General features: G+C 39.2%; 3 protein-coding genes and 2 non-coding genes across 11 annotated transcripts in view; 3 read left to right on the top strand and 2 right to left on the bottom strand.

Annotated features, from left to right (window-relative positions):
- Positions 1–24,310: 24,310 nt before the first annotated feature.
- Positions 24,311–24,383, bottom strand: trnak-cuu (transfer RNA lysine (anticodon CUU)). Its single transcript has one exon. It is a non-coding gene; the product is annotated as a tRNA-Lys (tRNA).
- Positions 24,384–25,966: 1,583 nt separating this feature from the next.
- On the top strand, positions 25,967–28,427 carry LOC134329441 (uncharacterized). The gene is made up of 2 exons (XM_063010704.1): positions 25,967–26,165; positions 28,104–28,427. Exons 1-2 carry the CDS (start codon positions 25,969–25,971, stop codon positions 28,150–28,152), a joined length of 246 nt encoding a protein of 81 aa, XP_062866774.1. The 5' UTR covers positions 25,967–25,968; the 3' UTR covers positions 28,153–28,427.
- Positions 28,428–32,687: 4,260 nt separating this feature from the next.
- LOC134329640 (5S ribosomal RNA) lies at positions 32,688–32,806 on the top strand. Its single transcript, XR_010014896.1, has one exon. It is a non-coding gene; the product is annotated as a 5S ribosomal RNA (ribosomal RNA).
- An 8,940-nt stretch (positions 32,807–41,746) lies between these two features.
- On the bottom strand, positions 41,747–55,535 carry LOC134328343 (NACHT, LRR and PYD domains-containing protein 13-like). Its single transcript, XM_063009450.1, has 11 exons — positions 55,510–55,535; positions 55,168–55,284; positions 54,789–54,905; positions 54,568–54,625; positions 53,364–53,565; positions 50,981–52,763; positions 46,174–46,347; positions 45,697–45,870; positions 45,040–45,213; positions 42,789–42,965; positions 41,747–42,435 (listed from the first exon to the last, which is right to left on the bottom strand). Exons 1-11 carry the CDS (start codon positions 55,533–55,535, stop codon positions 42,423–42,425), a joined length of 3,015 nt encoding a protein of 1,004 aa, XP_062865520.1. The 3' UTR covers positions 41,747–42,422.
- Positions 55,536–64,265: 8,730 nt separating this feature from the next.
- The window catches only part of LOC134328239 (zinc finger CCHC domain-containing protein 3-like), a 30,353-nt gene continuing 26,532 nt past the window's right edge, over positions 64,266–68,086 (top strand). For 4 of the 7 annotated variants that reach the window (XR_010014712.1, XR_010014713.1, XR_010014717.1 and 1 more), the window contains exons 1-3: positions 64,266–64,351; positions 64,457–64,500; positions 65,890–65,955. The gene's annotated coding sequence lies outside the window, so the exon portion shown is untranslated. Of the gene's footprint in view, positions 64,352–64,456; positions 64,501–65,889; positions 65,956–67,566 lie in introns of those variants that run through there. The other 3 variants (XR_010014716.1, XR_010014715.1, XR_010014714.1) reach the window with 2 other exon arrangements.

Here is a 68,086-nt window from a genome sequence, read left to right as displayed (position 1 = left end):
TGTCAGGAAATTACAATTACAAAAATAATGACAATGAAAGTATAAAAAGGTCAATTTGTTATAGAGTATATCTTTACTTAACAGTACATAATCAAAATAGGTAGTAAAACCTGGCCATCTCAGTCTGAACAGCTGCTCTCTCACCCTGAACTGAACTGAACTGCTGCCTAAAGGACCTAAAAACATGAAAAGCATTAAGATATTCACAATTCGACCACAATTTATTATTTGTATTGTAGCAGACAGTGCTCTTGTAACACTGTTAAGACAAAATATTTAGCTCACTACATTAAAATATATAAGAGACCTGGCATTTTCTTGACTAGGGCCAGCTGGGACTAGGGCCGGTTCGGAAATTGTACTGCGTCGGACCGTAAGACTCTCCAGCGAGTAGTGAGGACAGCTGAAAAGATCATCGGGGTCGCTCTTCCATCTCTCACGGACATTTTTAACACCCGCTGCATCCGCAAAGCTCTCAGCATTGTGGACGATCCAACACATCCATCACATGGACTTTTTACTTTGCTCCCGTCTGGGAGACGATACCGCAGCATCCGGACCAACACAACCAGACTGTGTAACAGTTTTATCCCTCAAGCAATCAGACTCCTCAACTCAGTACTATAACAATTTCCTCCGGACATTTTCTGCTGCCACACACTGATCTGTATTGACTGTTACTTGCATTTTTGACTGTTACTTGCATTTTTGCACACCTTCTGGAAATGCACAATAATTTCTGCACCTTACTTGTATTTTGCACCATATTTACTTTTTAGGCACCTTATCGTCATTGCCAATTTTACGCTGCTAATGTACAACATGTCACTACCTCATGAACCATTGTACCATCTATTCACCATCATGTACTAACACTTGTCTTTAGTCCTGTCTTCTAATTACTTGTTTAGATTAGGGATAATAAGGAATATCTTTTGTAGTTATTTATTATAGGATTTTTTGTATTATTGTTGTATTTGCACTGTTTTGTATTGTCTTGCACTTTTTGTACCGTGTTACACCGTGATCCTAGAGGAACGCTGTTTCGTTTCAATATGTACTTGTATGTAGCTGAAATGACAATAAAACCTCTCTGACTCTGACTGACTCTGAGCTGCACTTCCTGACTGTGAGGTCAACAAGGACAACAGGTGCCTTGCTGACCTGATAACATCAGCATTTCCCTATAAATACAAGCAAAACATGATTATTATTTGTACCCTTCATTGCATCCCATGTATTCCCTCCATGATGCCAATCGTAGAAAGTAAAATAAAACGGTTTAACAAGAATGAATGAGAAAACTGTATAAAAATGGTGGCATGAACTTCTTCTGGAACACTCTGTTAGACACTTATTTAGCTAGTTAGTCTAATGCATTTAAAAAATATTAACTAACTGCCAATAGCATACCAGTAACTACGACATTTAGAAACGTACTGCCTGTTTTACAACCTGTAGTTAGCTCTGATAACTAGAACTAGCAAGATCCTGATAGTCTTTATGCCTCAAAATTAATTCTTTTCAACCATTGACAAGTTGACATCAAAATGTCAGGGAAACACATACACATAACCATAATGTTAACCAATACACTTCCTAAACTCAGACCAGCTCATGCCAAGCAAAACTCTTAGCTAACCACTACCAACAAGCTAGCTAACGCTAACTACCCTTACCCCGCGCGTTATCACGCCACCAGCGTTACATAACGCAAAATATAAAACTTGCCGTAAAGCACGTTGAGTATTTACCAGAACTATAAATAATTAGCTGACTGTGTGGATCTGAAGAACTTTGGATGCACTTACCTCATTGGGATTCATTTCTCCTCCACAGACATGAACGCAGGTGAGGCAGCGCTGTGATTGGTTAAATGCTGCGTTCGATCGCTCTGGAAAGTTTACTTTTCCTGGGATACCCGGATGTTTCACCTCAAGCTTGAATTCGTATTTCTGAGATTTGAATCTGAGAGATCTGAATTTTTTTATCTGAATTTTTAAAATCTGAAAATTGCAAGTTGTAATTTTGAAATGAAATTTTTTCAACAGCAAATTTCACCACCTCACAAGTTCAAATCACAAAAAAAGCATTGTTAAAATTCAAATTTATAAATTACGCCATTAAATATTTCAAATTTATAAAATTCAGATTGAAATATTTCAAATTTATAAAATTCAGATTCAAATACTTATGGCAGCGTTTGAGCTCCATAAACATCTATATATATATATAACATCTGAAGTATATATATAAACAATATAAAGAAGTACAGTTTGTTTGTTTGTTTATTAGGATTTTAATCGCGACGATAGTTACTCATTACACAAGATTCATCAGTTTCCAAGGTTATATCCAACACAGTCATGAACAATTTAGTATCTCCAATTCACCTCACTTGCATGTCTTTGGACTGTGGGAGGAAACCGGAGCTCCTGGAGGAAACCCACGCAGACACGGGGAGAACATGCAAACTCCACACAGAAAGGACCCAGACCACCCCACCTGGGGATCGAACCCAGAACCTTCTTGTTAGATCTTGTGACCTTGGCTGATGATCTACACCGGATGTTAGATGCTGCAGAGTAGTGTTCATAGTTTTCACTCATGTATGAGAGGTGAATAAGCAAATGTGGCTCAGTGATGGTAGTGGACACTTGAATATCTACAAAAAATACAAGGGACAATCTTTGGGTTATAAAATTATATACGATCAGCCATAACATTAAAACCACCTGCTTCTGCAATTTCCCTCTGGGATCAATGAAGTATTCTGATTCTGATTGTATGTAAACTCTTTTTCTATCAGCTCCACTAACCATATAGTTTACTAACCATTTACTGACTTTCCCTATGGGATTAATAAAGTTATCTATCTATAGGGGCACTTTGTAGCTCTACAGTTCCACTGTCGTCCATCAGTTCCTCTGCATACTTTGTTAGCCCCCTTTTACCTTATTCTTCAATAGTCAGGACTCCCAGGACCACCTCAGAGCAGGTATTATTTAAGTGGTGGATCATTCTCAGCACTGCAGTGCCACTGACGTGGTGGTGGTGTGTTAGTGTGTGTTGTGCTGGTATGAGTGGATCAGACACAGCATCGCTGCTGGAGTTTTCAAATATCGTGTCCACTCTTAAATTATACACACCTGCTTTGTTGGTCCACCTTGTGGATGTAGTCAGAGATGGTAGGTCGTCTGTTGCTTATTATTGTATTACTATTATTATTGTTGTTGTTCTTGTTGCTTATTGTAGCTTTTAAGTTAACGTTATCCACAGTATTTAATGAGCTTCAATTATTTAGCAGCTGCTGTCTAATGCTAGAAACTGTTAGCCTTTTAGCTAACGTTACCTGAAGTGTTTCAGTTCAGACTACCAGTTAACCTGAAACTCACTAGATAACATTACCTAACAGTTTCCATTTCCAAATTACTCTCTATCTTAATCCAAAACTCATTAATAGAGTTTCTGCTTACATTTTGCTAAGTAAAAAGTTGTTAAGATTAAATGTTTATTTACCTCACAGGAACGAACGATTCCTCTTTTTCAACGGCTCGCGTCGTTACTGTTGCTATGGTGACGCTGGGCCACAGCCAGACAACCAGCGTCGGCGCGCACGCTTTTCTACGAGCACCAGCCAAACCCAGCTGTGGTAGAAACCGGACCGGATGTCAACATTGAGGACTTTTTATCGAGACGAATCTGCCAAAATGAATTTTTTGCATCTAGAACTGTTAGGTTTTTAACATAACATCATTATTAAACATAAATTACATCCAGACCACATGGTCTATTGTTCAAAATGACGCTGTGACCCGGATCCCCCCCCCCTGACTCATACCGAAGGGGGGAGGCGGAGCCCGGGGCTTTTTAGCACATTTCATTGGCTCCAACAGCAGCGGCGGAGGAGGAGCCTAGACTAGTTTAAAAAAGGATGGCGGGCTCAGGTCTGCCTCTTTCTTACGTGGTGTGTCTAGACTTAAGGAGTAAGGAGCGCCGATCGGCTTAGCTCTGATATATATTCACAGATTATTTTTACACTTAATAAAGTGTTTTAAAGAGTACTTTCTGGACTTCTCGACTGCTTTCTTCAGGACCTTTTTGAACCAAAAGATTCATCCTAACAAATGGTAGCCAGAGGATGGTTCAAGAGGTCTGAGAATTGCATCAGAATTAATTCAGCTGACTGAGGTAAGACCAGGAATTCTGAAAAAATCTTTTGTACTCAGTACAAGGGCGCGCCTACTTAAGGTAAACAGACGTTCTCTGTATATATATTAGATGCATTTATTATTTAGCGTACTGAGTGTGAAAGTGAATCTCAGAATCCGTAAGTGTCTGATTAAATTACTAAAGTATCATTAGATAGTTTAAAACTGTGAATATATGTTGGAGCTAAAAATGTGTGTTTCCTGATATCTGAATTTGAACCAAACCGGTTAAAATAAATGTTAAGGGCGCCATTGTGTATGGAACACTATTGGAGGGAAAGGGGAGTCTGTCTGCTATGGGAGCGAGACTCGTCTAATTCGAATTGTTCTACATTTTAATTAGCCTGTCTGTTATGGGAGCGGGGCTTAATTAATTTGATAGTTCTAAATTATAACGAATTTGTCGGTTATGGGAGCGGAATTCGTAATTCGTGTGGGAAATCTTGAAAGAATCTGCCGGTGCTGGAAACGGGATTCGATCTATAAGATTGTCCTATATACGGGCTTGTCTGTTAGGGCAACGGAGCGCCGTTTAATCTTGAAAGAATCTTTTGGTGCTGGGAACTAGATTTGATCAATAAGATTATTCTAAATTCGGACCTGACTGTTATGGGAGCGGGGTTCGGTTAATTAGACTACTTTAAATTCTAAATCAGGTTCGAAAAACAGTACATCAGGAGTTTTGTTTGTCAGTAAGTCTCTGTGTATGTTTGTCTGTGAAACCGTGTGCTGGATGTGCAACGTGGTTTCTTTTGTTGTCGGCGCCATTTTGTTTCTTGAGAACGCAGCGTGGCTTTCTGTCTGTCCGCCATTTTGGCTCTGTCTGTACGCCATTTTGTCTTGGGAATGCAACGTGGTCTCCCGTCTATCCGCCATTTTGTTTCTTGAGAACGCAGCGTGGCTTTCTGCCTGTCCGCCATTTTGGCTCTGTCTGTCCGCCATTTTGGCTCTGGGTTGCGCAGCGTGGTTTCTTTTGTTCGGCGGCCATTTTGGACCAGAGAGCTGAGCGTGGTTTTCTGTCTGTCCAACATTTTGGCTCTGGGAGAGCTGAGCGTGGTTTTCTGTGTATCCGCCTTTTTTGGCTCTATGTGAGCAGCTTGCCGTATCTTTGTCCATCGGCTATCTTTGTCTTTGTACGCCTGGATTGGGTAAGTGCTGCAGTTAATTTTATAATCAACTTTATTTTTATAATCTTAAGATAACTGAGTTAAGATGAAGTATTTATGGTACCTTATTAAGTGTGTTTTAAGGTAGATAGCGTTCTTGAACTTTAAGGTTCTTAAACCAGGAAAGGGGGTACTTAGAGTGGAATTCATCCATGTGTGACAAAGGACATTTTCACACATAATTAAGGAAAATCTCCTTAATCAGAGTTGTTATAGTGAATAAGATTAAAATTTTGTGAGTAACACAGCGCTTGTTAGTCGTGATAGGAGATTTGCTGGGTGTATTGGTGCATGTATTATTGAGAGATTGCTATATTGTTTCTTTGTTTAATGTATGGGGTAGTGCTGGACAGTGATTTGATGTCGATGTATGTCGCGATGGAAAATGTTTCAATAACGGTGATATGATTTTTGGGCAAATTCGATCGGTGCGCATGCGTCGGTGAATGATGACGTACGCCGCATGCACGAAACCAGTGCTCAGTGTTAAGGCTTTGTTTACACTGGTTACTGTAACTAAGTAGTTTTTAAAGCACATTTCACGGACTGTAATTTTGCTTTTGCTTAAGTATGTCTTGTAATAGTTTGAATAGCATCTGTTACCGAGCAAAATAAATAAAAAAAAAATCGAAAGAAATCGCGGCTGTGAAACTGCTGCAGCGAATTTTGCGACAGTGAGTCGAGTCTTTTGTCTCGGTTCCTTTTGAAGAGCCGCGTGTTTACATGGCGACTGCCGGAAGAGTCGGTTCCTTTGTTTCGGTTAGAAGAGCCGATTCATGGATTCGAATCATTTTGCGACACATCGCTAGTGTTTATACAGTTTGAAAAAGTTTTATGTCTTTTGAAATGACGCATTACACATCCCTAACTGTTTTAATTGTTGTATCAACATGTTTCTTCTATTGCATTTGAGTTAAGGACAACGTTTCTACTGTTGCATTTGAATTAAATACTACTGTTGTGAGGTTTGTATCCACTCCCGTTTACATTACACAGAGGAGACCCCCTGCTGTTTACTCGGTGAGTACATTTTAAATGAGTTACTTTCTACTTTTTGCTTGAGTGGATTTTCAGAGTAGTAACTTTACTTGTAATTAAGTGGAGATTCATTAAGGTAATAGTACTTTTACTTTACACTTTTTGGTACTCTTTCCACCTCTGATTAAGACATGTGTTGATATATTAGATTATATATTGTCAAAGCTTATGTTTATTTGAGAGTGAGGTCGTGTTTTTCTCTGTGTACAAATGCTGAATACAAGTTAAAAGGTAAAAGCTAATATGTTACTGTTTCTAAAATATTGTGTAGTTGTAAAGAGTGAGATTTCATAGCCCTATAAATCTTATGAGGTGTGATCATTTGTTTGCCTCTTGAATTAAATTGGAAATAATGCCTGAAGGTACCACTATTTCTGTACAAGACAGGGACTCTGATCCCTTCTGGATTTGTGCAGAATTTTCTTTCTGTCTCTGTCTGCTACAGAAATATCCGTAGTTATACTAAGTGATCTTGAGGGTTATACTTATCTAACTCGGTTAGTGCCAAATTATGTTCTATAACTGAAAGGAACACATCTCACGTATCAAGTTAATGATTGTATAAACACTACAGTGTACTTTTGTTTACAGGTCCAGCTAACACCAGACTTTGATTGAACTAACTTTAAAATTCTGTGCTTTCCAACAGGATAAACACATTTAGTAGGTTTATTTAATGTTTTATTTTCAAGATTTGATTGTAAAATTTGAAAAAAGGGGGGAGTATAATGGTAGGAATGAGAGTTTATGTTTAAATAAGGGGGGAGTATTATGGCAGGAATAAGAATTTATGTTTAATATGCCGCTTTGTGTATGAAATCCTGTGATACATTGTGCTGGGGCAGCTGGACTGGCAGACCTACGGATATGCATGCAGATTCAGGTACGTATATGCATGCAGATTCAGGGACGCCTGGTGAAGGTAATCTTCAGTCTTACCTCACATATGAGGACATTAAATTTTGGTTTTGTTATGCCTTATTCCTTGACCTGCTAAAACTTCGATCGATTGTCCCCATTAGTGGACACTTTTGTCTGCCAGCTAGTGGTAGCAAAAGTACTAGAACACTAATAAAGTTTGTTTGCTTCTTTATTGAGATTTTGACGTTATGTTTTGCACTTTGGTTACATTTATGACAGGAGCGGTGGTTGCTCATTGCACGGGATTCAGGTTATATCGGGCACAGACATGGACGGTTCGGTGTCTCTGTTCGCCTCGCTGGCATGTCTTTGGACTGTGGGAGGAAACCGGAGCACCCGGGGGAAAACCCACACGACAACATGCGGGCTCCGCGGAGGGGGGACCTTCTTGCTGTGACAGTGTGCGACGGTACTACCCACTGAGCCACCGTGTCACCCAACTAATAAGGTTAAAAACAAAAGGAATAGGGAAAATGCATTGAAAAAATCAAAGCTCGGGTCTCAGGAGATTAAATATAATTGCTTACACGGACTCCGGTAAGATTCAATTTAATTGGTAATATTTTTTGGAAATTGTTAATTGGCAATTGTTAATATTTGATGCTTGTGTTGTATCCGATTAATCTTTTCTAGCTAATTGATCAGGTCAACTCACTCATTTTTATATTATATAGTTTATTGAAGAAGTTAGATTGGTTCAATGTGGTGCAGTAAACCTTGTGGCAATACTATGCATGATCATAGATGAGTGCAGTTTAAAGATTGAGGGAATAGTGAGAAGAAAATAACTTGTTAGGAGAGAAGTACATGAAGGGGGGTGACTGGAGACCCAGGTCATAGGTTTCACAGACACACAGCAACCCAGCGGGGGGTTGAGGCCATAAACTGCAGGCCCTGCATGAGTAAAGAGAAGTCTGATATTTAATCTACTGTGTACGGGCTGAGGATGGTGGACACTTATGCAGTACCAAAGATGATGTAAAAATTATGAATACCAGATCTTGCAGATGTGTGTCATGGCTGTTGTTGCATTCTGATGTTTGAGTAAAGCAGTGTTCAAGAGGCATATGGGGTGCTGAGGTACAGAATGCCAAAGTAATGACATCATCAGACAAGAGGAAGGGAAAGCTGATGTGAGACTGGATGGAGACGTTATGCAGCGAAATCTCAAGACCGTGTGGGACAGTAGTGTGTTTTAATAGACATCCACCTGAAGATCTGGGTTCCATAATAAAAAGTGAGGGGTTCGGTAACATCTTATAGAGGTTTTGGATGTATTTTACAGTAAGGTATTAGAATAACAATAATTCGAGTAGAAAAAGTGTTGGTTACAAGAGTAAATTAGAAAGAGCTACAAGTGCTTGTGTTTTAGTGAGAGTAGGGATGCAGGTACCATAGTGATGTGGGGTTAATGACATTTGTAGGGAGATGTAACAATAATACAATAGAGATAGTATAGGTTGGTAGTACTTTGCAGTGAGTTAACTAAATGGAACTGTTTAAGTAGAGTTTAATGTGATTCAAGAAAGCCAAAGTGGATCAAAGCGCTGGTGATGATGAGCATGAGGGATTGGCTGACTAGGAGCAGGAGATGGTCATGTGAGAGTCTGTTGGATTGTGGGAAATGGAGTCTGTATTGTTAGAAGCAGGAGGTGTGTTAGTACCAGTGACCAAAAGTTGGAGTAAAAATCTGAATGAATAAATAATATAAGTCAGGGGTTTGTAGGACTGATGGAAGTTGATATAGCAGAGCTGTTGTTATTTTAAGTATGGCAGAGTAAATAATAAATAGTGGATTGGTGATTTTGTATTGGAAAAAATGTGATTTAGAAAATTTGAAGGCTCTCTAGCATGCGACGATGATGAAGTAGAATAAGTGTAGAAAATGTTAGATGTAATGTGTATGCACCTTCTGCTCTGATCAGTTTGAACTGTTTGAAGTGAAATTTTATATAGCAGGAAGGGTTAATGCAGTATGAGAGACAGTTAATGAAGTATATGTTTGTTTCCATAGGGCCATTGTCGGTCGCGGTGAAGTATATGTTTGTTTCCATAGGGCCATTGTCGGTCGCGGTGAAGTAATTGTTTGTTTCCAGGGGATCACTGTCGATTGCCCTGAACTATATGTTTGTTTCCATAGGGCCATTGTCGGTCGCGGTGAAGTAATTGTTTGTTTCCAGGGGATCACTGTCGATTGCCCTGAACTATATGTTTGTTTCCATAGGGCCATTGTCGGTCGCGGTGAAGTGATTGTTTGTTTCCAGGGGATCACTGTCGATTGCCCTGAAGTATATGTTTGTTTCCATAGGGCCATTGTCGGTCGCGGTGAAGTAATTGTTTGTTTCCAGTAGACACTGTTGTTGTACTGAGGTTTACGTTCTTTTGTCTGAGTTGTGTTTGGACAACCGAGTGAGTTGTGCCAGTGAATGTTAAAAGAATACTCGTATTCTTCGACTAGGCAGGAATTTTCTGTTCTAGGGTGTGTCTCGTTAAAACCTATCAGTTTATCTTTGTCTTAATACGTGTTACAGATTTTGCTCGAAAGGTTGTTTAAAGCGGTCTAAAATGTCTAATTTAACACATAGCGAATTTATCCATGTCTCACCCACTAACTCAGGAACCAACTCCAACCAACATCAAAGCTTATAAAGACAATTACACCTGTTTCAGGAGCAACAAACCAGAACCGATAAACAGGGGACATTTTTCAGAAGGGATGTGTGTATGAATGGGTGTCTGTCCCTAAAACACTGAATGAACTGCCAAAGGCAGCTCACTTGCGGCCCTGACGCTAACCTTCCTTACTCGCCGGCGCCACATTGGTGTCAGAAGTGGGATCGTGGTGTTTGGGTGTCTCTGATGGTTTGGTGAGCCAATATGCCCGGTCTGTCGGAGTGCGCTAGCCCAGGTGGCTGTAGGGGCAGGGTGCCCGGTCCAGCAGTGGGTGGAAGAGCGACTCGGCAGTGTAATGGGGTGCGGTCCGGACATGGAGCCACCCAGTGGACGCTGGTGAGTGGGTCACCGGGACGGTTGACCATTAGGGAGGGGACAGTGTAGCGTCGCCACTGGGTCTGGCACAGGCTTTACCCAGAAAGCCTTGCGGCAGTGGTGTCTAAGCTCACCGTGGCCGTGTATCCCGATGTTGGGAGTGGGGTGGCTGCGGTGAGGGCTGGGTAAGTAGCTTATATGTTTGTCTGTTGTATGATTGTATGTGTGTATGAATCTGAATGATATGTCTAGATATCATGCAGATGATGATGAGGAGGATACCCTTGAAGGTGGGCCGGAAGACCCACTTCGAGCAGTATAAGTGCTACTAACTCTGCTTAATTAAAGGTAAAACCGACCAGACAAGACGAGGAGAGAGGACCAGCACTACTAATCACACACCGTGATGAAGGAAGGAGACTTGGAAGGACTGGCAGAGGCAGACACTGAGGGGACTGGAAGACCCACTCCAAGGGAGAAGTGCCACTAACTGGACCTGCCTACAGGGAACTAAACACAGCAGAAAGCCCGACAAAACCAACCATGTGGAAGAAGAGTCCAGCGGAATCAACGGAGCGGAACAAGACGAGGGGGGAGAATTTAGTTAGACTAGGAGACAAAAACATAAACATATAGTTCGCAGACACATAGACCATCTTTGAAAACACTAGTTAAGTGCAACACACATAGTTTAGCTACAAAACGCAAGGGGTTAGTTCAGGATTGTTTACAATGTATATATGTTTGGTACTCTGCTATTTTTAGGAAATGTTTGTGCTGCTGTGGAAACAGGTAAGACCGACAGGGGAGAATCCATAAGACATTAGGAGTCATGCAGAGACACAGGAGCTATGGGCCCCTTCTGAATATCTGCAGCTCCGTCTGGTGGAGGACAACCTGAACGGACTTCCTGTAGAAGCCACGCACCCATTGTGTTTATTTTATTTTTCTTCTCTTTTTGATTTCCTATTTTTTAAATTACTTTATTTTGATTTCCTGTTTTTATTATTTTTTGTTTGTTTGTTTTAGGGTTAGGAGCTGTTGCGATAGGTACGGTTCCTTTAGTTTAATTGGTAGCCTTTTTATTTTTAGAAACGTTTTATTGTATAAAATTCAGCCCAGTGGCCATGTAGTCAGAAGGGGTTAAATTGGGGGGTTGCTGACGGCTATCCTTATCTCATGGGATCTAGAAACACCTAACCTATAGTTAAAAGTTATTGTGAAAGCATTAAGATGCTTTCAAGGGGGGCTTGTTAGGTTTTTAACATAACATCATTATTAAACATAAATTACATCCAGACCACATGGTCTATTGTTCAAAATGACGCTGTGACCCGGATCCCCCCCCCCCTGACTCATACCGAAGGGGGGAGGCGGAGCCCGGGGCTTTTTAGCACATTTCATTGGCTCCAACAGCAGCGGCGGAGGAGGAGCCTAGACTAGTTTAAAAAAGGATGGCGGGCTCAGGTCTGCCTCTTTCTTACGTGGTGTGTCTAGACTGCAGGAGTAAGGAGCGCCGATCGGCTTAGCTCTGATATATATTCACAGATTATTTTTACACTTAATAAAGTGTTTTAAAGAGTACTTTCTGGACTTCTCGACTGCTTTCTTCAGGACCTTTTTGAACCAAAAGATTCATCCTAACAGAACCGAGAACACTGTTGCTCCTGACATCTGTGCTGCTGCTTCCTCGACACTGCGCATAGGGTGATGAGGTCTCTTTAGTCTTTTGGATTTATGCACAGTCTGATTTCCTGCATGTCCCTTTTATGTGCTGCTACCGTGGAGGAAACCCAGTCTGTGGGCTCGGTGACAGGCATTATGACACCAATGCTCTGCATACGTTCAAGTTCAGCTTTGACTCTTTCTTGCATTGCGACGGGAATGCGGTGAGCTGGTCGGACCACAGGCTGTATATTGGGATCCAGTGTCATGGAGTATACGACTGGAAGTTCTCCAAGCTCCTCACTGAACAGATCTTTATACTGTGTAATAATTTGTGTAGTGAAGTTTGTGTGTTTCTCTCCATGGTGACTTGGTGGACATCAGGACTCATTTTGACAATGCCCATTTCCATGCATGCACGAAATCCTAGCAGTGGTTGCACCTCTCTGTCCACTAAGAAAAAAGGTAGTGAGTGGCATTGATTTTTCAAGTAGCATGACAGTTCGACTATACTAACAGTCTCGATGGTGGTACCGCCGTAAGCAATGAGATTGGCAGTTCTTTTCTGTTTTACCAGCTGTTTGCCATCAGTTACACGTTTGAAAGTCTGCAGTGACATTACATTGCATTTTGCTCCTGTGTCGACTTTCATTTTAGTGGCTTTGCCATTTATGTGCATTGTGACAAATCCTTTGTCTGTCTCTTTAACATCAGAATGAACACAGTCAACACAACTTTCAATCTCGATACCATCCACATATATTGTTTCATCTTCACATGTTGTGGGTTGATCGGCTGCTATTTCATGCACAGATTGTTTGAAAGGTTTTCTGTTATGGTTTCGTTGGTTTCGTGGTTTAGACTTGCAGCAACTTTTGTAATGATTTAGTTTTTTGCAATTATGGCATTGTTGTCCAAATGCTGGGCACTTATCATGTTTTGCTGGATGGCTACCTCCACAATTGTTGCAGTTTGTGATGGTATTTGGTAGTGACTGTTGTTTTGGCAGCCGCTTTCTGTTTGAAAATGGCTTTATTGCATCGACACTAGAGGCCTGTTTGGCTAGAGTTTTGCTATTTTCCTCTGTCATCTCGTTGATGTGACATATTGAAATGGCTTTTGCAAGTGTTAACTCACTATCTCTCAACAGACAAAGAGTCACTGGTAACACCACACATGATCCGGTCACAGATAAGTTCATCATTCAAATCTCCAAAATGACAGTTTTTAGCTTTAATCCTCAAATCACTGATGAAGGACTCAATACTTTCACCTTGTTTTTGATTTCTTAAGTGAAACTTGTGTCTTTCCATTGTTCTGTTGCTTTGCGGATTGCAAATTTCGCAAAACTTTTTCTTTAGACATTCTGGATCCTCTCTAGACTCTGCTGGTGATATTACTGCTCCATCTGCCCCGGGCGCGCGCACTTCAGCTGCATAGATGAATGAGCGTTCACGTTCAATAGCATCTGCTCCCGCAATATTGAGGAGAATATGAGCCCTTGTTATCGCTGGCTTGTCGGAGTGTGCAGCTCGAAAACTTACCAATTATCTGCAATATTTTCATCAAAAACCAGAGGATCGGGTCTGCGAAATCCATCCGCCATAATGTCTGAGTAGTGTTTACAAACTGTTACAGTCCGGGAAAAAAGAGAAAAAATAACTGGTCCTATTCAAAGACTAGAAGTCCGTTCCGGATTCTGACACCATGTAGAATTTGACTATTTATATGGTGTGTGTCAATGATCACACCGGTTTGCAAAACAATAACTTTTAATAAGTTTAAAGTAGGAAAACTTCATGAGCACAACATACAGCACGAGTCATCATATTACATGAGAGAACAACATTCCAGTATCCCGCACTCCGATTGGCTTACGCACACCAGTACGGTGGCTCATAACAAACATCATTTAACCAAATGATCTACACTGGTTTCATCTGAATCCCTCCCAGAAAAGGTGCTTTACCACTACCAGTTACAAACTGTCCGATTCTGACCAATCAGAGTAGTTTCATTACCCAGGGAGATTGCAGCTAATTCTGGATACGAGCTGTGTGATGCTGGAGGATCCTCCTCCTCTGTTACTATTTCACATCTACCAGTGATCAGTGAAGTCTCTCACATGCTTTCTGGCCATTTATAGTAACTCTTATATACTTATCTACTAATACTCACTCATACTCATTATTACTGTTAGGGTGCCTGCGGTAGCTGGTGAACTTACCCCGGGTTCCCGGCGAAGCAGGCGTTACAGAACAAAGCAAAGCAAGGCTTCTTGTAAGAGGCCTGCTAATTAGGGCGATTGCCTGCAGCTGCACCTGGCCTATTTAAGCCACTAGCTTGCAGCAGCAGGGGTCGCACCTTTGTTTCTTTGGTCTGTTTGTGAGAGCGTCAACTCACCCTTTTTTTAGGGAAAGACGGTAGCCCGATCGGTGCAAGACCGTTCGGGTCTGTAAGCATTATGCTGAGGTAGTTAGCCCTTTTCTTTCTGCCTTGTTAGGGAAAGTTCGGTGCGACTACGCTCAGCCCACGCGCTGAAGTTTGTTTTTAGCATTAGCGCTAACACTCCTGCAGTGTCAGCAGGAGGTTGGCTTCAGCCTAATTCCCTGCTGTTGCGGTGTTCAAGTGAGCTTTAGTCAAAATGGCTCACCATGTCCTGGGTGGCGCAATGCGGTGAGTGTTTTGACCCCCGCGCCAGCATCCCGGGTTCGAATCCGCCTTTGTTGCTCACTCTACCTTTTTGTGCATTACAGGTCGGCTGCTTCGTTCACCGCTTACGTGCTTCAGGAGCAGTCAACCGACCCTGTTACTATTAGATGCGCTTTCTCTGATCTTTCCCGTCGCAGGGAGCGTTTATTTACTTGTGCCTTTTTTTTAAACCAGCGCTTCATAAGCGCGTTGGGCTCATTTCTCATTCACCAGCGAATGGTGTAACTGTGAGCGCGCTTACCCTTCACCTGAGCGACCAGGGTTCGCGGCTCGCCTCATTATTAGTGTTTTGCTTTTTCTTTTTCAGTTTCCATCGCCTGTGGATCCAGCGGCTCAATCGGGGATCTCCCGATTGCTTTTTGTTCCTGCCATTTTGTGCTTTTTTGGGTTTTTGTATCTTTTGTTTAAATAAACACCTTTTTGTATCTGCACCTTGGGTCATTGTCCGTTCATCATAACAATTACTCCACTAATACTCACTCATACTCATTATTACTCCACTAATACTAACTCATACTCATTATTACTCTACTAATACCCACTCATACTCATTATTACTCTACTAATACTCATTCAGTCATTATAACTCCACTAATACTCTCACTCATTATTACTCTACTAATACTCATTCAGTCATTATAACTCCACTAATACTCACTCATACTCATTATTACTCCACTAATACTTACTCATACTCATTATTACTCTACTAATACTCACTCACTCATTATTACTCCACTAATACTCACTCATACTCATTATTACTCCACTAATACTCACTCATACTCATTATTACTCCACTAATACTCATTCATACTCATTATTACTCCACTAATACTTACTTACTCATTATTACTCAGCTAATACTCACTAATTATTACTCTACTAATACTCATACTCATTATTGCTCTACTAATACTCACTCACTCATTATTACTCCACTAATACTTACTCATACTCATTATTACTCCACTAATACTCACTCATACTCATTATTACTCCACTAATACTCACTCACTCATTATTACTCTACTAATACTCACTCACTCATTATTACTCTACTAATACTTACTCATACTCACTATTACTCCACTAAAACTCACTCATACTCATTATTACTCTACTAATTCTCACTTACTCATTATTACTCAGCTAATACTCACTAATTATTACTCTACTAATACTCACTCATACTCATTATTACTCCACTAATACTCACTCATACTCATTATTACTCTACTAATACTCACTCATTATTACTCCACTAATACTTAGTCATACTCATTATTACTCCACTAATACTCACTCATACTCATTATTACTCCAGTAATACTCACTCACTCATTATTACTCCACTAATACTCACTCATACTCATTATTACTCCACTAATATTTACTTACTCATTATTACTCAGCTAATACTCACTAATTATTACTCTACTAATACTCATACTCATTATTACTCTACTAATACTCACTCATTATTACTCCACTAATACTTACTCATACTCATTATTACTCCACTAATACTCACTCATACTCATTATTACTCCACTAATACTCACTCACTCATTATTATTCTACTAATACTCACTCACTCATTATTACTCCACTAATACTCACTCATACTCATTATTACTCCACTAATACCTACTTACTCATTATTACTCAGCTAATACTCACTAATTATTACTCTACTAATACTCACTCACTCATTATTACTCTACTAATACTCACTTATACTCATTATTACTCTACTAATACTCATACTCATTGTTACTCTACTAATACTCATACTCATTATTACTCTACTAATACCCACTCATACTCATTATTACTCTACTAATACTCATTCAGTCATTATAACTCCACTAATACTCTCACTCATTATTACTCTACTAATACTCATTCAGTCATTATAACTCCACTAATACTCACTCATACTCATTATTACTCCACTAATACTTACTCATACTCATTATTACTCTACTAATACTCACTCACTCATTATTACTCCACTAATACTCACTCATACTCATTATTACTCCACTAATACTCACTCATACTCATTATTACTCCACTAATACTCATTCATACTCATTATTACTCCACTAATACTTACTTACTCATTATTACTCAGCTAATACTCACTAATTATTACTCTACTAATACTCACTCACTCATTATTACTCTACTAATACTCACTTATACTCATTATTACTCTACTAATACTCATACTCATTGTTACTCTACTAATACTCATACTCATTATTACTCTACTAATACTCACTCATACTCATTATTACTCTACTGATACTCACTCATAATTACTCAACTAATACTCACTCATACTCATTATTATTCCACTCATACTCATTAATACTCCAGTAATACTCACTCATACTCATTATTACTCCAGTAATACTCACTCATACTTGTTAATACTCCAGTAATACTCACTCATACTTATTATTACTCCAGTAATACTCACTCAGTATACTCATTAACACTCATTAGTAACTTAGTAACAATGAGTATGAATGAGTATTAGTGGAGTAATAATGAGTATGAGTGAGTATTACTGGAGTAATAATGAGTATGAGTGAGTATTACTGGAGTAATAATGAGTATGGTATTATTGGAGTAATAATAAATATGACCAAGTGTTAGTAGGGTAATAATGAGTATGAGTGAGTATTAGTGGAGTAATAGTGAGTATTACTGGAGTAATAATAAGTATGAGTAAGTATTAGTTGAGTAATTATCAGTGAGTATTAGTAGAGTAATAACCAGTATGAGCGAGTATTAGTGAAGTAATAATGAGTGAGTTAGTATTAGTGGAGTAATAATGAGTGAGTTAGTATTAGTGGAGTAATAATGAGTGAGTTTGTATTAGTAGAGTAATAATGAGTATGAGTGAGTATTAGTGGAGTAATAATGAGTCAAGTCAAGTCAAGTCAACTTTATTTATATAGCGCTTTTTACAATAGACATTGTCTCAAAGCAACTTTACAAAATCCAGGACCAACAGATACAAAAACCCCTGTTGAGCAAGCCGAGGGCGACTGTGGCAAGGAAAAACTCCCTGAAAATTACAGGAAGAAACCTTGAGAGGAACCAGACTCAGCAGGGCCCATCCTTCATGGGTGGCCTGGAGGATACTTTAAATAAATACACGATTTACACAAATCATACAAACACAGAATTAAATGATCTAAAAGTCATAACTGGTAATAAATAGATAAATAAACAATTAAATAATAATAGAGTTGTTATCCACTGTAGTCTTCAATAAAGTCTGTAGTGATTTCTTGTCGTTGCAATTACTCCAGACCAGTCACATCTGACAGGAGCAGCATCGTTGTCCCGGCAGTCTCGACTTCAATCCTTAACCTCGGCGGGTAAACAGGTTTCCATCAGAATGCCCTCGGGGTAAAACAACAGAGAATGTAGTTAATAATGTACAATGCTAGTTGACAAACAGTTTTACAGAGAGTTTTAGACTCCGGCAGCCCTAATTATTACAGCATAACTAAAAGGGAGAGCGAGCAGGTAACAAGGTCATGAAGGCTTTCACAGGACATCAGCGCCCATCTCCCCACCGTCACCAAACCTGAGTGATCGGACAAGAGAGGCAGAACGACAGCAACCCAACATCCCTGATCACCACAAGTTTCTATGACCAAGAACCCCCAAGCTCTGCGCCTTTGTCTATACTAATCAAAAGCCTGAGAAAATAAATATGTTTTCAGTCTAGACTTAAACATTGAGACTGTGTCCGAATCCCGAATAGAGGCAGGAAGATTATTCCAGAGTTGTGGAGCTTTGTAGGAAAACGCTCTTCCACCAGCCGTGATCTTTTTAATTTTAGGAACTATAAGTAACCCTGCATCTTGTGAACGAAGTGGACGCGCTGGGCTGTAGTGATTAATAAGTTCACTCAGATACTGTGGAGCCAGACCATGTAGCGCTTTATAAGTTAGTAAAAGTATTTTGTAATCAATGCGGAATTTAACTGGCAGCCAGTGTAGAGATGATAGAACAGGAGTAATATGATCAAATTTTTTAGTTCTAGTTAGCACTCGAGCTGCTGCATTTTGAACTAACTGGAGTTTGTTTAAGGATCTACCAGAGCATCCAGTTAGAAGAGCATTACAATAATCTAACCGAGAAGTTATAAACGCATGGATCAGTTTTTCGGCGTCATTAACAGATAGTATATTTCTTATTTTAGAAATGTTACGCAAATGATAGAAAGCAACTCTAGTAGTATTATTAACGTGTGTATCAAATGAGAGATCTGAATCTATTGTGACACCTAAGTTTTTTACATCTGGGCTGGGAGTAACAGAGAACGTGTTTAAGTTTAGCACCAGGTTAGACAATTTGTCTCTTGCAGCTTTAGAGCCAACAAGTAAAACCTCTGTTTTATCTGAATTAAGTAAAAGAAAATTACACGACATCCAGTTTTTTATGTCGTTTACACAATCTTCTATCTTACTGATTGTGTCAGTATCATTTGGTTTGGCTGATATATACAGCTGTGTGTCATCTGCATAGCAGTGAAAGTTTATGCCATGTTTATGAATAATTTCACCTAGTGGAAGCATATAGAGTGTAAATAATAGCGGTCCCAGTACCGACCCCTGTGGAACACCATACTTTACTTTTGTAGTTTCCGAGCATTTATTATTTACATAAACGAATTGAGAGCGGTCAGTCAGATATGATTTAAACCAAGAGAGTGCGAGTCCTTTAACACCTACTGTATTTTCTAGCCTCTCCAGTAAAATGTTATGATCGACCGTATCAAACGCTGCACTAAGATCTAATAGAACAAGAAAAGAGACACATCCATTATCAGAAGACATTAACAACTCGTTAACTACTCTAATTAATGCGGTTTCGGTACTATGGTTGGGTCTAAATCCTGATTGAAATTTTTCATGAATACAATTTTCATTCAAATAAGAACATAGCTGTTTGGAAACGACTTTTTCTAATATCTTTGAGACAAAAGGAAGGTTTGAAATTGGCCTATAATTAGCTAGTACATGTGGATCAAGATTAGGTTTTTTAATCAGGGGTTTAATAACAGCACTTTTAAACAATTTAGGTACATACCCAAGGCTAAGGGATGCATTGATTAATGTAAGCAGGGGCTCTACAATAGCTGGGAGTAAATCTTTAAGTAAACGAGTTGGAACAGGATCGAGTATACACGATGATGACTTCGATGATTTAATCAACACAGTTAGTTCATTTTGGGAGATTGGATTAAAGGAATTTAGTTGGATTAACTCATTACTATTATCACCACTGTTATCACCAATGCTGCTCGGAGTGAGTCCATACTTAACATTGGCAAGTGACACACTCTGACTCTGAAGTCGTATTTTTTCTATCTTGTCATTAAAGAATTTTAAAAAATCATGGCTGGTACAGTCAGGCGGTATATTAGATTCAGTTTCATTAACGTTTTTAGTTAATTTGGACACTGTCTCAAAAAGGAATCTGGGATTGTTTTTATTTTTCTCTATTAGGGATGAATAATATAAGGATTTAGCTTTTATAAGTGCATGTTTATACTCAGTTAGAGCATCTTTCCAAGCAATCTTATACACTTCTAGTGTAGTGTGACGCCACTTGCGTTCTAATTTTCGTGCTGCTTGTTTAAGTGCGCATGTGTGGTCATTGTACCAAGGAGCAAGTTTTTTCTCCCTAATCAGTTTAGTTTTGAGTGGGGCTACGTTATCTAAGGTTGTGCGCAGTACGGTCTCTAGGTTTTGAGTTGCCTGATCTAGTTCTTTAGGTTCTGATGCTGATATATTTGGTAATTCTGGTAGGCAGTTTATGAACGCTGCTGCAGTTGCAGATGTAATAGTGCGCTTATATTTAAAACGATTTGGTTGCTGTATATTATTGGACAGGGACACTTCATAAATTAGTAGAGAGTGATCAGAGATTAAGTCATTCTGTGGTATAATTTCCAGGTTGTCTATGTTTATACCATAAGTAAGTATTAAATCTAAGGTATGTTTACAGCGGTGAGTGGGTCCTGTTACATTTTGGGTGATGCCTAAGGATTCTAAAATAGAGTCAAACGCAATTTTGAGTGGATTACACTTATCCTCATAATGAATATTAAAGTCACCAACAATTAAAGCTTTCTTAGTTGATAAAACTAATTTAGAAAGAAAATCGGCAAATTCGTTAAGAAATTCTGAGTAAGGACCAGGGGGTCGATAAACAGTAACCAGTTTAAACATACTATTTTTATCAGATGAACATTTATTGGTTATGTCAGAGATAAGAACTTCAAACGAGTTTGTTATGGGAGATGATTTTACAGTAAGACCTATGTCTCATGAGTATGAGTGAGTATTAGTGAAGTAATTATGAGTAAGTGTTAGTAGAGTAATAATGAGTATGAGTGAGTGTTAGTAGAGTAATAATGAGTGAGTGAGCATTAGTGAAGTAATTATGAGTGAGTATTAGTAGAGTAATAATGAGTGAGTGAGTATTAGTAGAGTAATAATGAGTATGAGTGAGTATTAGTGGAGTACTTATGATTTAGAGTGAGTATTAGTAAAGTAATAATGAGTATGAGTGAGTATTAGTGGAGTAATAATGAGTGAGTATTAGTAGAGTAATAATGAGTATGAGTATTAGTGGAGTAATTATGAGTATGAGTGAGTATTAGTAGAGTAAAAATGAGTGAGTGAGTACTAGTAGAGTAATAATGAGTGAGTGAGTATTAGGAGAGTAATAATGAGTATGAGTGAGTATTAGTAGTGTAATAATGAGTGAGTGAGTATTAGTGGAGTAATAATGAGTGAGTATTAGTAGAGCAATAATGAGTGAGTGAGTATTAGTAGAGTAATAATGAGTGAGTGAGTATTAGTAGAGTAATAATGAGTGAGTGAGTATTAGTAGAGTAATAATGAGTATGAGTGAGTATTAGTAGAGTAATAATGAGTATGAGTGAGTATTAGTAGAGTAATAATGAGTATGAGTGAGTATTAGTAGATAAGTATAAAAGAGTTACTATAAATGGCCAGAAAGCATGTGAGAGACTTCACTGATCACTGGTAGATGTGAAATAGTAACAGAGGAGGAGGATCCTCCAGCATCACACAGCTCGTATCCAGAATTAGCTGCAATCTCCCTGGGTAATGAAACTACTCTGATTGGTCAGAATCTGACAGTTTGTAACTGGTAGTGGTAAAGCACCTTTTCTGGGATGGATTCAGATGAAACCAGTAACAATCTTATTGTTTAATTAAGGTACAGAAAAGAGGACGTGAAATGAAGGAAACTAGAAACCTTTACTATCATATCCACATGATGCTGTAGACATAGCAAGGCGACTCTATAATGCACAAATTGTGAGCTTCTCTAGGTCTATACAGCTACTGTAGACCCTGTGTAGAATCTTCTGCTACTATTCACCACCACTGTACGTTCTGCTTAAAGGAGCCCTGGACAACATGACCCTGTTGTACACACAGAAGATAGCACAACTGCTAAAATTAATTGTGGTTGTAGTAACTAGTACAGGTGACTAATTAACTACAACAACCCTCATCATATCAACATTTGCATTTTTTATTTTTGTTATTATTTTACATTATTTAATGAACTTTTGTATCTATACTGTGGGACTTTTAATGTGTAGTTGTAGTAACTAGTGCAGATGCTTAGTTAAATACTACAACCCTCATCATATAAAAAATTGTGTTTCTGGATGTTTACTGTAACCATACTCTAGGACTTAATACAGGTGTATTAGATGGTACATGCCGCTGGGTAATTATTACACCTCAGCTTCATGCACTTTATAGACGCTCTCTCAGCACTTGCTTAGCATTTCAGCGCTGATGCACCGAACATTTACAAAATAACATTGAACAGAAAAACTTTTTAAACAAATGTGATTGTAGTTTGTTCAGTGTATCAGTTCATGCAGTGTAATTAAATTTGGATGTTTATTAGCCGAGAATGAGCTGAAAGAAAGTCGAATGTCCAATATAAAACTAACTTTACCACTGTCCCAACACCTACTTATTTTACGAATGCTTACACAGATGAAAGTAGGCTACATACTACAAAAACTATTTTATAATAATTTTTAGATTAAATGTATTTATTTAAAGAAAGATTAAAATGAAACCGTTGATCAAGCGCCAACTTCAGCTAACGCGTTAGGGAGCGTCATAAAACAGAAAAACGTAGAAAACATTTCATCTGCACTTATTACAGAGAAATAAATCCATTAACGTCTTTTAATATATTGAGGAATCATGTCAAACTATTTTTTATAAACACATATTAATGTTCCTCACAACCTACAAACCTTGTTTTATAGTTACTGCTTTTATTTTTGTATTATTTATATTATTTATAGTTAAGATCAATGAATCCATAACAAGTGCATATAAGGGATAAATCGATTAAACTCAGATTGAATATAATAAAGTCAAACTATTTTTAATATAGGGGTCGGGCCTGGTTAGTACTTGGATGGGAGACCGCCTGGGAATACCAGGTGCTGGAAGCTTTTATCCACACACACCCACCTTCACTCCAAACCTCCTGTTACACACTGACCCAGCGGCTTTTTCTTCATCACAGCTACACAATGACACAAAGATCAGCTCAAACTTTCATTCTTACTACAGTAAAACACATTCAACTGACTTTTAAAGTGAAGTTGAACATGTTGTACAGACATCGTCTCCATCTAGTGCTGCTAGAAATAAATCACAGCTTGTTGCGTGAATACAGATTTGTGATTTTATGACTTTTCTGTCCCAAGTGTTTTTGTAACGTTTTGTTGACCTGCAATGGCGACTGTTTTTGGTATACATGAAAGAAAAGGCCGAAAGTAGGTGATAAAGTGTTATTTGGCAACACAGCACTGTGTAAATATTGGTCAGAACACATGATGGGTTATTTTACCTTGTTGGGTTGTGCAGTTTAACCATTGTGCTGAGCTGTGAGGTTCTTTTTACCATGAATCAACTATGTAACTTTACTTTATTAAAATGAAAGGTTTACATTGCTGTCTTCAGGATTTCCTCTTTAGTGATATTTAATGTTAATAGATGTTCTGATCTAAAAGATGCTGCTGCCTTTGACCTTTAAAACTGAGTAATTTGTGAGGTCATTAAAATAAGTGAAATGTTTATTTTGTACTTTGGTTTTATATTATTTGTACAAACATTTGTTTTATGCAACTTTAAACCTGTAATAATAGATGAAAAATGTAAATGTGTCTTTATTTGCTTTAACTAAACTAAAGTTTTTAACAGGGACAAAAATGACAGTTTGTGTAGCAGGGCTGGACACGTAAGAGCTGTGCTTGTTTCTCTGTGGCGCAATGGGTTAGCGCGTTCGGCTGTTAACTGAAAGGTTGGTGGTTCGAGCCCACCCAGGGACGAGAGGCTTTCACTGCCTTTTAATCAAACGGATATGAGACACAACGTGTAGTGGAAATAAGTAATTGAAAACATCGAGTAAACAACAGTCCTACAAGCACAAACATCCACCTGATAAGTCACTGGAGACCAGCTGTTCTGGTTTCTGTAGATGTTAAATGAAGACACTCGCCCAACGTGGGGCTCGAACCCACGACCCTGAGATTAAGAGTCTCATGCTCTACCGACTGAGCTAGCCGGGCTTAAGCAACATGTCACTTTTAAACACAATTACTGAACCCGCTCCACTATGCTTTAACCCTTTAAAGCCGGCCCATTCAAATTTCGAAACAATAATTTCGATGGCTTAAAGCCTTGTATCTCCGCCGTCCAATCACTGATTGTATATCATTATAATATCATTGGTCAAGCGGTTTGTGTCGTGGCTGGTTTGCATATTTAATGAGAAGGCGGAGAATTTATTTTTTTCATTCGCCCCGCCCTCACACGGAGCGCTGCTGAGACAGTCGACTGGATAACAACACAGAAAGAGAAATTCTGTCAGTGAAATAAGGTAAGATTTATTTTAAAACTGTTTATTAGTGTTATTACTTTTCATTTCTACTCAGAAAACTTAGCTTTAATGGTAAAATTGTAATATTATTAGTGTTTACGCTTTGTAAAAGCTGAGGTGAGTTTGAGACTTGCGTTCTAAGTTTAGTCAGTCAGCTGCACAACTCTCCTTTCTGAATCGATTGTAATGTTTTTTATGTCCATCTAGATGGAAATAAATACGTGTGGAGAGTTTATCAAATACCTTTTTAGTCTCGTTTGTTTAGTAGTTTGTAAAGTATGCAGCAGTTTTACACAAATAAGTGATTAGTAGTGAACCTAAGCTAAGCTAAGCTACCGGAGCTGTTTGTTACATCCTGCAGCCATGTGGTTTGAAAAGGCTGCTAAAGGCTGCTCTCAAACTCCAAAGTTAGATTTTATGCATGTAATCTTGAAATCAGTTATATCTTACTTGTTTTACTTCAATACTGTCTAAAGTCTGCTTAGAAATCACCTTAGCTTTGCTCATAATAGCATTACATTTTGCATTGCATGCATTTAGCATGACTGGCTAAAGTAAGCTGAGGCAGAAAGCATAAAGGTGAAAGAGAAATATTATTTTATCTATAAAATATTTCTGTCAAATTTGCATCATTTTCTAAAAAATTGCTGCATTTATTTGAGAGACTAAAGTATGCTATGCTACCATATAGGTGCATATAAGTAGATAACATGTCAGTCTCGGCAATTTATAACTTCTTTTTTTACCATAATATATTTTTTTCTGTGGTAATTCTTACTTGTATCAGTGAAATATAGTTTTATCTATAAAATATTTCTGTCAGATTTGCATAATTTTCTAATGTATTGCAAGAGATATTTGAAAGGGACTAAAATATGGTATCAAACTTTTTTTGAAAGCTTTTTTTGAAAGCATACAGGTGCATAACATTTCAGTCTGTGACTATTTACAACATTTTAAATATAACCATAGAATCAAGTTTTGTCTTGTATTTATTGCTCCTCTTAGATAATTATTGTTTTATGTGTAAACCATGTGCCAGATTTGAGAAACTTTTGTCATATGTATTGGTTCCGTGTACTTGAGTTTACTTCTAAACATGAGCCTGTGGACATTAGCTTCTCTGGCAAAAACATATAGAGTATTTGTGATTGAATTCTACATATATGTAATTATTTTTAAAATAACATCACTGTCACCACCTTTATTCACTGTAATCTCTTTTCTTTTATTATTCTGAGATGGATGGAGACAAGGCTCAATATGCACGCCTTATGGAGTCTCTGAAGAGGAGACAGCGGCTAGGCCCTGACGAGCTTAGACTTATTGCTGAACATGACAGCGATGAAGATCATGAAGGCATGACCATTGAAGAGGAGGACTTCATGGACATGGAGCTCTTGGATGAAGGGGAAGAAGAGGATGAAGAGGAGCAAGATGAGCAGAGGGATCAACCAACAACCTCCTATCGGTAAATGCATGTATTCCAATAGTGTGTATTTGTAAATGTGTGTGTGTACATTTATGCTGACAATAAATGTCAGCATTTGCACCCACACACACAATCAGGGCTGCCAACAAAAAGTTAAAATCAACAAAAGAGTACAAACTGAGATTATGATTTTTACTAATGTTTGCTTTCTTTTATGGATTTGGTTAGTCTTTCTTGTCCCATGTCAGGTAGGAAGCGGAAACGCTTTCCTGACTCTGTATCCTTTCCTTCCTATGCTGATGTAGACACAGAAGCACCAAAGCCCATACCATTTAATCCCTCTCGTCCAGTAGACTTAGATCTGGGAAGTGTGCGTAGGGCTGTACGGTCAGCCACAAGTACCTTGCGTGAAATAGACTTCTTCAAGTTGTTTTTCACGTACACCATCGTTGCCGAGATTTGCCAGTTTACAAACTCTAAGGGGTGGGAGCTTGTACTGAATAGGCCGTCTTATGCGAACCATCATGGGGCATGGGAAGAAGAGACCCCGGATGAATTCTACCGGTTTCTTGGGCTCCTTATTTACATGGGTTTCACGTCCCTGCACAGCATTCACAGATATTGGGGAACCAAATCTCTTCAGGGTTCATGGGCCAAGTTATTCATGTCCCGTGACCGTTTCAAGGAATTGATGGCAGCCCTCCATGTTGTAGATCCTGCCACAGAAAATAATCTTGATCGTCTTAGGAAGTTGCGTTACCTGATGGACCACCTCAAAACCAAGTGTCAGCAGCTTTTCCAGGCTAATGAAAATCTGAGCATAGACGAGAGAATGGTCAAATCAAAAGGTCGATCAGGATTCAAGCAGTATATGAAGGGCAAACCTACTCGCTGGGGTTTCAAATTGTGGGTCATTGCAACTTCAAATTCGGGATATACCTTAGACTTTGATGTTTACACAGGCAGTCTTGATGGGCGCATAACTGATTTGGCTATAAAAGTGATCGAAGACCTTGTGCAGCCATTTAAAAATCAAGGTCACACAGTATGGTTTGACAACTTCTATACATCACCAACTGTTATGGTCCGACTTAAGGAGTGGGGAATCAATGCTTGTGGGACATGTAGGATTAATCGTAAGAAATTCCCAGTGGATTTCAAAGATGTCAAGAAATGGGAGCGGCAAGCTAACCGTGGTGATATGAGGTGGTGTAGAATTGACGGAAATGTCTTAGTTGTTCAGTGGAAGGACACGCGAGCAGTTACATGCCTCTCTAATTTCCACAATGCTAATGATTCATCAGAGGTTTCTAGGATGGTAAAGAATTGTGCCACGTGGGACAGAAAAGTAGTCCGTCAACCAGCTGTAGTAAAGGACTACAATAAACACATGGGAGGTGTTGACAGATCTGATCAAATGTTAAACACATACAGTCTGCTTCAGAAAACTCAAAAGTGGTGGAAAACACTTTTCTTCCATTTTGTGGACATAGCCGTCGTTAATAGTTTCATTTTGTTTCAGGACTGGCATCATTCCAATCCAGCATCACGTTATGGGTTTAGTTCAGCAGGCTACAGCCAGATAAACTTTAGGGAAAATCTGTCGTGCCAACTTGCAGACATTTTCGTCGATTCAATTTTGCCATCTCGGCTTTCAGTAGCTCCAACCACTTCCTCATCGTTTTACGTCACCCACATTCCTCAGATAGAGCAAGTATCAACAAATTGCTGGCTTTGCTACAAAAAATTCAAAAAATAAAATAAAACAAAGATTGCATGCATGGCTCCTGAGTGCCAAGGTAGAAGATTTTGTTTAGTTGGCAATCGAAACTGTTTTCAGTCTTGGCATTCTAGCGAAGGAGATGAGTTTCGCAGTTACACCTACACAGGGCTTCTGTCTTCTACTGTCAGTCCCTCTCATCCTTCCTCAACCCCTGTGTTTGTGTATATGTTCTTTGTTTCTCTTTCTCTTCACAGGTCAAAGTTCAGTGTGCATTGTTCATTGGAAGGAGGTAATTTGAGGTAATTATCCATTGTGCATTGTCTTAAATATTTTGTAGTGAATTTTTGGCAAAATGGCTTAGATGAGATTTGATATCCTGTTGCCTCAAAACTGTTTACTGAATTGTTCAATGATTATCCTGAACAAATAATTGCTTTTTCTTGTATTGTTGAATTGGATTATTTGAAAGTTTGTTTTATGGAGTGATGTTCTTCAGTAGTGCTGAACTATATTGTATTGTTGTTTTGAAATTATTTATAGAATGAGAAGTGTATATAATTCTAATAAAAATCTTTAATGTTTTTGAACTATACACTGTTGTTAGAGTGCTTATTTTGTCAAATACATTTTATCTGCTGTCTTATTTCAAAAATATGAATGTTGACAATTTAGTAATAATTAAGAAAAAAGTACACTTTCATTGGTTTATAGTGTATGCTGACATTGGTAAAAAGTGAGGTAAAAAAGGAGCTACACGAACATTCTAAATTGCTAAATGACACTTTCTGCTGAATTGATCATAACTTTTGAATAGAAGATGATAGATTCAAAATTATTATCTTGACAAATGGCTCACAAAATTGCAAACATTTCATATGTTCTATATTGTTCTCTATATTGCACAGAAATGTGTTAAAAATGTAAGTATTTATGAATTAAATAAAAAACGAGAGATTTTTTTAGGTTGATTTTGAAGGTTTTTTTGTAAACATTTATTATATTACACTTGAAAAACATTGTGTTTCATAGAATTGTAAAGAACTGATTCTCCTGGTTATAATGGTGTGTGTATATGCAGGTTTTTTTTTCATAAAAGTACACTTTCATTGGTTTATAGTGTATGCTGACATTGGTAAAAAGTGAGGTGAAAAAGGAGCTACACGAACATTCTAAATCGCTAAATGACACCTTCTGCTAAATTGATCATAACTTTTGAATAGAAGATGATAGATTCAAAATTATTATCTTGACAAATGGCTCACAAAATTGCAAACATTTCATATACTCTATATTTTTCTCTAAATTGCACAGAAATGTGTTAAAAATGTAAGTATTTATGTATGAAATAAAAATTGAGAAGTTTTTTAGGTTGATTTTGAAGGATTTTTGTATAGATTTGGTTATATTACACTTAAATAACCATACTGAGTTTTATATCATTTTAAAGAACTGATTCTTCTGGTTATAATGGTGTGTGTATATAGTCTATGCTATGTACGGTATTTACACAATAAGGTTTTTTCTATGACCATGTTACATAGTGTCCGAAAATGGAATGTTCCACTCAGGCATGAAAGGGTTAAGAAGCTCTTCTGTCCTCCACTCGTTACCTGTATTAATGGCACCTGTTTGACATCGTTATCTGTATAAAAGTAACAAAGGCTACCATCAGTAACACACTACGCCGAGAGGAACTCAAATCCTGCAGTGCCAGGCGTGTCCCCCTGCTTAAGCCAGTACATGTCCACGCCCATCTGAAGTTTGCCAGAGAGCATATGGATGATCCAGAAGAGGACTGGGAGAATATCATGTGGTCAGATGAAACCAAAATGGAACTTTTTGGTAAAAAATCAATTCGTCGTGTTTGGAGGAAGAAAAATGCTGAGTTGCATCCCAAGAACACCATACCTACTGTGAAGCATGGGGGTGGAAACATCATGCTTTGGGGCTGTTTTTCTGCAAAGGGGACAGGACGACTGATCCGTGTTAAGGAAAGAATGAACGGGGCCATGTATCGTGAGATTTTAAGCCAAAAGCTCCTTCCATCAGTGAGAGCATTTTAGATGGAACGTGGCTGGGTCTTCCATCATGACAATGATCCCAAACACACCGCTCGGGCAACGAAGGAGTGGCTCCGTAAAAAGCATTTCAAGGTCATGGAGTGGCCTAGCCAGTCTCCAGACCTCAACCGCAAACACGCTTTTCGTTGTAGTGCATGGTGCGCATCGTTAATTTTGAGCATGCATGCGCACCTGCGCACCACATACAGTGTATCACAAAAGTGAGTACACCCCTCACATTTCTGCAGATATTTAAGTATATCTTTTCATGGGACAACACTGACAAAATGACACTTTGACACAATGAAAAGTAGTCTGTGTGCAGCTTATATAACAGTGTAAATTTATTCTTCCCTCAAAATAACTCAATATACAGCCATTAATGTATAAACCACCGGCAACAAAAGTGAGTACACCCCTAAGAGACTACACCCCTAAATGTCCAAATTGAGCACTGCTTGTCATTTTCCCTCCAAAATGTCATGTGACTCGTTAGTGTTACTAGGTCTCAGGTGTGCATAGGGAGCAGGTGTGTTCAATTTAGTAGTACAGCTCTCTCATACTGGTCACTGAAAGTTCCAACATGGCACCTCATGGCAAAGAACTCTCTGAGGATCTTAAAAGACGAATTGTTGCGCTACATGAAGATGGCCAAGGCTACAAGACCCTGAAACTGAGCTGCAGCACAGTGGCCAAGATCATCCAGCGTTTTAAAAGAGCAGGGTCCACTCAGAACAGACCTCGCGTTGGTCGTCCAAAGAAGCTGAGTGCACGTGCTCAGCGTCACATCCAACTGCTGTCTTTGAAAGATAGGCGCAGGAGTTCTGTCAGCATTGCTGCAGAGATTGAAAAGGTGGGGGGTCAGCCTGTCAGTGCTCAGACCATACGCCGCACACTACATCAAATTGGTCTGCATGGCTGTCACCCCAGAAGGAAGCCTCTTCTGAAGTCTCTACACAAGAAAGCCCGCAAACAGTTTGCTGAAGACATGTCAACAAAGGACATGGATTACTGGAACCATGTCCTATGGTCTGATGAGACCAAGATTAATTTGTTCATTTCATTAAGGGACACATGAACTCCAATATGTACTGTGAAATACTGAAGCAGAGCATGATCCCCTCCCTCCAGAAACTGGGTCGCAGGGCAGTGTTCCAGCATGATAATGACCCCAAACACACCTCTAAGACGACCACTGCTTTATTGAAGAGGCTGAGGGTAAAGGTGATGGACTGGCCAAGCATGTCTCCAGACCTAAACCCAATAGAACATCTTTAGGGCATCCTCAAGCGGAAGGTGGAGGAGCGCAAAGTCTCGAATATCCGCCAGCTCTGTGATGTCATCATGGAGGAGTGGAAAAGCATTCCAGTGGCAACCTGTGAAGCTCTGGTAAACTCCATGCCCAGGAGAGTTAAGGCAGTTCTGGGAAATAATGGTGGCCACACAAAATATTGACACTTCAGGAACTTTCACTTAGGGGTGTACTCACTTTTGTTGCCGGTGGTTTAGACATTAATGGCTGTATATTGAGTTATTTTGAGGGAAGAATAAATTTACACTGTTATATAAGCTGCACACAGACTACTTTTCATTGTGTCAAAGTGTCATTTTGTCAGTGTTGTCCCATGAAAAGATATACTTAAATATCTGCAGAAATGTGAGGGGTGTACTCACTTTTGTGATACACTGTATTTTCTATATATAATATTCATATAGCTGTCATTTTGGTTCACTTTTGCAATTGGTCTTATTTATAATATTCTGATTAACATTATTATACTACTTGCTGCAATTATCCTAATAAAATACTTTCTGCTGCACAATCTGTAGTTAATCTTAAGCATAAATCTACTATTTTATCTATGTGGATGTGAAAGGAGAAGAAAACGGTAAATAAATGGTATCATAGTGCTTTGGGGGCTATTCCGGCCCAGTTATGGGAGAGTCGGTGGAGATCTGGCATCTGGATTTGGGCCAGTGTATTTGGCCTGATTCTGGGCAGTCATTCAAAAAGAGTCAGAGCCGACACGGGCTGCCGGCACTGAACCAGATGCGGCAGGCTCGGCTGGCAGGAGCTGCGCCAGAAGTGGGCCACAATTACAAGGCTAGCTGGGTACTAGGTTACCGGAGTGTTATTGCAAGGTTGTCTGAAGTTTTCAATAATTTAAAGGTTAGTACAAGGTTCCCTTAAAGGTTTCAATAATGTTAAGGTTACGGGAACGTTAGGGGAACGTTCCCAGAACTATAATGCACAACCAAACGGGAACGTTCTATTTCCGTAAAGAAAACTTTCCTGGGGAACCAAAGGGCAACCAAAATGATCCGTTCCCAGAACGTTCTGGGAACCAAAAATTGTTAGCTGGGGTAATACTGTAAAAACTACAGAAATTTGTTACAGTGCACCGCTCAGCTGCTAAACCCTTTTTCACCTCCATTTTCTTCAAAACATCACAACAAATCAGCAGCATTCAGCTTTTCTTTCCTATTTACCAGAAAAGTCGTCATTTCATGCCTGCAACATTTTACAAAAACACTTGGGACGGGGGAGCCTTTATAAACTAATCAAGCTCGTCATATTTAAGGCGCTGTTTACTACAGCAAAAGTCTTAAGTGGAGGACCAAAGCAATTCATTCATTTATAGACGGTGGTGTTTATGCTGTTACGCTTCAACTTATGAACAGTTAAAAAAAAAACTGACAACAAAATATTAAAACCTCGTGAAGTGGAAGACTGAATGATGGACGACCATAAAAGGGAAACTATTTGCAGTGTCTCTCGCTTACGGCCACACCACCCTGAGAACGCCCGATCTCGTCTGATCTCGGAAGCTAAGCAGGGTCGGGCCTGGTTAGTACTTGGATGGGAGACCGCCTGGGAATACCAGGTGCTGTAAGCTTTTATTTTATCCTCACACATCTTTACTTCAACCTCCTGCCAAAGGAACCGAACATTTTCTTTTTTTCTTCATCATCAGAGCAATACGTGAAGAAAAAGGCCAGCTGACACTTTCATTCTGAGTAAAGTAAAGCACCTATCCATCCTGGCTGTACGAAAGGAAATTATTTTGTAAATATAACTAAAAAAAAATCAACGAATTACTTTGTTTTCCTGCTTTAGAAAATCTAACGTTTCCCTGAATTGCATTTATTATTAACTTTACTGAAAAGCCGAATTAAAATATTTAACGTTTAACTGAATTTTAAAGTGGAGTTCATAATTATGTACAGACATCATCCCCATCTAGTGGTGCTAGAAATAAGTTACATCTCGTTGATGGGGTAAAGATTTATGGTTTTATTATGATTTATTTTGCATCGTCGTTGTTGTATTTTTGATTATTTGTTGTTGTGTTTGTTGTTATTTTAAACAATTTCTTTTTTGAAAACTGTTCATAAATTTATAAAACGGATAGTTCCGGGCCTAAAATCTGATTGGCTGAGGCGCGTTCAAAGCCGTTGTAAAATCCCCGATAAACGCACACCTATGACCACCTCACATCATTCCATATTAATACGCCACTGAATAGAAAAAAATAATGTTATTTTCGCCCTCATGTTGCCTAGCAACACTTTTAATCGAACTATTTTGCGTCGCGGAAGAATGCTTTATTGTAAGTTTATACACAATAAATACATTTATGAATTAAACATTGTTGTATTTATTATATTTTATGTTGACCGCCGTTTTATAAAAGCAATAAGCCACTCGAGACCGTGCATTACTGTTATGATTTTAGCACGGGGAAAGAAGTTTTAGGCACTCCGCTTCGCGTCGTGCCAAAAACGTCATCCCCGTGCTAAAATCACAGTAATGCACGGCCTCTCGTGGCTTATTGCTTTAGTAATTGTAAAATAATATTACAATCCCATCAACAAGATGTAAATTATTTCTAGCACCACTAGATGGGAATGATTTCTGTACATGATTTTAAACTCCACTTTAAAAGTCACTTAAAAGATTTTTAATTTAGTTACTATTATTAAACACAACGACACCACACCAACGTCTGCATTCCTAGTAAAAATACAGTGGCCATTGGTTTGCTGATTAATACTAAATAGATCAGGTAGTCCTCTACACCAAGCATTTACAGACGTATTACAGTAAATACGCAGAAGTGGTAAAGCATCGCATTCATCAGAAACGGCATTAATGTTTTTGTAGGTGTGTTTGTTAAAAGTCTAAAACCAAGTACATTTATAAACGTGTTTAAATTGGTACTTACACATCCTAACACAGCAGTGCTAAGATCTCCAGCTCTTAATTTTAAATATCAGCTCTGCTATCACCTGGTCTGGCTCCTTTACTCACGATTGGCTATGGGTTTGTAAAGGGGCGGGACAAGGGCTGAAAAACGGCCGCATCTAGAGAGAGATACATTCCAATTGGCTACGACTGGATTAGGGTGTAATTTGATTGGTCCACACTCCTGGACAAAATATGGGCCGAACCTAAAATTTGCACAGATATTTAGAAAGAAAAACAAGCCAGGCATTAGTGATGGGAATTATGGCTCTCATGGCGCATTATGGCGCTACTGGGTACCTCGATAATAATATCAATGATGAACAATCATGCACATTTGCTACCTTGCCTTAATCAAACAACACTTAAATGAGAAAAAAAGATTTATTTTAAAAGTATACGAATTGACAACAAGTACATTTTAATAACAATAGTTCAACAAAAAATAGTTTTAAATAATTGCAAATAAATAAAGTTTGTATCATCAGTTGTTTAACACATTACATTACATTTCAAGCATAAAAATCATTAAAAAACACATAAACAATTTTAGTAAAATTTACAAATAAGTGCACAACTGCAGCATTTAGGGCAAGTTTGCATAAAAACAAGTTCTCTGACTTTTGAAAGTTTCACTTGATTTCTCCACTCGGTAATACACGTGAAAGGCATGGCTGGATTACTGACCGGGCCAGTGGGGCCAGCGCCCAGGGGCCCTTGAGGTCAGGGGACCCCGGGGGGGCCCTGGCCCAAAAAATTTTGCGATGCCTATCATTTATGATACAATATATTTTTATTTCCGAGGGCACTCCATTTTAAGGATCCTCTGACTATTAGGGACTTTGACCCCAGGGCCTCTTGGGGGCCCTAGCCATTATTTTGGGGCCCCTAGCCATGCTTTTGGGGCCTAGCCATGCTTTTGGGGGCCCTAGCCATGCTTTTGGGCCCCTTATGAAAATGGATGAGGCGTTGTGGCACTGCTCTGACTTCGACTTCTGGCTATTAGGGGTCCTAGGAAAGAGGGGGGCATATTTTTAGAGGGCCCTGGTTATGAGAGCCCCTACCAGGGGGCCCTAGAGAAGAGCAGGGCATACCATTAGAGGGCCCTTGATCACGAGGGCCCCTGCTATGGGGCCCTTGACTTCCATAGAAGTCGTTTACCATGGCTCCTTGACTTTTTATGGACCTACAAATTGCCAGGCAAGCTACCATATTTCATAACAGACGTTTTGTTGCAAATATGCGATTCAGGCCCTTACTTAATGTTTCTGAATTTGTATTGTTTCAAAATTATTATGTTCAATTTCTCTTAAGCGCAGAGACACAAATTAATTTAGCAATTTTGCAATTATTTAAATTTAAGACAAGCAATTTGTCTGATGAATGCTATCTTTGACACCGATTAAATTGAGTGAATTTGGCCAAGGGTGTGATTTCACTTATGTGAAAACAACAAGCCATTTGACTAGTTTCATGTTTCCCCTTTAATAAACAACAGTAAAGAGACCAGTGGTCACTCTAGCTCTAAAGGAATGCATGAAAGGAAAAGTGCCTTTTTATACAACAGAACTGCAAGCTAATTTTACTGAGTAGCACAATTTTGGTTTGGTGACAGATGATGAAACAGCAAGTGGTTTTGTTGTAGTAGCTGTGGCTGCGTATGCGTGTAACCCTAATATTTTGTTTGAGGATTATTTATTGGAAAACATATTTTATTCAGCTTGTTATTCAATGACTATTCAATGACAGTTTGACATGACTTGACATGTTTCAAGGCAGTGTGAAGTAGGGCTGCAATGATTAGTCGACGTAATCGATGACGTCGACTATTAAAAATTGTCGACGTGTAATTTCATTGTCGACTAGTCGTTATTGATGCAACGCACTAAAGGAACTGTAGGGGGCGCAGCATCGCTTCCATGGCGCAGTGGGGAGTTTATGAAGACAGAGAGGCAAAAATAAAGAGACCGAAACTTTCCAAAGTATTTCAGGAGCATTTCAGCCAAAATAAACCAAAGAAACGAGCTGAACGCAGGACACTACAGAGCAGAGTTGTGGTTTCACGCCAGCAACACGGTGATGCATGAGCATCTGAAACGCGAGCAGCCTGCAGCCGTGATCACCAGTGTTATCCAGGACAGGTAAGGTTTTACACCGCTTCATTCTTTAACCAATGTACAGTAGCTAATGTTTGTTAATGTTAGAGTACCTGTCGGAAAACTTCCTAAGAGATCGCTATTTTTTAGGTTTGATAGCTAAGCTAATGCATTAAGTGCAATAGTTTATCAGTGATATGTTAGGAGTAACGTTATATAACTTAACATTATAGCCTAACATTATTTTTTGCTCTCGTTAATGAGAGCATTCATTCTAAATAATAAGCCTCCTCCACTTAATAGTAGCTAGTTAGCTCAGCAGATAATTCAGTTAAGATATTTAACCTGTTATGGTTTAGTTGGCATAGCCAGTACACTATCTGTAATAAACTATGATACATAGCCTTCAGTTTGTGATAATTAATACAGCTTTCTCTTTTGCTCTTTCTATTAATAGCACTAAGCAATGGAGTGTGGATGAGAAGATGTTCATGCTCCCCTCAGATGGTTGAAATCTTCACAGACAGCATTCACGTTTCTCAACCACATGTTATAAATGTTTCTGATTTCCAGAGTGATAACTTCTGAAACATAACAGTTTCTAATGCTGTCCAAAGCTTTCTTATTTAATAGATTTTTTTATTGTAATTGTGTATTAATGTTTCAGATATATTTGATTAAACTATCAAGCTTAAGTTTCAAATTCATGTTTCATTATTTTAATTTGATATTAGGGCAGTGATAGCTCAGTGGTTAAGGTACTGGACTAGTAAACAGAAGATTGCCGGTTCAAGCCCCGCCACCACCAAGTTGCCACTGTTGGGTCCCTGAGCAAGGCCCTTAACCCTCAATTGCTCATCGTGTAAGTCGCTTTGGATAAAAGCGTCTGCTAAATGCTGAAAATGTAAATGATATTGGAACTTAAATAACATAACAGAGTTTTGTTATGTTAAGGCAGAGATGGAGGGTATGACATAAATAGTCGTTGACTAGTCGACTAATCGAAAAAATAATCGTCAGATTAGTCGACTACTAAAATAATCGTTAGTTGCAGCCCTAGTGTGAAGGGGTCTCGACAATAATTAAACTTGATTTAATATCATTAACACAGCATTTTTAATATACTCAAAACCTTCCCCCTGTCTCCCTCTCCATGCCTCTCTCTCTCTCACACACACACACACACACACACACACACACACACACACAAAACAGCATTTTTTGTAGTACATAGTGGCTGCCCCTCCCCCACTCTCTCACTCAGCGGTGAAAATGTGTTACATTGCCCCCAGAGCCGTAGATAGAGAGAGTTGCGACACTCCTTGATCTCGCCGCCACGCGGTCACGTGGTTCATGTAACCCTCCAATAGTTCCAAACAAACCCGGCGCTGTCATGTTCTCCTATGGGACCGGCAGCAGTAAATGAAATATTAAACATTAAATAATAAACATTTGTACAATTTCTGGGTATTTTCACCTGCCTTTACATTTACTGCATCTGCTTTAATATCAATTTGGTATATGAAGTGGAAGATTGATGTTTATAATGACTTAATAGGTCGTTCTTGTTAACACACAGTACATTATATTAGCATACATTACATAATGCGATATCATTAAGTAGTAGAGACGATATACAGTACAGAGATTAAAGAGTTTTTTATGTTTAGTTTTTTACATAAACTAATCTCCCTTCACTTTCCCGAGGATTCATAATAATAATCATTTTGGTTAAACACTAAGCCATGTGGCTGGATTCATAAGGTTTACCTGCACTGAATGAACAGATTCATAAACACACTACCGTACCAATACCTTTAACATTATAGTGCAGGTACATGAAATAGCATTAATTCATGTCTTATTTCATGAGTAAGTAATAATTTATTCCTACATGTAATACATGAATTAATTCATAATTAATATGCACTAGTTCATTTTGTCTAATGTAAGTGGTGGACAAGATACACAAACCATGTAGCTGAGTTGAAGTAGAGATATCCAAGGTGAAATATTACTCCAGTAAAAGTAGTAGTAAAAGTAAAATACTCTTTACCTCCACTAAAGTACTAAACTAAATTTACCTTCAAATGTACTTAAGAATGAAAGTAAAAGTAGCATGATTTATTATGGCTCTGATGTTTTATTATCATTTCTGTAACAAGACTCTTGATTAATCAACTTTTAATTAATCAATTTTAGGTGAAAAGACTCTAGTGTCAATAATTTAGCTTAGCTGACTAAGCTAAATTCAGTTACACCTATTAATTAAGATAAACATGTAACATTTAGTGCTGAGCAAATGCTAAACAATAACAGTATTAAGTATATTAATGACATCAAATTCATTATTTTTTTAAAACAAAGCAACAAACAGCTAAAAATGCTTGATAAGTAGTGAAAATGAATGGGGCTCTATGGGATGTTTGGAACTATACAGAGCTCCACAACCCGGAAGCTGCACAGAAAATATGTCCCGCCCCCTTTCCAACGGTTCCCTATGGGAGTGTCGCCACTCTGTTCTCTCTACCGCTCTGATTGCCCCGAATTCCCACGGGGGCTGAGCCAATCAGGTGTTGCGAGAACTTCCAAGTGAATATGCAGGATCTATATAAAACCCCCTGCCAGTATCAAAACTCCTCACATTCAGACAGTTCAGCTTGCGAACTTGCTCTGTGCTTTTACTACAACTTTTACCTTGCTATTACCAGATCAGCAACCAACAGCCTTTTTAAAGGCTCATTGCCCTTTATACTGCATTATATTATTTTATAATATATATAAATATTTTTATATTATATTATACTATACTATATTGCATATATTCTGTTACATTCTTTTCATAGTCTTTTCAAAGGCTTATATATTATATTATATTACATGATATAATATTATATTACTATATATAATATATTAAACTTTGAAAGGTTCACAGCCTTTTTCAAGGCTAGTGTAAGGTTGCTAACTAGCAACCATTTTGAGATTGTATTTTTTTCCTGAACATACAACATAGAAACAACATAGTAAGTATTGGATAGGAATAGGAATTTGCAAGACAAGCTTCTATATTTGCATCTTAAAAAACACTTGCCATTAATAACATGGATCCCAAACAAAAAAGTGGTGCCTCAAAAAGAAAAGCAAAAAAGATTAAGGAAGCAAATCAGGCAGATTTCCTGAAAAGCGTTCCTTTGATCTCAAACTTCTTTGAGAAACCGCTGGATATGAGTGAGACAAGTATTGCTAATGTTAGCAGTGATCAGAGTTCTAGCAATGAAGATGTGATCACCACTGGCTTAGTGTCACCTGTCAGTGACTATGTACCTTTGCAGACCCAGTCAGGTGCAGAGCAGGAATGCCAGCCCTGCCAGGCTACCACAGACCAGCAGCAGAAAGACCATGAAAGGAAAGTTGCAGGTGTGTCAGACCCACAATCAGACCAGCCAGCTGCATCGTGTGAGTGTCGTTTTTCAAATGAGGAGGGCAAGGACCCCAACTCCTGGGGTGAAACGGTCAACGACCCTGCTTTAAGTGCTAAGTACCCAGCCTCAGTCAGGGATAGAGGCATTGGGGGTACCAGTAGGAGCTTTACAAATGCTCTACTCAGTTGCTCTCTACCCAACGGGCAAACTGTGACTAGGCAGTGGCTACTTTACTCTCCTTCAACTGGCTGTGTGTATTGTTTTGCTTGCAAACTGTTTTCCAGTAAGCACAATACTTTTGTTCATGGATTTTCTGACTGGAAACATTCAGAGCGGATTGGTGAGCATGAGGGGAGTGTGGAGCATAGGGCTTGCATGCTAGCATTATATAATCGCTCCAGAGGCACAGCAACAATTGATTCTGATATTGTCAAACAAATTGATGCAGAAAGACAATACTGGAGGGAAGTTTTGAAAAGAGTTGTTGCAGTCATCCAGTTTTTGGGGGAGAGGGGACTTGCTTTCAGGGGAGATGATGAGCTATTAGGATCAGCCCACAATGGTAATTTTTTGGGCATCATAGAACTCTTAGCCATATTTGACCCATTCCTAGCTGAGCACCTCCAAAGGTTTGGAGGTAAGGGAAAAGGTTCTGTGTCCTACTTATCATCGACAGTGTGTGAAGAATTTATCTATTTGATGGGACAGAGAACAAAGCAGGCAATTGTTAATGAGATCAAAGAATCAAAATACTTCTCTGTTATAGTTGACTCCACTCCACTTGCTCATGTGGACCAACTTACTTTTATTTTCAGGTTTGTTAATAATGATGGACATGTAGTTGAGTGTTTTCTAGCTTTTGAGCCTATTGAAAACCATAGTGGGGACAGTTTGGCAGAGTGTGTCGTTGCTATGGTGGAGAATCTGGGCCTAGACTTATCCAACTGTAGGGGCCAGTCATATGATAATGCAAGTAACATGTCGGTAAAGTACAATGGAGTCCAAGCTCATCTTAAACAAAGAAACCCTTTGATTTGTTATGTCCCCTGTGCAGCACATTCACTGAATTTAGTTGGTGTCAATGCTGTTGATAGTAGCCCAGAAGCTGGACGTTTTTTTGACTTTGTACAGGCAATGTACACATTTTGTGCATCATCTACACACAGGTGGGGAAAGGTTTTCTGTGATACTGATATCAAACTCACACTGAAATCACTGTCAGGTACTCGATGGAGCGCACAAGCTGAGTCAACTAAGGCTCTTTGGAAATATTATGCACAACTGAGAGAGGCATTGAATGATATGTCTAAAGATATGGAGGAGAAATGTGTAACTCGAAGTGAAGCCTCTGCACTCTGTGACAAATTGGACTCGTTGGAGATGGCCTTCATGGCATACTTCTGGGACACAATACTACAGAGGTTCCAAGCCACAAGCCTGCAGCTGCAGAAGCATGATATTGACATATGTACAGCTACACAACTTCTCTTGTCTTTACGAGACTTTGTGGCAGCACAGAGAGATAACTTTGAGGTGTTTGAAGGGGCAGCTTTAAATGTCACCACTGCTGTCTCCCAAGAGTACATGCACAACTCTTTGCCCAGGGGCCCAGACTATCCTTAATCCGTCCTTGGCAGCAGGTGGAGCCGCTGAGGCATGCTAAGCACGCTGGTTTATTATGACGTCATCTGTTGATTCTGCTGCTCTGTGTGAATAAGAAACTAAGCAGCAGCTTTTCTTCTGTTTCTACATTAAGATCATCACGCTTAACAGAGAAACACCTTTAACTTACACTGCACAACACAATGTCTCCTTTATTTATTTATAATCAGGTCAGATACAAATAAATGTTATTTATTAATTCCTTTTAAAATGTTTCATTATTACAAATTATTTATTTTTAAAATAACATTCATATCTGTTTTGTTTATTACATTTTAAAACTGAAAAGAACCATTTGCATCATGTTTTAAAATAACATTAATTTTTTATTAAAACTAATACAGAACGAAGCTGCATTTATGTGCATGAATTCAAAATCTTGTTGTGTATGTGTTTATTGTTATGAGCAGAAGAATAAAGTGCATCTGATCAAATATGATGAGGAGACTGTCAGCACTATAGAGGAGTAAAAAAAAAAATTATGAACTTAAATCAACTGTATGAATAATAAACATCAAATCAGTGTAGAAGTGAAATGATTGAAACTGTAGTGTCCACTGTAGAGGTCAATATACATTTGAAGCATGGAAACCTGTGCTTGTAAAAAAACAGCTATTAAATGGCCGCTACTGTAGTAACCACTATGAATCAGAGGGTTAATATTATTATTAATCATTAACAGAACTGCTACACAGAATCTCATCTCCAGTAGCTTTAAACTTCTTTAAACTTCTTCATTACAGGCCAGATTGTGAACAACATGCTAATGCATCAAGCTAATGCAGAGTTTTCTAAAGCAGTCCTCATGGACCCTTACTCTGTTTTAGAGGTACCAGTAACCTGATGGACTCTTCAATCTATTTACTTCAATAAGGATGTATAGAAGGAGGAGATGAAGGACCATCAGCAGTGGGTTTGAGAGTGTTAATCTTGTACAGGAAGTGATGTCATGCACACAGTTATACAGACAGCATGTTTACAGATTTGAGCAGTAAGAAGCTAAACAAAGTGTCACCATGTATAATCTCAGTGTGTAGAGTAGATGGGGTTTATCTTCACTGCTCTTCCTCTCATAATTCAATGTGTATTAGAACATCAAGCTGTAGAAAAGATCAGACATGATCAGATGTTTCAGTCACCTATCAGACAGATAAACACCAGCACACTCTCACATACACACACACACACACCAGGTGGAACAATGATAGAACATTTTACATGATTCATTGTTCACTGAAGAACCCTAATACAGATGAAGTTCTGCTAATGAGCAGCTCTGATTCCACAATAAGATATGACTTAGCACTTAGCAATACATACGTATGGAAACATGTGTATGTAATGTGTGCATGTGTGTGTAATGTGTGCATGTGTGTGTATTGTGTGCATGTGTGTGTAATGTGTGTAAAATGTGTGCATGTGTGTGTCTGTGTATAAAGTAATAGTAACTCACTATAGTTCATTAAGGTTACATTGTGGATCCTCCTGTAAATCCTTGAGCAGTTTTACTCCTGATTCTCCTGGATCATTGTCGTTCAGTTGCAGTTCTCTCAGACGTGATGATGGATTTGATTTTAGAGCTGAAGCCAGAGCAGTAAAACCTTCATCTGTAATACTGCAGCTCCACAACCTGCAGCAGAAAATCATTTAATAAAAATCATCTTCTGCCACCTCCTCCTCCATCTCCATTCCGATCCACAACCAGACAACATCACTGAGAAATCTTCAACATGTAAAACTATTCTATTATATTAATGATAAAGTGTTTTATCTTGTGTGGGTAAAATGAGTAAAATATCAAACTCCTACACACATCAATAACAGCTTCTGTATGAATGATCTTCTGTATCTACAGTGTGAAAGTGAAGATCTTACACCAGTATCTCCAGTTTACAGTGTGGATTCTCCAGTCCAGCAGAGAGCAGCTTCACTCCTGAATCCTTCAGTTTATTGTTACTCAGGTTCAGATGTTTCAGACTGGATGAATTTAAACTGAGAACTGAGGACAGAACTTCACAACTTTTCTCTGTTAGATCACAATCCCACAACCTGGAGAGAAATAATCAGATCAATCAGAGAAATGAAAGACGTCACCCTGCAGCAGTAGGTGGAATCCAAGTAGCAGATCTGATAATATTACCCAGACTGCATTGCAGATGAAAGTGAGAGCAGTTGAACTGATGATGCTGAATCGGTAATCATTCCAGCATGAGTGTAAAATATGATTTTAGATTTAAAGTGGATTCCACATTTTAAAGGTTTTTAGACTTCAAATGAGAAGTATTTAGAAGATTGTTGTTAGCTAGTAGATCATTTAGCATTAATCACACGACATCTACACATTCAAAACCAAAAACCCTCCCAAACACCAACCAATGGAACCTTTTCAGTTTTCAGTTTTAGTTTAATTAATGGTGCTTAACTAATTAATCATGAGAGAAGAGAGGAATTAGATTATCTGCTGTTTTTGTAGTGTTTTTTGTTTGTTTACAGTCTTAGCTTAGCTTGTTAACAGAGAACAGAACAAATGAGGTTAATCACCACCACACTCCTAATGTATGGTACAGTGGTGCAGCTAGTACTGCATCATGTGTAGTTATTGTGATGTGAACACTGAGTTTTAAAGTAAACACGTTTTCCATTATGGTCAAATGATTCATTAAGGGTGGATATGAAATAATAATGTTCAATTTGTATGTTCATTTTAACTGTAACACTTTTAAACATCTACAATTGGTGGCTCGGTGGGTAGCACTGTTGCCTCAAATCAAGAAGGTCCTGGGTTCGATCCCCAGGTGGGGCGGTCCGGGTCCTTTCTGTGTGGAGTTTGCATGTTCTACCGTTCCTGTCATTAATGTAACCAAAGTGTAAAACATGACGTTAAAATCGTAATAAACAAACATCTACAATTAATGAAAATAATAAAAAAATAAATATATAAGCTTGTCAGCCTCCATATTTTTTATCTTCCCACACAAACACGACCGAGTCAGGTAAACAAATTTGATCTCAGTGAAACCTACTGCCCAACATGCATTTTTCCCACCTTGCCCCTGACCAGGATGAACTAGTTAGTGTAACTAAGTCAGTGAGTCAGGATGTATAAAACTTTGAGTTGACGAAGAACCTGATTTACTTTCACAAATTAATTTCAGAGCATTAAACTGTCAGCTATTCAGAGCTTAAATGCTAAGTCAGAGCTAAGTTGAACCAAAAGAAGTAATGATTTCTGGTTAAAATCTCAGGATCCTGAACCAGCAGCAAAGTTTTCTGGTTCTCATGCTGCTGTGTAACTGATCAGACATGAATATAAAATGGTTGTTACTGGCTTGTTGCTGAAAATGTAGCTGTTACCTCTATGAATGTTGCTAACTAAAGAGCTAATCCACAAAAATCATTTTATATCTTATAGAAGAACACAAAGAACATAAAAATAGCAGCGATGAGTTCCTTAAAAACTGAATCATATTTTATTTTATCCATGATAAATACAGCAGGTTACCTACAGCAGGTTCAGCACCAGAAACTCAAGTGCTGCTAATTTAGGATCTAATATCAACATAAACAATTATGCTAGGATGTGATGACGTATGACAGCTCTGAAGAGTTCCACACAGAGTCTGCTAAGGTTCTGTTTTTATTAAAATGATGTGAGAGAAACAGTGAAACAGATCGTATCTACAGTGTGAAAGTAAAGATCTTACCACAGTATCTCCAGTTTACAGTGTGGATTCTTTAGTCCAGCAGAGAGCAGCTTCACTCCTGAATCCTTCAGTTTATTGTTACTCAGGTTCAGATGTTTCAGACTGGAGGAGTTTAAACTGAGAACTGAGAACAGAACTTCACAACTTTCCTCTGTTAGATTACAACTCCACAACCTGGAGATAAATAATAGATCAGTATTTTCTCTTTATTCATTACAAACACAAAACTGCAGTTTCTGCTCTGTATAATGTTTAAAATGCTCACTCTATACTGTAGAGTCTAATATGAAAGAAACACTTTACATTGTTTTATTTATTTATTTATTTATTTGTCAATCATTCATTTATTTAATAATTTTGAATCTTTCCACTGTTTACTGTATTTCAAGCAACCAGATATATATGTAATATTCTATAATTATTAAAAAAAAAAGAATCTGTTTCCACTAACTGTGGCTCTACGATTGTGCATGAATTATAACAAAATAACATTTTATTCCTGGAAAAAAAGTAAAAGAAACAATCCTGCTAGGATGTGATAAAGCATAAAGACCCCGATGAGTCCTAAACAACGTCTAATAAATTCATTTTCTGGTTTAAATGATTCTTTTTTAGAACAGATCTTTTGTATCTACAGTGTGAAAGTGAAGCTCTTACTCCAGTATCTCCAGTTTACAGTGTGGATTCTTCAGTCCAGCAGAGAGCAGCTTCACTCCTGAATCCTTCAGTTTATTGTTATCCAGGTTCAGATGTTTCAGACTGGAGGAGTTTAAACTGAGAACTGAGGACAGAACTTCACAACTTTCCTCTGTTAGATTACAACCATCCAACCTGGAGAGAAATAATCAGATCAATCAGAGAAATGAAAGATGTCACCCTGCACCAGTAGGTAGAATTCAAGTAGCAGATCTGATAATATCACCCAGACTGCATTGCAGATGAAAGTAAAAGCAGATTAATTGAAGATTCAGAATTAGTAATAATTTCAACATTGTCTCTAAAAGTGTGTGTGTGTGTGTGTGTGTGTGTGTCACCCTGAGATGGTTTATTTTTTTACATTTATTGTTTCCAGGATGAAGTGATTAGTGTAAATGAATGAATGTGTATAAAACTTTGTGAAAGTGAAGATCTTACTCCAGTATCTCCAGTTTACAGTGTGGATTCTCCAGTCCAGCAGAGAGCAGCTTCACTCCTGAATCCTTCAGTTTATTGTAACTCAGGTTCAGATGTTTCAGACTGGAGGAGTTTAAACTGAGAACTGAGGACAGAACTTCACAACTTTCCTCTGTTAGATCACACCACCACAACCTGGAGAGAAATAATAGATCAGACTACATTGCAGATGTGAAATGAGTGAAATTAATGAATCAACCAATAGCAGGACTGGACTGCTCTACTGTACTGATTTACAAAGGGGCGTAGCTTCACATTTCTACACAGTCCAAAATTGTGGAAGTGCTAACTATAGCCATGTAGTGACTGATAATTAATACGTTACCCAATGATTATAAATGGAAACTTAATTTCCATTTCCATCCTAAAACATAGATGAGAGTGATTGTGTTTGTGTGTGTGTGTGTGTGTGTGTGTGTGTGTGTGTGTGTGCGCGCGTGTTCTTGGAAGTGTTTTCGAGTAGCACTGGATCCACAATGGTCCTGACCAGTATGAAGTGGTCTAATCATTTGATCTAAATTAAATGTACATTCCATAATTACTCACTATTTGACTCTGTAAAGGTTTCACTCTCACTGCTGTATTTCTGCACAGCACGACTGGGAACTAATAATTATCAGGAAGCTCTACGTAGAAACTGCTGTCACTAACATTCAGGGTTAGAGGTACAAATACTTCTGCTCCTGCTTTCAGGTGAAATTCTATATTCTGTATAAAACTAGTGCACGAGACTAAACATGTAATTTACACGTCATGTTTATATAAACTGAGCTGTTTATTCCACGTCTGATTCATGATACTGTTGTACAGCAAAATTAGCTGATTATTAGTGGGTTTTTTTTATAGTGTTATAGTGTTTTTAATATTAGTGTAATTATTATTAGTGTTTTTATCAGAGTAAAATTCATTCTCCTGAAAACATGAGTACATATCAGTCAGATCAATTCACTCCATGCTAACATCCTCAGATCTCAGCAAAAGTAAACTAGTGTACTTTACCTCTGCACCATCTGAGCGCCCCCTTCATGCTAACATGAGTGTCTTTATTTAAACAGATTGACTATTATTAATGTATTTCTCTATTTATTACTGAACTTTACTATTTAGTCCTGATGTACTGATGTTCTCTGTGGTTCATAATTTTCACCATTTCACATCAGATAGTGGAATGGAATTTCACATTAGGGACAGTGGTAGACTAGTGGGTAGAGCTTTGGGCTGTCAACCAGAAGATTCGCGGTTCAAAAATCCAGGCTCTGCTATGCAGCCACTGTTGGGTCCTTGAGCAAGGCCCTTAACCCTGTCTGCTCCAGGGGCGCTTCCAAAACAACCTGGGATATGCGAAGAAAGAATTTCATTGTACTGCACAACTGTATATGTATATATGACAAATAAAGTATAAACCTGGAATTTGCTATTGTTAGATGCAGACCTTTTTATTTACCACGGGAATTCACCAGCGTGCTTATTGTCGCGGTGTATCTCCCACCCAGTGCGAACGCGAAGGAAGCATTAAGCGAACTCTACAGAGCCATCAGCGAACTACAGACCATTCATCCAGACGGACTGTTTATTATCGCTGGGGATTTTAATCATGCAAATCTCAAGTCTGTTCTCCCTAAATTCCATCGGCATGTGGACTTTGCTACGAGAGGAGCGAACACGCTGGATAATGTTTACACAAACGTCGGCGGTGCGTACCGGGCGGAGCCCCGCCCCCACCTCGGATACTCAGACCACATCTCTGTAATGCTAATTCCAGCATACAGAGCACTCGTCAGGCGCTCCAGACCTGTACAGAAACAGGTGAAAACCTGGCCAGAAGGATCCATCTCTGCTCTTCAGGACTGTTTTGAGTGCACTGACTGGGACATGTTTAGGGAGGCTGCAACATACGGCGATTACACTGACCTAGAGGAGTACACGACTTCAGTGACCTGCTACATCAGCAAGTGCATTGAGGACGTCACTACTACTAGAACCATCACTTCCAGACCCAACCAGAAGCCGTGGATGACTCCAGAGGTGCGTGCACTGCTGAGGGCCCGAGACTCCGCTTTTAAAGCAGGTGACCAGCCGGCTCTGAGAACAGCGAGAGCCAGACTGTCCCGGGCGATCCGAGAAGCAAAGCGCGCACACGGCCAGAACATCCACAGCCACTTCCAGAACAGCGGTGACACACGGCGCTTGTGGCAGGGCATCCAGGCCATCACCAACTACAGGACGACTCCACCCGTCTGTGACAGTGATGCCTCCCTTCCAGATGCGCTGAATGACTTCTACGCTCGGTTCGAGGCGCAGAACAACATGTTGGCGAGGAAGACGATCCCGCCTTGTGACGACCAGGTGCTTCGTCTCACCACAGCGGACGTGAGGAGAACTCTGCACAGAGTCAACCCACGGAAGGCTTCTGGACCAGACAACATTCCTGGCCGAGTGCTCAAGGGATGTGCAGACCAGCTGGCAGATGTATTCACTGACATCTTCAACATCTCCCTGAGCAGTGCCATCGTTCCAACATGCCTCAAGACGACCACCATCGTACCCGTGCCAAAGAAGTCATCTGTGTCATGCTTCAACGACTATCGTCCCGTAGCACTCACGCCTATCATCATGAAGTGCTTCGAGAAAGTAGTCATGAGGCATATTAAGACCCTACTGCCTCCCACCATGGACCCACTGCAGTTTGCGTACCGTCCTAACCGTTCAACGGACGACGCCATATCCACCACACTTCACCTGGCTTCTACACACCTGGACAGAAAGAACACTTACGTCAGGATGCTGTTCATAGACTTTAGCTCAGCATTCAACACCATCATTCCTCAGCATCTAATTGGAAAGCTGAGCACGCTGGGCCTGAACACCTCTCTCTGCAACTGGATCCTGGACTTCTTGACTGAGAGACCTCAGTCCGTCCGGATCGGGAAGAACACCTCCAGCACCACCACACTGAGCACCGGCGCTCCCCAAGGCTGTGTGCTCAGTCCACTGCTGTTTACTCTGCTTACGCACGACTGTACAGCAATGCACAGCTCGAATTCCATCGTTAAGTTTGCAGACGACACAACTGTGGTGGGACTCATCAGCAACAACGATGAGTCAGCGTACAGAGAGGAGGTACAACATCTAACGGACTGGTGCCAAGTCAACAACCTGTCTCTGAATGTGGATAAAACCAAAGAGATGGTCATTGACTTTAGAAAGACACTAAGGGACCACTCCCCACTGCACATCGACGGCTCATCTGTTGAGATCGTCAAGAGCACCAAATTTCTCGGTGTTCATCTGGAGGAGAATCTCACCTGGACCCTTAACACCAGTTCCATCACCAAGAAAGCCCAGCAGCGTCTCTACTTTTTGAGAAGACTAAGGAAAGCTCATCTGCCACCCCCCATTCTCACCACGTTCTACAGAGGAACAATCGAGAGCATCCTGAGCGGCTGCATCACTGTCTGGTTCGGAAATTGTACTGCATCGGACCGTAAGACTCTCCAGCGAGTAGTGAGGACAGCTGAAAAGATCATCGGGGTCGCTCTTCCATCTCTCACGGACATTTTTAACACCCGCTGCATCCGCAAAGCTCTCAGCATTGTGGACGATCCAACCCATCCATCACATGGACTTTTTACTCTGCTCCCGTCTGGGAGACGATACCGCAGCATCCGGACGAACACAACCAGACTGTGTAACAGTTTTATCCCTCAAGCAATCAGACTCCTAAACTCAGTACTGTAACAATTTCCTCCGGAAATTTTCTGCTGCCACACACTGATCTGTATTGACTGTTACTTGCATTTTTGACTATGTTACTTGTATTTTTGCACACCTCCTGGAAATGCACAATAATTTCTGCACCTTACTTGTATTTTGCACCATATTTACTTTTTAGGCACCTTATCTGCATTGCCAATTTTACGCTGCTAATGTACAACATGTCACTACCTCATGAACCATTGTACCATCTATTCACCATCATGTACTAACACTTGTCTTTAGTTCTGTGTTCTAATTACTTGTTTAGATTAGGGATAATTAGGAATATCTTTTGTAGTTATTTATTATAGGATTTTTTGTATTATTGTTGTATTTGCACTGTTTTGTATTGTCTTGCACTTTTTGTACCGTGTTACACCGTGATCCTAGAGGAACGCTGTTTCGTTTCAATATGTACTTGTATGTAGCTGAAATGACAATAAAACCTCTCTGACTCTGACTCTGACTGATATCTTCTTCTTCTTCTTCAGATTTTATACTCAGTATAATTAGCAGAGTGCAAGTTAGTAGGTGGTGCAGAAACAGTTAACATTATTATTTAAGTTATTAGGGATGTAACGATGCACCACAAAACAGTAAAAAATCAATTCACATGTGTAACAATTCAAATCAGTTTACTTGTAAAATGAATCGATATTCACTTTAAACAGAAATAATAAAAGGAAACTTTGTCATAATTTGTCTTCAATTTCATTTTGTTTAAAAAATCAGGAAAAAAATCGTATCGTGAACCCAGTATCGTGAATCGCATCACATCATGGGTAGAGTGTATCGTTATGGCCCAACTCAGTATAATTAGCAGAGTGTAAGTTAGTAAGTGGTGTGGAAAAAGACAGCATTATTATTTTACTATTACTAAATTAATGTTAATTTTAGACACATTTTGAGATCAGACTGCAGCACTGTAGTTTTGCAACTTCTCAGTTTCATACATTTAATCATTAGTGTTTAAGTGATGAACTCATGAATCAAATGTCAATAAATGACTCACACCGCTTTTCTAGGAGCTTTCACCACTGGCAGGAGCTTCAGAAGACCTTCATGTGATGGGTAATATTTCCTCAAATAAAACACATCCAGCTCCTGATCTGAGTTCAGCAACACAAACACCAGAGTTGACCACTGAGCAGGAGACAGACAGAGTTTATCGTGATTAACATAAGCTTCTCTGTTCAGGTATTTTTGGACTTCCTGCACTAGAGAATCATCGTTCAGTTCATTCAAACAGTGGAACAGATTGATGGATTTCTCTGGAGAGGGATTCTCACTGATCTTCTCCTTGATGTACCTGACTGTTTCCTCTTTGTTGTAAGAGCTACTTCCTGTTTGTGGCAGTAGGCCTTGTAAGAGAGCCTGATTGGACTCCAGTGAGAGACCCAGGAGAAAGCGGAGGAAAAGATCCAGGTGTCCATTCTTACTCTGTAAGGCCTTGTTCACTGCACTCTTCAGGAAGTCAGACATGTTTGTATAGTTTTTAAAGATGTTAAAGAATCCAGTCTTTTGCATCACCAGCACATTTCTGTTGCTGTTGATGAAGGTAAGAAATACATATAAAGCAGCCAGAAACTCCTGAACACTCAGGTGCACAAAGCTAAAGACCTGACCCAGGTACAGTCCAGCCTCTTTTTTGAAGACTTGGGTGCAGACTCCTGAGTACACTGATGTGTTATTTACATCAATGCCACATTCTCTAAGGTCTTCTTCATAGAAGATCAGGTTTCCTTTCTCCAGCTGTTGGAAGGCCAATTTTCCCAGTGCCAGTATCGTCTCTCTGGTCTGGTGTGGATCAGGGTCAGATTTCCCATGGTACTTTTGTTCTTTGTGTTTTATCTGAAAGATCAGAAAGTAAGTGGACATTTGAGTCAGAGTTTTGGGGATCTCTTTTCCCTCGGCTCCATCCAGAATTCTCTCTAGAACAGAGGCTGAGATCCAGCAGAACACTGGAATGTGACACATGATGTAGAGGCTTCTTGATGACTTTATGTGAGTGATGATTTTACTAGCCAGGTTCTCATCGCTGATCCTCTTCCTAAAGTACTCCTCTTTCTGAGGGTCACTGAACCCTCGTACCTCTGTTACCTGGTCTACACACTCAGGAGGGATCTGATTGGCTGCTCCTGGTCGAGTGGTGATCCAGAGGTGAGCAGAGGGAAGCAGGTTCCCCTTGATGAGGTTTGTCAGCAGCACATCCATTTTTACTGACTTTGTTACGTTACACAATCGCTCATTATTTTGAAAATCTAGAGGAAGTCGACACTCATCCAGACCATCAAAGATGAACAAAACTTTATAAGCATCACAATCTAATGATGGCAGACCTTTCACTTCTAAGAAAAACTGCTGAAGAAGTTCCATTAGACTGAGTTTTTCATGCTTCATTAAGTTCAGCTCTCTAAAAGAAAGTGGAAATATGAAAATGACGTCCTGATTTGCTTTTCCTTCAGCCCAGTCCAGAATGAACTTCTGCACTGAGACTGTTTTTCCAATTCCAGCGATTCCTTTAGTCAGCACAGTTCTGGTGGACGTGTCTTTAAAGAGGTTGTTGCATTTGATGGGTTTCTCCTGTGCTGCTGGTCTCCTGGATGCTGCTTCAATCTGTCTGACCTCATGTTCATTATTGACGTCTCCATTCCAACCCTCTGTGATGTAGAGCTCTGTGAAGATCTCATTCAAAAGTACTGAGCTTCCATGCTGGGAGATTCCTTCATTAAAATTTTTTAATTTCCTTATAAGGTTGGATTTGAGTTTTTCCTGAAGCGCAGAGGCAATCAGCTCTAATACACAAAAGAAAATGATATTTTAGAACTGAAAATTCACTACACTTTTTGGAGAACGTATACTGTACATTTCTTAATAATGTTTTAAACACATTAGGGCTTTTAAAGCTAATTCCTAAAGCTGAAAAGTTGAGGTCAATTACAGCAATATAAATAAACGAATAATATATAAATAAATAAGTATTAATAATCTTGTTTTTTTATTTTCTTCAAAATTACAGTTCAAATTAAGATTATCAATTCTTAATATTCTGTCACTTTTGGGTTCATGTTGTGTTCTGCGCTTTGAACAGTTGAATTTAACTGCTAATGGTGCTGGAATTTTATGTACATAATATATGTGTATGTTTTATTTCATGTTTCATATCTTTTATTTCATGTTTACGTTTTAACTGAACTTTTATTTTTGTATTTGGTAATGTGTATGGGTGGGGCATATTTTAGTTGTCAGTTTAGAAATAGGTATTTTGAAAAGCCTGTTACATCACTGTAATAATACATTACGTATAAAAAGGAATCTGAAATGTTACAGTGACCTGCACAGAGCCCATTAAGTGTAATAATAACAATGGAACAAGGGAGACTTATAGCTCTTACTTTTCTGTAGTGAGTAAGTAAGATCTGTCTGGTTCATGTTCTTCAGGACGTGCAGTGTGATCTTCACTGCTGAATCTCTGATACTTAAAGGATTTCCACTCTCCAGCTCCTTGTCAGAGCATGCTGGGTAATCTGAACTCAGGAGCTTTTTAAACCTGTTTAACTCATTTTTTAACAGAGTGATGATTTTGTGTTCCAGCTCCTGGTTATGAACACACAGTAACAGAATTAGAAAAGCACCAAGATATTTAGAGAATAAATCTGTGTTATGGTCACATATGGTGATATTAACTGATGACAAAAGGAGGCAGGAGTGACTGACAGAAACTAGGCATATGAGACAAAAATATTTAAGACATTTTCAGTAACTAGAAATGTAATATAAATATAATATAACTTCTGATAAAGTTGTGTTTTATAACAAGTTCACCAAAAGGTTTGGTTTATATTAGAACATCTGTTAGCTCTATGCAAGCTGTGTTTTTTGGCATGAACCATGTTTGTTATACCATGTTTGTTGTTTGGTCTGTCCTTGCTACTACATGTGTGTTGCTTTAACATGACCATGTTCAGTATCAATTTAATTTTGCTACAGCAGGAAGAAAAATATGGTATTATTGTCATATTTATATTATTTATTGTAGAAAATTTCACTTGATCGTTGTCAGACATTACAGTTTTTAGAGAAAGCCAATTGTTAACAGAGAAGTGGGCAAACTGTAAAAAAATAAACAGAGACTAAATAAGAAACCTTCCTCCTGAGACTAATTAATGCTCAACAATGTGCAGGTAATTGTCAGTTGAGAGAAACTAACATGTCAATCATTTGAGCTTCCGTGCCCTCTCTGCCAGCTATAAATATTAAGGCAGAAGGGCATGTTTCTGTAATTGTGCCCTCCTAACCAACTCTATGGCAGTTACAGTACATGTATGTATTACTTCTAATTTGTTATTTAACATGTACTGCAGAATTACAATTTGGAAGATGAATGTGAGATAAAAGTACATCTATTCATAACTTCTATTCATAGTCAGAGTAATTGTAGATAAACTGCTAACTTAAATCCAGTTAAGCATTTTATGCTTCTTTTCATTTTTAGTTACTATTTATTACCAGTGATAAACAGCTCTGTCAAACTGTCAAAAATGCAAATAAAAAAGCAACTACAAACATTTAAACTTAAAAATATCACTTAATACACACCTTGAACATGGACTCCAGTTTATCTCGGCTTGTGATTTTTAATTTCTTCTTTTGAGTTCTGTAAATGGAGACATTATACATGCACAACACACACACACCATCAAATACAGAGAGAAGAATTTAACATTACCACACGCTGTAATACAATTCATAACTGATTATTTTATTTAAAAAATCTGGTCTATTTAGTTTGATCAGGTAAAAGTGAGAAATTGTCAGACCTCAGATCAGTGAAACAGTCCTCATCTCTGAAGTGAAAGGGTTGTTCCATAGACCAATCACTCTTTACAGAAATACAGCTGGGTTCAGGTGAGTCTGATCTCTTACCCTCCATCAGACTGAGGCGAATGAATGAATAAAGCCAAAACATAAAGGAACAATCAGTGAACCTCAAAGTGTGATATTTAATACTTGCATCCTAAAATACAAAGATCTTATATATTTAAAATAATAAGTTATATAAAAATATTTTTATTTAAAAAGAGACTGGATGAAGTGAGAAATACCTTAAATTTGCCCTGCAATGTTATGTCATATTAAGAATGAATGAATATTCTCTGTCCTTAACTCCTCAGAGTAAGAATAATAAATCGCCTTTACCTCAGATCAGTAGAACAGTCCTCATCTCTAAAGTTAAATGGTTGTTCCTTAGACCAATCACTCCTCACAGAAATACAGCTGGGTTCAGGTGAGTCTGATCTCTTACCCTCCATCAGACTGAGATACATATATTAACAAAGCCAAAAATCAAATAAACCGTTAGTGAACTAAAGTCTAAAAAAGCAATTGTATATGTAAGTGTAAACTTTATTTGAAAATATGTTTAATATAAAATATGTATATTAAACTTGCTTTTCAATATTATATCACATTTGGAATCATTAAGCATGTTTTGTTTTCTTCATTCCTCAGAATTAAGAACAAAACAAACTTGTTCTTTACCTCAGCTCAGTTGTACAGTCTTCCATGTTGATGTTTCACAGACTAATCATTCTTCATGAAGACACAGCTGGGTTCCTGCCAGGCAGATTAAAACACACCAACATAGTAATTCATCAATATTATTATTGTTCAGAGTCATTCTGGACTCAAAATTAGCTTAATAACTGTGCCACAATATATGGAAACATGATATTTAAACATTATAATGCTATTAGGTAACAATTCTTCCTAGAAATTAATATATTTATAAAGCATTTCAGCTTAGTCTGTTAAAGCTTGTGATAAGTAAGTAAGCTATGCTAAATCTGCTGTAGCACTATAATTGTCACACTGCTAGCCTTGGTGTGCTTATATGTGCCACGCCCCTCTTCTCCGTGAGCACACTCACTCCTGCCAGGCCTCACTCCTGATTGGTCCCCCTGAGCAATCAGCCCCAGCTGTTCCTAATCAGGGACCAGTTTAAAAAGGAGAGCTGAGGAACAGGCTGGGAGGGGTTATTTTGGTTTATGGTGGTTATTTTCCAGTGTTCCTAGCCAGTGTTTAGCCAATGTCCCTAGCCTGTGTTTAGCCAATGTCCCTAGCTTAGGTTTAGTTTGTGTTCCTAGCCTGCGTTTAGCCAATGTCCCTAGCTTAGGTTTAGTTTGTGTTCCTAGCCTGCGTTTAGCCAGTGTTCCTAGCTTATGTTTAGTTTGTGTTCCTAGCCTGTGTTTAGCCAGTGTTCCTAGCCTGTGTTTAGTTTGTGTTCCTAGCCTGTGTTTAGCCAGTGTTCCTAGCCTGCGTTTAGCCAGTGTTCCTAGCTTATGTTTAGTTTGTGTTCCTAGCCTGTGTTTAGCCAGTGTTCCTAGCCTGTGTTTAGCCAGTGTTCCTAGCCTGTGTTTAGCCAGTGTTCCTAGCCTGTGTTTAGCCAATGGCCCTAGCTTGTGTTTAGTTTGTGTTCCTAGCCTGTGTTTAGCCAGTGTTCCTAGCCTGCGTTTAGCCAGTGTGCCTAGCCTGTGTTTAGCCAATGTTCCTAGCTTATGTTTAGCCTATGTTCCTAACCTATGTTTAGTCTGTATCCCTAGTTTATATTCCCAGTCCGTGTTCCCAGTCTGTGTTCCCAGTCCGTGTACCTAGTTCATGTTCCATACTCTTGTCATTCCCTTGTTTAGTTCATTAATAAATATCTTGCCCTACATCTCTGCGTGTGTGTCCGCCCCCTTTGTCTTGTCTTTGTTTAGTCCTTAGCCCCACCGTGACAATAATATTCAGAACTGGATAATAACATGCTATATTTACTTTACTATGTAATAGTTTTGAATACATTCACCTTATAGTACTTAAAATAAATTATTTCACTACATAAATATATTGATATTAGACGGATTTTCTTATTATATCAACATGATCACGTGAGAGCGACTCAAGCTTATTAAGAAAATGAGTATAAATGATTAAATTAAATAAAGGTACACACTGTAATCAGAACTAATGTAGAATTAAATCATCTGTGAGTGTTAACTTTAGATTCAGATACTCACTGTTGTGTTTTGTTCTTAACTGTTCCTCTCGACATAAACAATAGCTGCGTTCTTTTACTTTCACTTTTACCTGTCTTCCGTCAGAGCTGGGCGGTTCCTGAATCACCTGGGTTAATGATTCGAATCTTTGTACTGAATCAGGAATCACGAGTCCGAAATCTCAATTAACCGGATCACATTACTGAGTGACTCAGATTAACCCGAGTCCATACAATGAACCGAATTTACCACAACTAGGAACACACACATGCACGCACGCACGCACGCACGCACACACGCACTCACAAACACGTGCACAATTTCTACTTATTTATTTATTTATTTATTTATTTAACAGAAACTGAGGCTATAGGTCTTTTATACAACCTCAAATCAGAAAAAGTTGGGACACCATGGAAAATGCAAATAATTAAAACAGAGTTTCTTACATTTAGTTTGACTTATTTTATTGCAGACAGGATGAACCTGGGATATTTCATGTCTGCTCAACTTCATTTCATTTATTAATAAACATCCATTCCTGCATTTCAGGCCTGCAGTGCATTCCAAAAAAAAAGTTGGGACAGTAAAGCATTTACCACATTGTAATGTTGCTATTCCTTTTCACCACACTTAAAAGACGTTTAAGCACCGAGGAGACCAAGTGATTTAGTGTTTCATTTTTAAACAAGACAATGCAGAACCACATGCTGCACACATTACAAAGGCATGGCTGTGGAAGAAAAGGGTACAGGTACTGGACTGGCCTGCCTGCAGTCCTGACCTGTCCCCAATAGAGAATGTGTGGTTTTTTTTTAACTGCATTCATAATTTTTTTATTCTTGCAGTTTCTTTATGACGAACGTATTGAGCAAAGGCTGTAAATACTTACGTACATGTTATATTTTTGTGTTTTATAAAAAAAAAAAATTCAAACAAACTTTTTTCACTTAGTCATCATGGGGTATTGTTTGTGTATGTGCGTGTGTGTGTGATAATGACACTGAATTAACTTTACGATCAGGATGAATACATGATATATTTCTCACAGTTCCAAAGATCAAAATGTCACTCTTATAATATAGAATAATATAGAATGTAATATATAATTTAACAATAATAAACTGATAAAAAACATGACAAAGTTATATAGATATAAACGAAAATAATACATTGTGTCTTTTCAAGTTACCATAAAAGCACATATTGTGATTTGTAAATGAATTACTTACTGAATTATCATTTTACAGGAGCAGAGAAGTCTGGGTTGGGGACAGTGCCAAAGTAAGATAAGATAAGATAGACTTTATTGTCATTATAGTTATACAACAAGACTGGTAGCTGTTACACCGGCAGTGGCTGCTCCTCCTCACCACGAGAGGTCACTGTCTCCTGAGTTCTAATGCAGCCACTTCCTGTTTGGTGGCCATCTTGGTATGGGTATATATACCCCACATTTACTAACACAGCTCGCGAAGTCTTGTTCGGTATTTTCCTGCATTTCTGAGCGTTGTTCTAGTGTACTGGATTTTCGTGTATGACCGCCATTTATTGGATTCCTGATTGTGAGTAATTTCTTGAGCCCTTTGGATTTGTTTACTGATTATTTGGATTACCCGTGTATGACCCTGGACTGTTTATTGGATTTCGACTGTGTGTTTGCTAATATTAAACCTGCACCTGATTCTACTACTGTCTATGAGTGTTTCGTGACAGAAGACTTCGCCTCGACTATGGAATCAGCAGGTTTTGATGAACGCCTGACTCGTCAAGAACAAAGAATGGAGGAGATTTCAAGACTCTTGCAAGAGATACTGCTAAGAACAGCTCCTCCACTACCCGATCGCAATGAACCTGAACAACCTACAATCGCACAAGGTTCAGTGAGTACCTTACCTACCCCGGCGGGGAGTTCTCCTGTTCATATTGCCCTTCCTGAAAGGTATGATGGGTCAATGGAGTTGTGCAAGTGTTTTTTAATGCAGTGTAGCATTTACATTGAACACCATCCGGAACAATTTCGTGGTGAAACAGACAAAATTCACTTTGTCATATCACTACTTACCGGGAAGGCTAAGGAGTGGGCTACGGCATTATGGACACAGGGTAGCGATATATTAACATCGGAAGCTCTGTTTTATTCCGTATTTAAGGAAGTGTTTGATCATCCGCAAGCGGGACGTGATATGTGGTGATTGTAAGGTGTCCTTGGGTGTCAGAAAGGCGCCTATGAAATAAAATGTATTATTATTTATTATTATATCGGGGCCCGGCTCTGTGATGTCAAACAGGGAAGAAGAAAGGCATCGGAGTATGCTTTGGAGTTTCGAACTATCGCTGCAGGGAGTGGTTGGAACGAACCGGCATTGCTAACCATGTTTAAAAAGGGTCTTAAACCGGAACTGCAGGCAGAAATGGCTATTAGAGGTGCCTCCATGAACCTGGATAATTATATTCGTCACACCATTACTTTGGATAATCTGCTATGCGACAGTCGGCAGGCCAGGAGGATTACTGAATCCGTCAAGTCAACAGAGAGCTTGGACCTGGAATCGGAACCCATGGAGTTGGGAAGAGCTCACATCTCTGAAGAGGAAAGACAGAGAAGGTTCCGAGAATGACGGTGTTTATACTGTGGAAGAACAGGTCATATACGCACCTCCTGTCCTAGTCGCCCAGGTGCAGCTAAAGTATTGGAGGTAGGGTTCATGCTTCAACCAGATATTAACGTTAAGTGTATGAACATAAAGGTTCAATTACTTTGGGGTTCAGAGTCTACCTTTGTTTCAGCGCTCATCGACTCGGGAGCCGCCGGGAACTTCATAGACCGAGCCCTCGTTGAGAAACTGCAGATCCCTCTGACTAGGACCGCCTCTCCGATGGTATTGAAGGCCGTGGATGGGAGAACCTTAGGAAGGAACTCCATCACAGAGCACACGATTGAACTTACTATGAAGATTGGATCGCTTCACAAGGAAAGTATTTCCTTCTTTGTTATTACTGCTCCCAATCATGACATTATTTTGGGATTCCCCTGGCTCGTGCGGCATCAACCTCATATCACATGGCGAAAGAATGAAATAGAGAAATGGGGAGAACAGTGTTTGAAATCTTGTATAACATTACCCATTAGAGCTACTTTAGTGGAAAGCCCTAATATGGTGGGACTGGAAAGGGTTCCAGATTGCTGAAAGCACCTGGGAGAGGTTTTTTCTAAGAAAGGTGCAAGTGAGCTACCTCCCCATAGACCTGGGGACTGTGCTATAGAACTATTGCCAGGCAGCACACCCCCTCGGAATAGGATTTATCCTCTTTCCCGAACAGAGACTGAGGCACTAGAAAATTATGTGGAGGAAGCTCTTAAACTGGGATACATTCGCCCTTCCACCTCTCCGGCTGCAGCCAGCTTCTTTTTTGTAGAAAAGAAGGATGGTGGACTGCGTCCATGCATTGACTACAGAGGATTAAATGACATTTCTGTAAAATACAAGTATCCTCTGCCTTTAGTCCCAGCAGCATTGGAACAACTTCGGGGAGCAACAGTTTTCACCAAGCTGGACTTGAGGAGTGCCTACAATCTCATCCGAATCAGAAAGGGTGATGAATGGAAAACTGCATTTATAACCACCAGGGGGCACTATGAGTACACAGTAATGCCGTATGGGATGGCTATAGCGCCCTCTGTGTTCCAAGCATTCATTAATGATGTACTACGAGACATGATTGACCGATGGGTCATCGTGTACATTGATGACATTTTAGTTTACTCCAGAACTATGGATGAACACAGAGATCATGTTAAGAAGGTTTTAGCTCGCCTTTTAGAAAACAAGTTATTCGTGAAGGGGGAAAAATGTGAATTTCATTTATCCTCTGTCTCCTTTTTAGGTTATATTGTTGATAGAGAAGGAGTACACATGGATAAAGGAAAGGTGAAGGCTGTAGTACAATGGCCCAGACCGAATACCATAAAGGAGCTACAAAGATTTCTGGGGTTCGCCAATTTTTATAGGCGATTTATTCGGAGTTTTAGCATGGAAGCAGCCCCACTCACTTCCTTGTTAAAGGGGAAGAAGAAAAAATTAGAATGGACCGAGAAAGCCGAACAAGCTTTCCATTCTATAAAGAATCGGTTTGTAGTAGCTCCCATTCTCAAGCATCCCAACCCAGAACATCCGTTCGTAGTAGAAGTGGATGCTTCAGACTCTGGAGTTGGAGCCATATTGTCTCAGCGAACTGGTTCACCTTCGAAACTTTATCCATGTGCCTTCTTCTCGAGGAAGTTGAGTAAGGCCGAACAGAATTATGATGTGGGAAATAGAGAGCTTCTTGCTATGAAACTCGCTTTTGAAGAGTGGCGTCACTGGTTAGAGGGGGCAAAACACCCTTTCCTGGTTTTAACAGATCACAAGAATCTTGAGTATCTAAAGACAGCTAAGAGACTTAACACCAGACAAGCTAGATGGGCTCTTTTCTTTACTCGATTTGATTTTACTGTTTCTTATCGCCCAGGTTCAAAGAACGGGAAGGCAGATGCTTTGTCTCGACTGTGGGAGGTTGAACGAGAGGAGGTTCCACCATTTCCCATAATTAAACCAGAGTGTTTTATTGGACCCATAATGTGGGAATTTATGGATAAAATACACCAAGGACAGGAAAATGATCCTTCTCCAGCGACTTGTCCACCAGATCGTGAGTTTGTTCCAGGTATATTACGTCAAGAGTTAATAGAACAAATTCATAGTACACCAAGTTCAGGTCATCCAGGGATCAGCAGAACCTTAGAATTAGTAAGGAACAGGTTCTGGTGGAAAGAGATGGAGAAGGACGTCCAAGAGTTTGTTAAGGCATGTCCTGTGTGTGCTCAGTCTAAAACATCCAGACAGCTACCGGCTGGACTGTTGGAACCACTCCCCATTCCTAATCGTCCCTGGTCTCATCTGGGTGTGGATTTCATAACCGATCTACCCAATTCCCAAGACAACACAGTAATTTTAGTCATGGTTGATCGGTTCTCTAAAGCTTGTAGACTGATCCCTATGAGAAAATTACCTTCTGCCCTAGAAACAGCAGAAGCTCTGTTCAGCAATGTTTTCAGATTTTATGGGATTCCAGAAGACATTGTTTCTGATCGTGGACCTCAATTCACGTCCCAGGTATGGAAAGAATCTTGTAAGTTGCTGAATATCAATGTCAGCCTTACTTCTGGATACCATCCACAAAGTAATGGACAAACAGAACGGTTAAATGCAGAAATAGGCAGGTTTCTGAGATCTTACTGTTCACGGTCACAGCAGGATTGGGCTAGATTTTCACCTTGGGTGGAGTATGCACAGAATTCACTGCGAAGTTCATCAACGGGTATAACTCCATTCCAATGTGTTTTAGGTTATCAACCTCCACTCTTTCCCTGGTCAGGAGACCCTTCAACGGTCCCAGCAGTGGACGAATGGATGAGGAGGAGTGGGCAGACTTGGGAGGAGGCACACGTAAGGCTCCAAAGGGCGATTCGTAGACAAAAGGTACAGGCAGACCGTCATAGACGGGATGTGCCATCATTCAGACCAGGACAGAAGGTATGGCTGTCCACGAGAGATCTAAAATTCAAATTACCTTGTAAAAAACTAAACCCTAAATTTGTGGGGCCTTTTAAAATAATGAGAAGAATTACCCCAGTGTCATATAGATTGGAATTACCTACCTCTTATCGCATCGCCCCAACATTTCATGTATCCCTACTAAAACCAGTATATTCTTCCTCCACCCACAGACAGCCGGTGGTAACAGAACCCCCCCCCTCCGCTTGACGTAGACGGTTCCCCCGCATACAGTGTAAACCAGTTATTGGATTCAAGACGCCGTGCGGGTAGATTGTTCTACCTGGTAGACTGGGAGGGTTATGGACCAGAGGAACAATCTTGGGTTCCAGCCAGTGATATCCTAGACCCCGCACTCATAGAAGACTTTCACAGGGACTTTCCAGATCGACCAGCCCCTAGACGCAGAGGACGCCCCAGGATAATAAGGTTACCGGCGTCGGGAGCCGCCCGTCAGGAGGGGGGTTATGTTACACCGGCAGTGGCTGCTCCTCCTCACCACGAGAGGTCACTGTCTCCTGAGTTCTAATGCAGCCACTTCCTGTTTGGTGGCCATCTTGGTATGGGTATATATACCCCACATTTACTAACACAGCTCGCGAAGTCTTGTTCGGTATTTTCCTGCATTTCTGAGCGTTGTTCTAGTGTACTGGATTTTCGTGTATGACCGCCATTTATTGGATTCCTGATTGTGAGTAATTTCTTGAGCCCTTTGGATTTGTTTACTGATTATTTGGATTACCCGTGTATGACCCTGGACTGTTTATTGGATTTCGACTGTGTGTTTGCTAATATTAAACCTGCACCTGATTCTACTACTGTCTATGAGTGTTTCGTGACAGTAGCTCTCAGTAAGATCAGCAGCAATAACAAAAAAAAAATAGGATAAAAGTATAACATATATTAGAAAAAAGTACAGAAAATGTGGAATATAAAAAACTCAAAATAAGCTACAAATTACAAGAAATATGAGAGATGAGTATTTACATTGTGACAGGTAGTAATAATTATCATTAATAGCCTAATATTATTGCACAATAGTACAGTAATACCTCCTCGATCGCGGGGGTTGCGTTCCAGAACCCTCCGCGAAAGGTGAAAATCCGCGAAGTAAAAACCATGTGTTTATATGGTTATTTTTATAACCCGAATACATCGGCTTTAGCATTTAGCATCTTGTCATTAAAACCAATGGATTGAGGTAGCACAGCATGCTAACGTCAATATAACATTTCCCTTCATGTAACGATAACGGTAACATTTCCTGACAAGCCCGAACTTGAAAATAAAAACACTCGGTACAAGTTTATACAAGTTAAAAATCAGTAATATTTTATTTACGGCTTTAGCATTTAGCATCTTGTCATTAAAACCAATGGATTGAGGTAGCACAGCATGCTAACGTCAATATAACATTTCCCTTCATGTAACGATCAGGACTTGTAGACTAATAGTGTAAAAGAAAAAAAAAAGATAGTATTTCTGTTCTTCATTAATAACACATGAAGGTCGTTTAATCTTATTCACTCAGAACAAAAATATAATTTAGATTTCTGTCTAATTCAGTATGTTTACAAACTGTTTACAAACTAAACTCCCCTCTAGTGTAGATTCAGGTTGTACACGGGACTTTGAACTCTGGACTGTGTGGTGGAGCAGTTGAAGGCGGCATTAAAATCGAGTTAAAGTGAAAGTGAGCTCTACAGTTAGTCTGGAGAGAAACATAAAGAAGGTTTCCAGATAATCACGGTGAGTAACTGAATATAAAACTGTAATATGTAAATGTTATTCATTTGTACTTGATGGAGAAATATTTAGAAATGATTTTTATTACCTGATATTTTTTCTGTACAGGAACTGTTTGGAAATACAGGTCACATTTAACATTGTCATTTGGGGTCAGTCCACACCAACAGATATTTTTAATCTTTTATTTTCTCTTCTGTGTTTTTCTGCCATCCACACAAACTCACAAACCCACACAACACAATATCAATAATATACAGTCGAATCCGGTTAATCGGACCACATCGGGACGCGATCGTTTTGGTCCTATTAACCGGCTGGTCCGATTACACGAACATGCCCTATGTTACAAGACGGGACGTGCTATAATTTATGTAACATATTAAATGTTTATTAAACCTTTATTGTGCGATATACACACACCCCAGCTAACACAGAACGTTCCCGTAACGTTAGATTTTGGTTCCCCTATGGTTATTTTTAGGGAACCATCCCATAACGTTATGGTAACGTTCTATTTTCGTTAAAAAAATCAGCGCTGTTCCCGGAACGTTCCAGGAACTATGAAACCTTACGTTCTCTCTGTAATGTACCGAGTAGTCCAAGAACCAGAGCAGTTAGTTTGTCGACCTCTTTTATTAACCCGTCGTCATACGCATATATACGTCATCACGTACACCATCATTCAATCACGTGTTCGGCAGTACTTAACATACATGACATCCCCACACTTGAGGTTTTTTTTTGTTTTTTTTTTACTGGGATTGTCCATAACCTTGTGCATACCACTATAACATTGTTATTAGACCAGAACATAATACACATGAATTGCAACATGTGCAGCCAAATATACTATTTATACAAACTACAATGCACGGAACTGAAGCATTCTTTGTAGATAAAATGTGAAATAAGTAATGATGACCTAAACCTGAATAATATAACTTAAACTTCAAAATCAACATCAACATTTGTCTTGGTTAGGTCATTCAGTAAAGTATATAAGTTTCTTCTTTTTTTTTTCTTTTTTTTTTTCTCGTACAATAAGAGTATGTCTTAAGTTTTTCATGTCTATCGTATGTGTACTTAAGTTCATTCATTGTATCTTGCTGGTGTTTTTACTTGTCTCCCAGATCTTGTGAGGTAATTTTCTCTCACAGGTGTCACAGATTGTTCTGTGTCTTCAACTTCTGCAGATGGATTGCATTCAATAATTTGTGTTTCTGAACAAGAGTCACCGATGTTTGGACTAGCATCCTCAGTGTCATTGTCAGAGGATGACGGAAACTCTTTTTCACCTGTCTTGAGGAGATGTTTCCTGTTTCTTCTGTAGGATCTTCCATCTGGTGTGTGTACAATGAATGATCTGGGCTGCTCATGCATTTTGATCACTGTGGCTGGTTGCCATATGTCCCCTTTGCGTATTCTCACTTTTTCACCAGTGCGTATTACAGGCAGGCTTCTTGTTTGTCTGTCATAATAGCTTTTTTGCTTGAGTTGTTTCTTTTGCAGCTTGTCCTGAATCTGAATTTTGCTTTCAGGTGTTAGCAGAATGTTAGATGTAGGGAGTGTGGACTTCAGTCGACGACCCATTAGGAGCTGTGCAGGTGAGTAACCTATGCCTTCTAATGGTGTGTTGCGATATTCGAGCAACGCAATGTATGGATCTCCCTTACCCTCTTGAGCTGTCTTGAGCAGATTCTTAATGGTTTGGACGGTTCTCTCTGCTTGTCCATTGGACTGAGTGTGTCCTGGGCTCGATGTAACATGTTTGAATTCCCAGTCTCTTGCAAAGTTTTTGAATTCTGCACTGGCATATTGTGGACCATTGTCAGACATCACAATGTCTGGTATGCCGTGCCTGGCAAATATTGACCTAAGGGACATAATTACACCCTTGGTGGTTGTATCTGATAACTTGTTGATCTCTGGGAATTTGGAATAATAATCTACACAAAGAAGGTATTCTAACCCATTATAGTGAAATAGATCAGTTCCTATCTTGGACCATGGTCTTCCTGGTAATGAATGCCGCAAGAGTGGTTCTCTCGGATTGTTGTTTTTGTAGGCATTGCACACAGCACATTGTGAGATGTAGTTTTCTATTTGTACTGACATGCCTGGCCAATACAAAATGTCTCTTGCTCTTTCTTTGCATTTTACCACTCCTAAGTGTGATCCATGAATTTTGCTCAGCATTTCTTGTCGCAGCTGATTTGGTACAATGAGCTTTGCGGCTTTGAATAACAGTCCTGATGTGTAGCTTATTTCCTCTCTGAATGTCCAATATGCTTGAACTTCCTTGGGAGTAGCATTTTTGTCATTGGGCCATCCATTCATAGTCATTGTGCACAAAAGTTGCATTTCAGGATCAGCAGCTGTTGCATTTCTGAACATGGTCAACTTCTCATCTGAGATAGGTAGCTGTGGTGTAATCCAGTTTACCTCTAGCTCTTTACCTAGTAAGTCTTCAGTTTGTTCATTCAAATGTGCACGACTTAATGCATCTGCAATGTGCATTTGTTTGCCTGGTTTGTAGCTGACTTTAAGAATGTATTTCTGAAGCCTAAGCAACATTCTTTGCAGTCTTGGTGGGGCTTTATGCAGTGGCTTTTTGAATATAGTCTCTAGAGGTTTGTGGTCACTCTCAACTGAGATTTCTTTGCCATACAGGTATTGGTGGAATTTTTCACAACCATAAACAATGGCTAACAGTTCTTTCTCTATCTGCGCGTATCTGTGTTGTGCATCAGTAAGCGCACGAGATCCATAAGCCACAGGCTTTCCTTCTTGAAGAATGGCTGCTCCAATGCCTTCTGAGCTGGCATCTACTGACAGTGTCACTGGTTTTGTCACATCATAGAGTTTGAGTGTTGGTGCATTTGTTAGGAGCAATTTCATTTTTTCAAAACTTTTTGCTTGATTATTTTCCCAGTGCCATTGCACATCCTGTTCAAGTAATTTTCCGAGAGGTGCGCTGACTTCTGATAGGTTGGGAATAAACTTGGATAGATATTGAACCATGTCCATGAATCTCATTAGTGCTTGTTTGTTCTCTGGAGTAGGAATCTGCACTATAGCTCTTACTTTCTCTGCGTCTGGCTTGAGACCTTCTGCAGATAGTATATGTCCAACATACCGGATTTCCGATGTTCTGATCTTGCACTTTTTTTTGTTGAGTTTGAGATTCCATTCTCTAACCCTTTGCAGTAAGAGGATGAGTCTATGATCATGTTCCTCAATTGTTTCACCCCAGACTAGGATATCGTCCATGACATTAATCACGCCTTCCAGGCCTTCAATCATCTGTGCAATTGTCCTTTGGAAAACTTCAGAAGCCGATGACACCCCAAAAGGAAGACGAAGAAATCTGTATCTCCCAATTGGCGTGTTAAATGTACAAAGCTTTGAGCTCTCATCATCAAGTTTGATCTGCCAAAATCCTTGATTTGCGTCAAGCACAGAGAATATCTTTGCATTTGGCATGCTGGAAACCACCTCTTCCACTGTGCGTAATGGGTAGTGTTCGCGTTTAATTACTTTGTTTAGGTCTTGCGGATCAATACATATCCTAATCTTTTGTGGTTTCACCACTGTGACCATACTGTTTACCCAATCAGTTGGCTCTGACTGTCTGGCAATTACACCCATTTGTTCCATTTTGTGCAGTTTCTTTCAGTGCGAGTGGAACTTTTCTTGGAGGATGTATAACTGGTGTGGCTTTGGGATCAATCTGAA

The sequence above is a fragment of the Trichomycterus rosablanca genome, chromosome 15 (genome assembly GCF_030014385.1).
Source record: "Trichomycterus rosablanca isolate fTriRos1 chromosome 15, fTriRos1.hap1, whole genome shotgun sequence".
NCBI lineage: Eukaryota > Metazoa > Chordata > Actinopteri > Siluriformes > Trichomycteridae > Trichomycterus > Trichomycterus rosablanca.
This window is presented reverse-complemented; position numbering and strand designations above follow the sequence as displayed.

Excerpts from the sequence above, each read along its gene's own strand:
- LOC134329441 (XM_063010704.1), top strand. The coding sequence starts at position 25,969 with ATGGAGTCTCTGAAGAGGAGACAGCGGCTAGGCCCTGACGAGCTTAGA. Across the intron at positions 26,166-28,103 it reads CAACCAACAACCTCCTATCG|GTCAAAGTTCAGTGTGCATT; the intron begins GTAAATGCATGT and ends TTCTCTTCACAG.
- LOC134328343 (XM_063009450.1), bottom strand. The coding sequence starts at position 55,535 with ATGGAAGACTGTACAACTGAGCTGAG. Across the intron at positions 54,906-55,167 it reads GACTGTTCTACTGATCTGAG|TCTGATGGAGGGTAAGAGAT; the intron begins GTAAAGGCGATT and ends CATTCGCCTCAG. Across the intron at positions 46,348-50,980 it reads AAAGCTCCTAGAAAAGCGGT|GTTGTGGTGGTGTGATCTAA; the intron begins GTGAGTCATTTA and ends ATTTCTCTCCAG.